This window comes from Rhineura floridana, chromosome 11, assembly GCF_030035675.1.
Source record: "Rhineura floridana isolate rRhiFlo1 chromosome 11, rRhiFlo1.hap2, whole genome shotgun sequence".
Taxonomy (NCBI): domain Eukaryota; kingdom Metazoa; phylum Chordata; class Lepidosauria; order Squamata; family Rhineuridae; genus Rhineura; species Rhineura floridana.
This window is the reverse complement of record NC_084490.1, coordinates 42276724-42348812: the sequence shown is the minus strand read 5'-3', so window position 1 is coordinate 42348812 and position 72089 is coordinate 42276724. Positions and strand designations below refer to the sequence as shown.

Below are 72089 nucleotides of genomic sequence, written 5' to 3'. Positions count from 1 at the left end.
AACCCTTTGCTCTTGAAGAGCAGTCAGTTCTCACCAGCACTGAGGAGGCAGTTTGAAGGGCTCAGATTAGCCTGGAGTCACATCACTGAGCTGCAAGGCCTTGACCTTAATTCCAGAGGCACTGAGGTGTGTGGTAGAGTGCTTACTCAGCCATGAGGGTATGAGATTCTGTACATGCTTAAAGGCATTCTGTGTTATTGTGCCACATTAGAGTGGCTGTGTGGCCTACTTTGCAGAGAGCAGCCCATTATTTGTGAAGGAGCCCTTTACCTGAAGGGCTGTTTAGTCCAAGCCTGCTTTAAAGATAAAGAATCCTAAGAACAGAAAGAGCGGGGCCCTTCAAGTTAGGAACATATGTACATAGGAAGCTGCCTTATACCGACTCAAGCCATTGGTCCATCAAGCTCAGTATTGTCTACACTGGCTGGCAGCAGCTCTCCAGAATTTCGCAGGGAGTCTTTCCCAGCCCTGGAGATGCCAGGGATTGAACCTGGAACCTTCTGCATGCAAGGCAGATGCTTTATCATTGAACTATGGTCCTTTCCCCCAGGTATTATTAAGAACTTGCCTATCTACCATTAGTACTTGAATATTAGACTAAGCAGGCTAGGGTTGCCAGGTTCATGGCCTGAGAATGATCCTGTATCTTTAGAAGAGAAAGTCAGCCAAGTGCAGGTGTTTTTGCAACTTTGTAATGGGAAAAACCACAAGGTGGAATTCTCCCTTCCCCCTGCACAACTTTTAAAGATATAGAAGACCTCTCTGAGGCCAGGTCAGGCAACCAAGAGGTCTTCTGTATCTTTAAAAGTTGTGCAGGGGGAAGGGAGAATTCCACCTTGTGGTTTTTCACATTACAAAGTTGCAAGAACACCTGCACTTGGCTGACTTTTTCTTCTCCTAAAGATACAGGATCAGTCTCAGGCCATGGACCTGGCAACCCTAGAGCAGGCACACCAGTCACCTAGTCGCAGTCTTCCCCCACATGGTGAGATGGATTGCATTTATATTCAGCACAGTAGTTATTTCTAAATTTGCATCTGTGCATATTTGCATATGCAAATCTGTATCCTCCTTGGTCCTCTTTTTTGGTGATGAGTAAATGGTCATCTTACTGACCATATGAGAGCCAGTGTGGTGTAGTGGTTAGAGTGTTGGACTACGACCTGGGAGACCACGGTTCAAATCCCCACACAGCCATGAAGCTCACTGGGTGACCTTTGGCCAGGCACTGCCTCTCAGCCTCAGAGGAAGGCAATGGTAAACCACCTCTGAATATCGTTTACCAGGAAAACCCTATTCATAGGGTCGTCGTAAGTCGGGATCGACTTGAAGGCAGTCCATTTCCATTTTACTCCACATGTTCTAGAGAAAGTCCTCCCCCAGCAAACATAGGGGAAGCCATAGAACAGTAGGGGTATTGGGGACAACATGGATGCCCCACCGTTTGACAACACTCGTTAAGGCCCATTCTAGATTCCAAGATGAGCCAGTCTGTGTCCCCACCACCAGCCATAAGGAGTAGGAACATTACAGAATTGCATGTTCTGCTTTATTTATGTATTTCAATTGTGCATACCCCCCTTCTCAAAGTAGCCAAAGCAGCTGAAAAGAACCAGAAAGGTCATCTAGACCACCCCCTGTTCAAAAGGTAGGATCCTTCATCCATCGCGCCAGTTCCTTCCCTTCCCACCCCCTGACCGGCTAGTGAGCTGCAGATCTTCATAAGCAGGGAATGTGCACCATAATCAGGGAGCAAGTGCATTCTAGAAAAATGCTTAAAGTTCATCAAGGATCAAGGCAAGCTAGGATTCTCAACATGCCGCATTCTGCCCCAGGGGTCAGCCTCCGTCCCTCCCGACGCTTGAAATATACATTTCAGATGTGAGAGACCTATCTGTTTCTGATGGAGCACAAGTAGGCAGGAAGGTGAACCCATTTAAGTGGCTTTTTCTATTTTCAGCAGAATGGGGTAAATGCGATGTGTCTGCTTCTGCTACCTTCCCCCTCCTTCCCTTTGTAGGGACTCCACTTTGTCTGTTACAGAAAGAACTCTGCTATTTCCCTTGTCAATCACTTGCCTTCCCCCAGAAACTGGGCAACAAGGCAATTTTCTGTCATTACCAAAGAAAAGCCGTCACAAGTGGGGACTGAGAACACTGTCAGATGTGGGTTCACCTTTTCCTGTCAACTCTTTGAAAGCATTGACAGATTCTCCCCCCCCCCCCGATCGTCTGCTTTGACATATCCAGAAGGTACCAGCAACGGGTGGTTTCTATGAAAGGATGTGCTGGGGGCCCTGAGTAAGTCTGTCTAGGAAATTGTACCTTCTGGACTGCAAGGCTACACTCAGTGCAAAAGGAAAGGCACTCTACCTGTGCACAGGGGCACTCTTGAATTAGGCTAGATGTGCCCAGACTCACTTCTGGCATTCAAAGCATGTGTAGTGGGACGACCCCCCTCCCCGAAGACTATTGTAATTGGTGTCATGCAATTGTTCCTTTCAGTGCCTGTTTCTCCTTCGGGTGTCCTTCATGTCTAAACTTTTTGATGGCTCCCATGAGAAAGTTTAGGGAGTACAGGACCGCCAGGGGTAAGATATTAACTAATCAGGAGTAACAGCTGTGGAATAGAGCAATTCACTGGTGACCAGTCTGATTAGAGCATCACCAATGCACAGCTGTAATTGATGAAGCACGAGTCAGCACAATGCAGTGGCGTCTATGGGAGGAAGACAGTATAAAAGTCCCAAGGGAGATCAGAACGGGGAACTTCTCCATGGGCAAGGATGGTTGGCTGGCCCTGGAGCTCATTCTCAGCAACTGGTGGGGTGTGAGCTAGGGATGGGTGAGGAATTTGATTCAGTTTGCATTTCATCCTGAATCTATCAAATTTGCACTTTCCGAAACAATACAAGAATCGAAACACGGCCATCCTTCAAAATTCACACTTGTTCGAGTTTTGCAATGCAGTTCACCAACCAAACAATGTTTACAAAAATGCACATATTTGGGGGAAGTGTGCATAAAAATGTATATATGAATGAAAATAACACAGAGAAATGCATTATGTGATGAGAAATTGTGTAAATTAATCAAAACTACCTACAAAAACGTGTTAGGAGAAATTTGCTCTAAAATGCTGGAGAATTTTTGGGAGGATTTTTTTTAAAAAACAAATTGGTGCAGAAATGTGAACTGAATTTAAGACTGGAAAAATAAGCGTGAGAGAGAGCTGATATTGACAGATCTTTCCCATCCCTAGTTCCCAGCAACTGAAGGGACGTGAGTTTCTTTACCTGCCTTTCGCTTCCCTTCCTTTGTCTTTCCTCTCCCTGTGAATAAAATCAACTGGAAAGGAATGAACCCAGTGTGCTCACAGAATCATAGAATAGTAGAGTTGGAAGGGGCCTATAAGGCCATCAAGTCCAACCCACTGCACAATGCAGGAATCCAAATCAAAGCATTCCCGACAGATGGCTCATTGCCTTGTCTGAATCCTAAAAGAACCTCTGCCCCCAGTGCACGTTCGAAGCTTCTGCAGAGGAGGGTCCAGTTCATCACAGCCTCATGAAACAGAGCTAGCAATGAGCAGATAACAACACTACCCCCCAAACCCCATTTTGTGGGGTTTGTTTTCATGAGCTGGCATTGCAACCCTTGGCCCAATTTTTAGCATGAAGGCTATAGCCTCCACAAAGGTTTCTGGGCCACATTATTGGCAACAGAGTACACAGGCGCTTAAAGGCCTCTGCAAAAGCTGAGTCAGAACTTTACGTTTTAAATATTGTGTGCGAAAGAGGGAGAAAGAGGGCGGGGCTTCTTTGGTGGTGCTGACTGGCACTACCTGTGATGGGTCTGGAAGTTGTAATGCGGGGATGGAGAAACTGTAGCCCCCCAGATGTTACTGGACTACAGCTTCCATAATCCTTGGCCATTGGGCCATACTGGCTAGGGCTGTTGGGAGTTGGAGTCCAGCAATATCTGGAGGGCCGCAGGTTCCTCATCCCTAATATATTGGGTGCAAAGATCTTCCAAGACAACACAATCCACGTTCACTTGGGTTCCTGTCCTTTCTTCTCTGACCCTTCAAATTAATGGTGACCGTGGCCAAATGGTAGTTAAAAGAGCCCATTTGAGCCATTCTTGTGTCATAACAAACACAAAGGCTGGAGCTAATTATTGGAATAATTGATTAAATATGTCACATTTCTTGTTGACACATCCACACCTTCTTAAAAGGGTTCCAGATGCAGGCCATAATTACATCTCCACCCACCCAAATCAGCTTAACGCGTCAGGCTAAGAGACGGATAACAAGGGATCTGGGGAGGGCAGGGGGGATGCATCTGGCAGAAAATTATGCTTCCCAATTACTGCCAGGCACTGTGAAAAGAACACTAGAAAGAGAAGCAAGGCAGGAGAGACTGAAAGAGGAGGCCAGAGGAAGAAACATCTTATATTCAGAGAGTCACTGTAGGAATATAGGAAGCTGCCACAGCAAGTGAGACCATCTAGCTCAGTTTTGTCTACGCCAGAGGCAGGTAACAGGTGGCCTTCTAGCCCTTGCCAGTATGGCCAACGGTCAAGGATGTTTCCTGTTAATGTGTAGTTTTGTATAATGGAGAGGCGGGTTACTGATGCTCTTAGGTCATGGTATTTATGGACTTTTAACTGTATGCCGGAAAAGTCACGGTCAGCAATAGCCAACATGGTGTGCTCCAGATGTTTTGGACCACAACTCCCATCAGCCTCAGCCTGCACGGCCAGTGCTCAGAAATGATAGGAGTTGTAGTCCAAAACATCTGGAGGTTCACCATGTTGGCTGCCTCTGCAGTAGGCAGTTTACAGATTTAACTGATGAGGATGGGAATTGGAGTTCAATGACATCTGGAGGGCTGCAGGTTCCCAGTCCTGGTCTACACTGACTACCTGGCAGTAGCTTTCCAGGGTCTCAGTCAAGACGCTTTCTCCAGCCTTACCTGGAAATACCAGGGATTGAACCTGGGGCCTTCTGTGGGCCGAGCATGTGTACTGCCATTGAGCCATGGCCCTTGCCCAAAGGTTCAAATAATGTGTGTGTTTTCCTGCTTCCTTTGCCTATACCAGGGGCGGGGGACATTTTTCAGTATGAGGGCCACATTCTTCCAAGGGCCACAAGGCATTGGTAAGCAGCCCCCGAAGCAAAAGTGGGCAGAGCAATACGTGTGGATTTTACCTTTGCACGGTAGGCAAGTGTCTGCACTTTCCCACATCCGTCTCTATTCCATCCAGGCAAGCGAGAGGCATTTTCAGAGTTCAAGGACACCTTCCAGCCAGGCAAAAACACCCGGGGGGGCTACGAAGCAGGGCTGGTGAGGAGTTCGGCTCAGGAGGACGTGTAGCCTGGGAAGGGTCCTGGGACCCAAATAGGCAGCCTCCCCCAACCTGTGGTTTCCCCGTTCCTGGCCTATCGGCTGTCGTCCATTCCCCCCCCCCCTTGCTCTTCTTTCCATCCAGCTGGGTGTTTAAGCTGGCTCATGCAACCAGGCCAGGAGAACTGAATATGCTAGAAATAGGGATGGGGGAGGATGTCGATTCAGTTTGCATGTCAAGCAGAATTTATCAAATTCGCAATTTCCGAAACAATATGAGAACTGAAACACAGCCATCCTTTGAAATGTGCATTTATTCGAATTTGGGGATGCAGTTCGCCAACTAAACAACATGTACAAAAATGCATATATTAGGGGAAAGTGTGCATAAAAATGAATACATGAGTGAAAAGATGCCAAAAGGCATGAAATGGTGAGAAATGGCTTGCAAAAATGTGTACCTTTGTCAAAACTGCCTACAAAAATGTGTTTATTTGGAGAAATTTGCACTAAAATGGTGGAGAATTTTCCTGAGGATTTTTTTTTTAATTCGCAGATAATTCTGGAAATGTAGAGAACCAAATTTAACATTAGAAAAATGAGAAACTGAGAAACTGAGAGAACTGAAAGAGACAGATCTTTCCATTCCTAGCTAAGAACAACCCACAGTTTCAACATGGGCATAGATATTCCCAAGTCAACCTGTGCTGAGGGAAGCCGGACAGTTCCCCCAGTATGCCAAAGGGAGAACGGAGTGTTGGGCACATGCCCATTCACAAAACCTAACTGGTGCATTTTGAGGATCTGGGTCAAAGAGATCCAGGGACAGAAAGTGACATCCACATGCATGCATGGAGTTCCCTGTTTGCAAGCACACTCCTCCTCCTCCTGCCCCCCAGGTTTTCCTCCTTGGCCTATTTATTATTCATGGGTTGTGCTGCTGCCCCTGCTGCTGCTGCTCAGTGAACATGGCTTCAGCCGTGTGTGGGAGGCCAGACGCCAAGCTGTCTGTAAAAAATTCTCTTGTCTTGTTATTAACTTCTCCTTGGGCTTCCATTAAACTGGAGCTTTTGTACTTGGCTTCAGGCTTTTGCAGTTGTTATTGTGGCTTTGTGTTCACTTTCTTTCTTTCTTTCTTTCTTTCTTTCTTTCTTTCCCAGCTCCACCACTAATTCATAATTACAGCTGTCTGGACTTTTATTATAATCGAAGGTCTGTGCAGGTTTATTGCCTGGAAACTGCTCTTCCTACTCCTCTCAGCCAAAGCATGGTCGATTTTTTTTTTGTCCTGCAGGAGGAGAGCCAAAGCTAAGAAATATGGGGGGGTATTTAACTTCCTGGAGGTGTTTGAATGTTAAGCATTGTAATCTTTGTACATGGCTTGGAATGCTTGACAAGGTGGTTAAGAAGGCGGTTTTCCCCCAATCTATTTGCCTGCCTGCCTCTTCTTTTTGTCTTTCCTTCCTTTAGGGTCCTTGCCAGGTGACCTGTTTATTGAGCATGAATCCTGATTGGTTTGCAGGGAAATTAGGCGACATTGGCTATTAAATGAACATTCACTGTGATCTGTTTTTGGGGACGTTGGGTGCTGCTTCAAAGCAAGTGTTATCCCACACTAGGGATGGAAGGATCTGTCCATTTTAGTTCTCTCAGTTTCTCATTTTTCCAGTCTTAAATTAGGTTTTCCACATTTCTGCAGCAATTTGCAATGTTTCTTTTTAAATCCTCATGGAAATTCTTCAGCATTTTAGTGTGAATTTCTCCTTAAACCCTTTTTTTGCATGCAGTTTTAACAAATGTCCACATTTTCCCAAGCAATTTCTCCTGATGTAATGCATTTTTAATCTTATTTTCATTAATGTATTCATTTTAAAGCACTTTCCCCCTTGATACATACATTTTTGTAAACATTGTTTGGTTGGAAACTGCAGCACAAAATTCAGATACGTGGCACATCTCGAAAGACAGCTGTGGTTCGGTTCTCACATTGCTTTGGAAAATGCAAATTTGATAAGCTTTAAAAACGACCTGAATTGAATTTCTCCTCCATCCAGAGTTTTCCAGTGCATTTTCCCATCACTTTCTCTACTGCAAAAAAATCCAATCTTTTGGAGAAGTGGGTTTGTTGCACAAGACATCGTAATCAAGTGTAAAGGTGCAACTGGCGGATTGAATCCCACCAAAAAACAGTAACAGTCTGGAAGTACCCCTTTCCTTTCCTTCCTTTCGTTCATCCTTATGCTCTTTCTTCTTTTTTAGGATTGTTTTACCTGTCTTTTAACTGCATTTGCACTTTTATGTAAACTACTCTTGGAATTTATTCTATTGAAGGGCAGTCTAGACATTTATTTCTTTCTTTCCTTCCTTTCTTTATGGTTGCGTTCTGCAAATAGGTTCCTTTTTTTGCCCCTCTCCCATCTTTTTTTTCTTCTCTATTTTTCTTTTACATTCCCTTCTTCAAAAATAGGTTCCCTCCTTCCCTTCCTCAGGAGCATATGATGAAAATCAGAGATCCTGCAAGGCTCACATGGTGGGGCAACTTGAATGTCCAGATCCAAATTAGGTATACCCCAGCAATCAGGACTGTTGAGTCATATTCTAGGGATGGGGTGGTGGGAAGGAAATGTGGGCTATGCATTGTAGTCTAAAAAAGAGCAGACAAATATAAGTGCTACAAAATGCAGGATGGCCACTTACATGCATTGCCAAAAAAGAGGACACAGATTTGCACCAAATTTGCAGGCGTGAATTTATATGTATAGATGTACTTTTAGAAATCATTGCTATAATTATTATTTATTAAATTTCTGTCCTGCCCTTCCTCCCAGTAAGAGCCCAGGGCAGCAAACAGAAATACTAAAAATACTCTAAAACTTTTTTAAAAAACAGAGTTTAAAATATATTCAAACAAAACACCTTTAAAAACATATTAAAAACATCCTTTAAAAAAAACACTTTAAAAACATCTTAAAAAGCAATTCCAGCCCAGACGCAGACTGGGATAAGATCTCTACTTAACAAGCTTGTTGAAAGTGGAAGAGGAATAATGACTTCTACACAACCCATCTCACCTTAGTAGGGAAGACTGTAACCACGTGACTTGTGGGCTTGATCAGTTTACTGTCCAGGTACTCACTGTTGATGGGCAACTTCAAGACCCCTTTCTTAGGGGTTCTTTCTATTTAAACCAGACTTGGACCAGGGAGCCCTTCAAATAGAGGATGCCTTTAACTAGGCAGCTATTCTCCCATAGCCCTTCAAGTAGAGGATTGTCCTCTGTAAAGTAGGACACATGGCCACCCTAGTAAAAACATCACCACTGCAGTCTGCAATGCAGGTATAGCTTCACTTCCTGGATGGCTCCTGAAGCAAAGGGATTTAAAAATTTTGGTAAATGGAGAGCAAACTGGTGATCAGATAAAAGTGGTTTCTGAGAACAAAGGTACAAGTGTTCAACATTTTATTTATTTTTATTATTACATTTCTATGTCCACCTTCCTTCTGATGAGATCAAGACGTCTTACATGCTTCCCCCCTTCCCATTTTATCCTCACAACAACCCTATGTGGTAGGTTAGCCTGAGAGATAGGGACTGGCCCAAGGTCACCCAGTGAGCGTCATAAGTGGGGATTTGAAGCCTGGTCTTCCAGGGCCTATACCATACTGCATGGAAATATCTCACTCTAACCTGTGTGCCATACCCCTTAATCCCAGCTGTACGAGAGCTGGCTGTGATCACTCAGCGGTCATTTTGTGCATGCTCAGAAGCTTCCACACACACACTTTTTACTGCTTTGCGTGCTCCTTTAGGGAAACCTGATATTCAGTGATATTCACTGTGGTTCAGTTTAAGTTCCTGGATGCTTGGCTGAGGTGAATGGGTGACCTCAGCCCCATGGCCACCAATCCATAAAACCCAGAGTGTATGTTCTCTGCTTCCCGGCCTAGCTTGATCCAAAAGGGTTAGTGAAGCAGACCCAGAGGTGTTAGCCTGGCTGAGTGAAACACAACGTTTGCACTGAGCTGTAATGTTTCTTTTGGGAAGCTATATGAATGTGAGAGGGGAAAACCACAGCCAAGGATGTTAATCTCTAAACCCTAGCTAGCTTCTTGGAATTCTTTATTGGGTACCTTGTCAAGGGCCGAAAGGTGACACTCAAGACACAAGGGAGAAAACAGAGAGCTCTGTACGCTTTGCAGAACTGGGGTCAGGACTAGATAACAGCGGTTAAAACAACTCTAGTGTTGTGTCTCATTGCTGGGCTGTATTTTCATTACTGTTTATATCATTAGGGGTGGGGTGGGATGGGGAGGCTGGTTCCACATCATCTGTGTGTGACAGAGTTGTTTCTAAATGACGTTGAATGGAAACCTGGTCAGGAGATGGCCTCATCTGGAGGTGTCACATCCTTCCAGATATCTTCTGCAAAATGTCCCTCTCATAAGCAAACAGAACTGTGGGAGCTGAAATTGGGGACACCGAGGTTGGGTTACAGTGCTTCATCTCAGAGATTTGCAGAATCTCTCTGCCCCCCCATACATACACACACACACATACACACTCCAGTGTTACACTGACCTTAGCCCTGGGGTATATGAAATAAGAACAAATGAGCATTTCAGACTGCCTTTCCTCATCATTCAGAAACTGCAGTCAGCCTCCCTGCAACAAGCAGGGTTGGCAGTAGCACGTGGGGAACCTGTCATTCTTGGTCGGTTGGTGGAGTCCCACCATTATTATCTTCCCGCCCCATTTTTTTCTAGCCTGGCATTCCAAGCACCCCTAGATTGCTGGGTTTAGCCTCTTTTGTTATTTTCCTGCAATGGACTCTGGGACCTTGTGGGATATCAAAATGGTATCTAGACCCAGCCACTGAATAACACTCAGATCATGTTGCTGTGCCTCCCACCACCTGATAAGTCTGCCAGGGCCTGCTGAAATGAAGACACTTTGCCAAGCGCCTCCTCAAAGCTGGAACTGGCCTTGAACTCAGACTTAGTTCCCCCTGAGATGTTACACCCGGGTCTGGGCTGTACCATCAGACTGAGGGTGGAGACTCACATGACTGAATGCTCCTTCATACAAAAAAACCCCCACCACCCTGCAGATAGAAAACTAGCATGTCAGGGAGAAGAACAATGTCCCTGACATGCTAACTTTCTGTCAGCAGGGCACTTTTGATATGAAGGAGCATTCCATAACGTGAGCCCCCACTTGCAATCTTAAATGACACAGCCCAGGCACAGGTTCACCACTTCTGTGAGAACAAGCCCTGGCTTGCATGAGAGCTGGCTGTGAATTCTCAGTGGTGGGATGGGGGAGCAACTGTTCCAGCCACTGGGTGGAGCATGGCAGACATTCACAAAAGCAAGTTCAGAGATGCTTTAATTGCAGCCTTGATATCCCAGCAATGATAGGTTGATTTCTAAAAAGAGAGGTGCTAGAGCTCAAAATGGCCTAGCTCAGCTCCCATGCTCATGTAGGGTTGGCTGCGGCTCCTCGGCAGTGAGGGAAATCAGAAGATTAGCTATTCTAAATGCTGTGTTTCAGGAGGAGCACCTTCTCCTGCCCATCGGTTAAGCTAAGGTCATCTAATGAGGTCCTTTTGTGCTTGCAAGATGTTATTGGTGGCAAGATGTGCAAGAGGCTTCCCTGTGGTAGCACCCAGCAGGTGGAACTACCTGCCGTGGGAGATTTGGCTGCCTCTTCCTTTAGAGGTGTCCCATCACTGTTTGAAAACCTTTCTTTTTAGCAAGCTTTTTCTCCAGTCTACAGGCTCTCTTAACAGCTGGTATAGCACAGTGGGGAGGAGACCCTGGCTGGAAGTCCAGCATCTGTGAGTTCAAATCCCTGCTCGTGTCTCCTGGGTGTCAAGGGCCAGCTAAAGATCACCCCCACAGGGAGTGGCTCAGGGGTTACGTGCCCTGCCACCTGTGCAGCTGTGGGCAAGCTGCATAGTCCGAAGGAGCCCAGTTGTCCCCCAGCTGGCAGTTGCGGACAAGGAAGGGGCTGGCTTGTGCAGCTGTGGCAAGCTGAGCAGGCCCTAGCCAGCTGGGGAGAATTAGCCTCAGAGGGACGCAATGGTAAACCCCCTCTGAATACCGCTTACCATAAAATCCCTATTCATAGGGTCGCTATAAGTCAGGATCGACTTGAAGGCAGTCCATTTCCTTTTTACAGGCTCTCTTATTTTAGTTTGCTGCTAGTCATTAGTTCTTTTCTGGTTATACTGCTGCTCTCGTTCTTTGTTTTGATGTGGTTTTTATATTTTATGATGGATTGTCTTATTAGTGTTAGCTGCTTCAAACATCTCTATTTGGAGGAGAAAAATGGGTTAGAAGTCCTAGGATAAATAAATAAAATTAAAAACCTTATCTTTGACAAGTGGTCCAAGGAAGAAGTCCTAAATTTAAAGTACATACTCAGAAGTATCTGTTACACATTTCTGATCCCAGACATACAGCAGTTAATTGCGGTTACTTAAGGAGTGACAGCCAAACTTTCTATGCATGTTTGGAGTTGCAGTTATTATCATGCCATATGTTCAAGAGACTACTAGCTCACACGGACATCTTCTTACATGGCTGTGAGGAAGAAGGGTATGCTTTCACATGAAAATCAGTCCCTCTAATAATGAACTCAACTGCTGAACTGGATTGGAGCGAAACAGAGTCACTTAGAAATAAGAGTTAAATGATATTAGTATGCTAAGTAGAACCGCAAGGTTTGCAGAGGTACAAAAAAAGTTAGGGGGAAAAACCTAAGAGGACACCCCCCCTCAAATAAAATAGCCCTCTGGGGACTGAGCGTGCTCAATGATCACAAAATGATATCTGCCTGGTATGGGGAGGGGAATCAAAATTGGTCAGGGGATGGAATGAGCATTCATGAATAGGGCATAGCTGGCTGGCTGGCTGGCTGACCCAAACAGGAGAACTCCAAACTGCAACATTGTGTTGCAGATCCCACTTTATTCTACATGTTGTTCTGTATTTGTTGTGCAGGATGTGTGTCTTGTTTCCCATGCAATAACGTGTATGATTTGTGAAGCAGCAAGAGATGTTTCACATACTACAGTTGTCTTTTATGGAAAGAACTGCTAAATTCCATAGAGCAAAAAGCAAGAAACCCACATGTACACTGTCACATATAACGCTTGCCCATATGTTTCTCCACCGCCACTCAGTGCTTCTGTATGTGGTGTGCACAGCCTGGAAAACTGCAACCGAGTGCAAAGTGCATGTGTGTGTTTTCATGCAACCTTTAACTCTGCTCTCTGTGCAGGAAGTGCATCATGAGTAATATCCCAGTCTGCTTCTGTGTTGGAATTGCTTTTTAATATGTTTTTAAACCCTTTTTTAAACAATATTTTTAACCTTTTTTTAAAGATGTCCTCAAAGCTTTTATAAAAGGTTTTAAAGTTGTTTTGTTTTAATGTATTTTAAAGTCTGTATTTATGATGTTTTAAAGTGTTTTACTGCTTTTGTTTGCCGCCTTGGGCTTCTGCTGGGAGGGAGGGAGGGATATAAATAAATAAACAAACAAATAAATAAATAATTACATGGCCCTAAGCCTCAGCTCAGAACAGATTAACCCTGCAGAGGAAAGAATGATTTGGCTACCAAAGGGCTCCATGTTGACAGATTGCAATAAAGGACAGGCGGTAGCTGATTCTTCACCTGGCAAAAGAGGCCAGTGCTTGGATTTCCATTTCCATGCTGGGCAATTATCGAATCAAATCTTGGAGCCACCACCCTGCCTTCCCTTGTTGAAAGCAGTGCCTGCAGTCCCTGAAGAAACTCAACACTCTACACTATTTAATTGCTCTGCCAACAGCATAGTCAGACAAACCTTAGCTGTTCTTTCCTTTCCTTTTCATGGAAAGCATGTCTTATTTGCATTATTACATACCTTGAACTGCCAGGATGTTTCTCGAATGCAGGGCTGATAACCTATTGCAAAGATCAGACCTACCACTGTGCATGCAACACTCTGCTGGTGCACACTAGTTCAGATATGTATATGTAGGTTTGAGTCTGAATGCCTACTGTGCCCAAAGGATATAGTAAGAGCAAATGCCCTTTGCCCTTCAATATTACCCCCAACAGCCAAGGCTGGCTCGTGAGTCACTCAATTAAAATACCAGGAGGAAGATCTTACCAACTTTCAAGCATATGAACAACTGATAAAGGCATATGAACACCCTTGTGCAAAGCTTTGGGGTCAGTGGAATTCGTGAACTCTTTAGCACAACTGTGTGGGTGCATATGTTTGTATGCACATCAATATGTGGGTGTGTTATCCTACTACCAAACATCTATTTGACACCATCACACTAACCATTAGAAATCCCACTTTTTTAAAAAAAAAGTTAAATTTGGGTTAAGTGCTAAATCAGTATTCTGTTCCTATATATATATATATATATATATATATATATTCAAGCAGTATAAATTGTGTTAAATAAAATTAAATAAAAAAATATTTATTCATTATTATATTTCTCAAATTTGCCACACGTTTACCCAGAATGAAAGTCTTCTTTGTTGGCATACTTCCATCAATGAGCATTACTTCACAATACCGACAGACATACAGTACTATTAACCCTTTTGTTGCTAATTACTTCCTGCATAGACCAAAATTCTAAAATTATCTCCTTTCATCCTGAGACTAATTTAGCTTTTTTTAACAAACCAGAACAAATTATGCAAGCAAAAGAACAATGAAGCATTTAGGTAGCCTAAAGACTATAGAACCCATGATGCAGTGTGACTGTATGAGAGAAATGCACGCATGACAACCTCTGGAGCTTATATTAAACCGAACAATTTAATAAGCTGTTGAACTATAGAATCATAGACCAAACCAGTTCAAACTGGAGTAAGCCAATGAATTTTACATAGAAAATTGTTGCTTGGTTCCAAGAAAGTGGAAGTGGCGAGATAATTCATCCCGTCCTTTTTGTATATGGCTGCTGTAAATTTACAATTGTTTAATCCACAGCTTGTTCAGTCTACAGCTGGATGGATGGGAAAGGCCAAGAATCCATGAAAGAGACATGGGAATAAGACAAGTTTCTGCAAGATAGGAGCAGGATAGTGAGACTTTAAACAGTCAACCCTAACAGTGAAAATATTCCTCGCCCAGCACTTAGGCTTGAAAACAGCCTCCTATTGGCTTCAACGGGAGGCTGTTTTCGAGTCAAATTGCTGTGAGGGGATGACCAAGCAGTGGCTGTCAGCCAGGTGGGGAGGCCCACAAGCTGCATCTGGTCCACAGGCTGCTGCACCCTCACCCCTGCTTTAACTGAATCAGTGTTCTCAGAAGATTCTGAAACTTGGGGTGCAGGGTGTCAGGCTGTACATCCAGGCCGAGGCAGATTATGTGAGGAACAAAGAGGAATGGGGTCAAAAGCTGAGCACCTTGTGACGCATAGAGAAGTTTGATTTGTAAAGTAAAGCCACATCCACACCATATATTACACTACTATACTATTCCTCTCACATGGCTACAATTCCCAGACTTCCCTGGGAGAAGGACTGATTATTAAACCACTCTGAGAATTGTAGCTCTTTGGAGGAAATAAAAGTAAAGGTGCCCCGCACTTATAGTGCGAGTCGTTTCCGACTCTTAGGGTGACATCTTGTGACATTTACTAGGCAGACCGTATATATGGGGTGGGATTGCCAGTTCCTTCCCCGGCCTTTCTTTACACCCCAGCATATGCCAGGTACTCATTCTACCGACCACAGATGGATGGAAGGCTGAGTGGACCTCGACCCCTTTTACCAGAGATTCGACTTCCTCCTTCTGTTGGAATTGAACTCCGGCTGTGGTCAGAGCTTCGGCTGCATTACCGCCGCTTACCCCTATTTCCCCTCACAAGGCGACAATTCCCAAGGGAACACTGAGAATTGAGGTTCTATGGGACAAATAAGGGTCTCAACTATCAGCACCCCTAACAAACTACACTTCCCATGATTCTTTGTGGGAAGCCATGATGGTTAAAGTGACATCACAGTGCTTTAAATGTATAGGGGGATGTGGCCTAAAATGCAGCAGCAGGGTCAAAACTGCCTAGAAACCACACCCCTTCTTTCCTGGAAGGTTCTTGGGCTGAGCTCTAGGAAGTTACCTGGTTCAAACTAAGGAGGAACAGCAGAAGTGGTATAAACAGAGGGATATCACTAGCATATTTTCCTTGCAGCTGAACTTTGATTTCAGTGAAACTCTTGTGATTACTGTGAATTACATGATTGCTCCATTCACAGCTCCAGCCCAGACTTTGGTTTGGTGAGCATCTTCTCCCTGACAGTTAATCAATTTGTTTGACTCTTCTTGCTAACTATCTGTGTGGTTTGTTGGTCCTGGTTCAGATCTGAAATGTTCTCTTGTTCCCAGGTGTGTTTGTTGGGAGGCAGGCAGAAGTTTGCATTTTCAAGCTCTCAAGTTCAGCTGAGGAAGAGTCTGAGAGAGTCAGCTGAGAGAGTCTGCTGTGGATTCAAGGCAGGAAAAACAAAACTAACAAAAGGGAATTCAACAGAGACAAATGCAAAGTCCTGTATTTAGACAAGCATTTTAAAAAATTTCTAACACCTGAAGAGGGCTCTGCTTCCACTTTATTCTGCGCTAAGACCTCATCTGGAGCATGACATCCATTTCAGGATGGTACTCTTTAAGTAGGATATAGACAAATTGGAATGGGCTCAGAAGAGGGTGATGAAGATGGTCAGAAGTATGGAGAACAGGTCCTGTGAGGAAATGTTGAAGAAGCTGGATATGTTTTAGCCTACAGAAGAGAAGAGAAGAGAAGAGAAGAGAAGGATGAGGGGGACATGATAATCCTCTTCAAATACCCAAAGGGCTGTCGTATCGAAGAGGGCAAATGCTAGTTCTCTGTTGCCTCAAAGGGCAGGACTAGACTGTGGATCAGTGGTAGAGCATCTGCTCTGCATGCAGTCCCTGGTATCTTCAGATAGGACTGGGAATGTCCCCTGCTTGAAACCCTGGAGAGCTGCTGCCAGTCAGTGTAGACAATATTGGGCTAGATGGATCAATGGTCTGACACTGTATAAGGCAGCATCCTGTGTTCTTCCTACATTGCAAGAGAACTGGTTTTGGTTTTTATTTAACATTAGGAGAAAAATCTTAATGGCAAGAGCAGTTTGACAATGGAACCAATTACCTGGGGTAGGGATGGGGGAGAAATTTGATTTAGTGTGCATTTAAAGCCAAATTCATTAAACCCACACTTTCCAAAACAATATGGAAACTGAAATGCTGTCATCCAAAATTCACACTTATTTGAATTTTGCAGTGCAGTTTTTCAAACAGTGTTTACAAAATGCATGTATTAGGAGGAAATGTGCATAAAAATGATTATATTAGTGAAAATAACATACAGAAATGCATTATTAGAAGAAATTGCTTGCAGAAATGTGTACAAACTTGCACTAAAATGCTGAAGAATTTTTTGAGGCTTTTTAAAAAAAGAAAAGTCACAAATTGCTGCAAAATATGGAGAACGTAATTTAGGATCGGAAAAATGAGAAACTGAGAGAACTAAATTTGACAGATCTTTCCGTCTCTCCAGGGGCGGGATTCTCCCTTACTGAAGGTCTCCAAGCAGAAGCTGGATAGCCATCTGCTGGAGGATGTTCTAGCTCTGGATTTTTTGCACTGTAGACTGGACTATATGGCCTCCAAGACCCCTTTCAACTCTTATGATCCTACAATTTTCAGGGGCAAGGTCATAATATGCCAAAATATGTGTGGTACCTTCAGCATAGGATGTTAACATTATCAGCCAGGGGAAGCTCTTGGAAAACAGATAAGACTTCCCCAAGAATTTTCTGAGAAAGCTTCTAAATTACACTGAGCCAATTCCAAATTGAACCAAGGAGCATTCACCTGTCACCAGAGGTCCTGATGGGTGGAATCAAGGTTTCATTTGGAACAAGACTGAACCCAAGAACTTGTTTCAAATGTTAGGAGACTGGTTGAGATGCGAAATAATAACAGAGAGAGAGAGTGACCTTGAGCATACACAGAGTGACAAATTAGGATCTCAACCAGTCCCTACACATCTGAGATATAGGGGGAAGAGTACTAAGCCATCTTGAACCAAGATACCTCTTTATTATATTATTTAAGCTTTCAGGAATTAGAGAGCTATCAACATGGCTAGAAGCTTGGCCACTGCAAAGACTTAAGCACAATCGTAGGAGGCTGAAGCTCATTAGAATTAAACAAATAGGAGTAAGCGATCTTTTAGAGTTCACTTAAACAACCAAGACAGTTACTATCTCTTCCTATCCCATGGTTGATTTTGGCCCTGAGTCAATGACTTGAGCGATAACAGGTATGCTTTATGTAGCTGTCTTCGCATGATTTTTTTTTTCACTGTCTGCCTTACACCACACTGGATTCACTGGGTAGTGCTCTATGTCTCACACAGTCAGCTTCCGACAATGCAGACGGAGGCCTTTTTCAGACAGCATGATTGACAACACACAGCCCTGCAGAGTGGCTGGAAAACATATCTGACATTTGGGCTGCTTCTTAGCTGGGTGATGGTTATTGCTGTAACAAATGCTGGGGCCAAGGGAAGATTTGGGTCCCTTGGAGGTCATCTAGTCCACCTCTACTAATGCACAATCTGCAATACAGAATACACACCTACAGCCTCCCTGACAGGTGCCTCTGCTCAGCAAAAGAGAGTTCAGGCAGGCCTGTTCTAGTTCTTAGGAAGTTTCTCCGTCTGCTTTCTTGCCATTTCCATCCATCCGTTCAAGTCCTTTTCTCTGGAGCAACAAAATGGAATTCCTTGTTCAGATGTTCAGATACTAAACTGGTGAAATACACTGGATCTCCAATGGGTGCAACATTTCATTCCATTCTGACCATTTCCTCTCTAGGGCCATGGTCACGTCCACACCATCCATTTACAGCACATCCCCCTCCCCCAAAGAATTCTGGGAATTGTAGTTATTAAGGGTGCTAGAAATTGTAGCTCTGTGAGGGATAAACTACAGTTCCCAGGATTCTTTGGAGGGAAGCTATGTACTTTAAACCTGGAACACTGCCTGAAGTTTTTGTTTTGTTTGTTTTCTAAACATATTCCACAGAAGGGTTACTAACTTTTTTTTAACTGCTTCTGTTTCTCTGCTTTTAACAGTCTGACGTGCAGAAATTTAGCAGACAAAGTTTTCCTTATAAACTCTCCATGCTGGGGTGGAGGGTGGAATCCTTTGCTAAGGCCACAGTCCTAACCCCAGTTTACCTGGGAGTAAGACCCACTAAATTCAATAGGGCATACTATTGGATAGACATGATTGGATTGTGCTGTAAGTTTCTGTGTGGCAGGCTGCTGCTATAGACACAGCAGGAGCAGGATTGGTAAGAGGGATGGAATCTTCTCTTTTATAATACCCACAACACAGAATTAATCTAGCTTGACAGTAATTTCCTCTCTCAAGGGAACAACAGTTCTATGGAAGAGGGGGTCCCTACCAGAAGCATGCTAATCAAACTAAGATCCTAAACAGTTAAACTGGTATAACATTTCAATCTACCTGGGTCACTATGAGGATAAACAGAACCAAAGGGCTTGGGAAGGCGGGTCTTGTCATTACAATTAAACATTGATAATACACAAGATATTCATTAAATAAGGATGGTTTAGCTAGCCAAGAATTTTAAATTAGTTTCATCATTAAAAGTTAAACATTAAAGGGGGCAAATATTGCATTTTTAAAGAACATTTTAATCTTGGGAAGAGTCATTCTACGCATGCTTAACTTGTCCTATAGTGCAATCCTTCTCTTGAAAACTGGTTATTGGTACAAATTACAATCTGACAGTCCTTTAATTATACACTCTCCAGTATTCTGTTCTTTTGACTGGCCGTAAGAACATAAGAAGAGCCTGCTGGATCAGGCCAGACCCATCTAATCCAGTATTCTGTTCTCACAGTGGCCAAACAGATGCCCATGGGAAGCCAACAAACCGGACCTGAGTGCAAGAGCACTTTCCCCTCCTGCGGTTTCCAGCAACTGCTTTTGGAAGTATGGAGGCACAGCACAGCCATCATGGCCAGCAGCCATTGATAGTCCATGAATTTTTCTAACCCACTTTTAAAGCCATCCAATTTAGAGGCCACCACTGCTTCTTGTGGGAGTGAATTCCATAGTTTACCTATGCGCTGTGTGAAGTACTTTCTTTTGTCTGTCCTGAATCTTCCAACATTCAGCTTCATTGGATGTCTATGAGTTCTAGCGTTGAGAGAAAGGGAGAAAAACTTTTTTCTATCCACTTTCTCCATGCCATGTATAATTTAATGCACTTCTGTCGTTTCACCTCTCATTCGCCTTTTCTCTAAACTAAAAAGTCTCAAATGCTGCAACCTTTCCTCATAGGGGAGTTGCTCCATCCCCCTCCCCTATCATTTTGGCTGCCCTTTTCTGAACCTTTTCCAACTCTACAACATCCTTTTTGAGGCAACCAGAATTGTAACAGTATTTGAAATGTGGCCACACCATAGATTTGTATTATTATTATTATTTACATTTGTATACTGCCGAAGCTCTCTGGGCAGTTTACAACTATTAAAAACGTTAAAAACAAATACACAAATATACAGATTTAAAAACACTAAAAAAAACAATTTAAAAACACATGCTAAAATGCCTGGGAGAAGAGGAAAGTCTTGACATGGCGCCGAAAAGATAACAGTGCTGGATTTGTATAAGGTCATTTTGTCATTAGCAATTTTATATTCAATCCCTTTCCTAATTATCCTTAGCATGGAATTTTACTTTTTTTCACAGCTGTCACGCAATGGGTTGATATCTTCACTGAGCTATCCACTACGACTCCAAGGTCTCGTTCCTGGTCAGTCACTGCCAGTTCAGACCCCATGAGCGTATATGTGAAATACATATTTTTTGCTCCCATATGCATGACTTTACACTTGTTTACATTGAATTGCATTTGCCATTTTACCACCCAATCCCTTTTTATTTTAACAATCCTGAACAATTTAATATCATCAGTAAACTTGGTCACCCCACTACTCACCCCTAACTCTAGATCGTTTATGAACAAACTAAAACGCACAGATCCCAATCCCAATCCTTTGGGGACTCTACTTTCTACATCCTTCCATTGTGGGAGAATTGTCCATTTATTCCTACTCTCTGCTTCCTGTTCCCTAGTTAGAACGATCTATAACAGGGCATCTCCTCTTATTCCATGACTGTTGAGCTTACTCAGGAGACTTTTGTGAGGAACCCAGTCAAAAGCTTTTTGAAAGTCCAGTAACACTATGTCATGGATCACCTTCATTTATATGTTTGTTGACACTCTCAAAGAACTCTAATAGGTCAGTAAATCAAGACTTACCCTTGCAGAAGCCATCCTGGTTCTGCTTCAGCAAGGCTTGTTCTTCTATATGCTTGGTTATTTTATCTTTAACAATACTTTCTATCATTTTTCCCAGGATAGACATTAAGCCAACCAGTCTATAATTTCCATGCTCTCCCTTGGAAGCCTTTTTAAAGATTGGTGTTATGTCAGCCACTTTCCATCCCTCAGCTATGGAGGCGGATCTGAGAGACAAGTTACATATTTTCTGTTAGAAGATCAGCAATTTTACATTTTCTTTGAGAACTCTTGAGTGGATGCTAGGGCTGTGCACAGTCCTCCCTATCTGCCCCGTGGCCTTGATCTGTGGACCCTGGGGAGGACCAATATGCCTTGTCCTGAAAAGGGGACCACCTACCCCACCCTGAATTGACCCCCATAGCTAAGAGTTTTTTAAATTAAAAATAAGTTGGGGAGATGCTACATCTCCTTCTCTCCCCCTCCCTGACTGAGAGCAGGCAAGCGCAACCAGCATGCACAGGATGGAATTGTTCTGCTTATCAGCTGGTAAGCAGGATGATTCCATCCTGCAGGCTGCTGGTCACTTCTCCTTAGTGAGCAGCTTCTCTGCATGCAGGGAAGCCACCTGTGAATGAGCAGCAGCCAGCACCACACAGGATGGATCCTCCCACTTATCAGTGGCCCATTTTTGGTCCAGGGTACACTCTGAAGACACATGAGACTACTGCCTTGTGCTAAGCAGGTCTGGCTCTGGTCAGTGTAGGGATGACAGGCTACTTAGGAACACCTGGAGCTCCACGATGGCCAGCCAATCTTTATTGCAGGGGCAGGGAACTTTTTTCAGCCTGAGGGCCACTTTTCCTTTTGGGCACCCTTCTGAGGGCATGCCAGCAATGGGCAGAGCCAAAGGCAAAAGTGGACAGAGCAACAGATGTAAAGTTGACCTTTATACAGTAGGCTAGTTTCTATGCACATTCACATAGCATTCTCAGAGTCCAAGAACACGTTCCAGACAGGCAAAAAATACTCGTGTGGAAAGCAAGGCCAGTGAGGGGTGTGCCCGGGGGGTAGTTCCAAGGGCCAAAAAGAGAGGTCCAAAGAGCTGCTTTCCACTCCGCCCCCTTTTTATTCCAGCCAAATGTCACAACCGAAAACAAGTAAAAATAACAATAATTACAAAAAAACCCCTAAATTTTCACAATAGCAATAAATTCTCATTTATTCCACTGTGATAGAAATGTGGGATAAAGACGTAATAAAATAAATTAATAAATATTATTATTATTATTATCTTTATTTATACCCCGCCCTTTTTCCAAACTGGAACTCAAGGCGGCTTCCAGATAAAAATAAGTAGATATCATTAAGAACCTATAAAAATATAAAACATATAAACATATAAAATCAGCATTAAAACAGGATTAAACTATTAAGATGTTAAAACCAATTAGAGTTCCAGAGCCTAGGGGCAGCCACCGAAAAGGCCCTATCTTGTGTCCCCACCAGTCGCACTTGTGAAGGTGTTGGGATCGTGAGAAGGGTCTCTCCTGAAGATCTCAGGGCCCGGGCAGGTTCATATAGGGAGATACGGTCTGACAGATAGCCTGGACCTAAGCCATATAGGGCTTTATAGGTCATAACCAGCACTTTGAATTGTGTCCAGAAACAGACTGGCAGCCAGTGGAGCTGTTGCAGCAGGGGAGTTGTATGGTCCCTGTAACCAGCCCCAGTTAACATTCTGGCTGCAGCTCATTGCACCAACTGAAGTTTCTGAACAGTCTTCAAAGGCAGCCCCACGTAGAGTGCATAACAGTAGTCTAAGCAGGATGTAACTAAGGCATGTGTCACCATAGCCAGATCAGACGACTCCAGGAATGGGTGCAGTTGGCGCACTAGTCTTAACTGTGCAAAAGCATTCCTGGCCACCGCAGAAACCTGGGCCTCCAGGTTTAAGGCTGAGTCCAGGAGCACACCCAAACTGTGAACCTGCATCTTCAGGGGGAGTGTAACCCCATCCAGCACAGGCTGAACCCCTATTCCCTGATCCGCCTTTCGACTGACTAGGAGCACCTCTGTCTTGTCTGGATTAAGCTTCAGCTTGTTCACCCTCATCCAGTCCACCACTGCTATCAGACACTGGTTTAGAACCGAGACAGTTTCCTTGGAATTAGGTGGAAAGGAGATGTAGAGTTGGGTGTCATCTGCATACTGATGGCACCAAACCCCAAACCTCCGGACAACCTCTCCCAGCGGTTTCATGTAGATATTAAATAGCATGGGGGACAAAACTGAACCCTGAGGGACCCCACAGGCCAACAGCCAAGAAGTCGAACCGGAATCCCCCAACACCACCTTCTGGGTTCGACCCTCCAGGAAGGAACGGAGCCATTGTAAAACAGTGCCCCCAAGTCCCATCCCGGTAAGGCAACCCAGAAGGATACCATGGTCGATGGTATCGAAACCTGCTGAGAGGTCCAACAGAACCAACAAGGACACACTCCCCCTGTCCAGTTCTCTGCGTAGGTCATCTATCAAGGCGACCAAAGCCGTCTCCGTCCCATAACCAGGTCTGAAACCAGACTGAAATAGATCTAGATAGTCCGTTTCATCCAGGAATCCCTGTAGTTGGGAGGCCACCACACGCTCTATTACCTTGCCCAGGAATGGAATATTAGACACTGGCCGATAATTATCCATAATAGAGGGGTCCAGGGAGGGCTTTTTCAGCAAAGGCCTTACAACTGCCTCCTTTAGGCACATTGGAACTCTGCCTTGTTGTAGGGAGGCATTGACCACTTCCTTCACCCACTCGGCCAGGCCCCCTCTGGATGGCAGTCTGGATGGCAGTCAGAAAATGATCTTAGGAGGAACAAGGTGACCCAGACAGAGCTAGCATCCCTTTCAAGCCATCTCGTGGACTCAACAAAATGGATTAAAAGCGGAAAGGAAAAAAACATTTGGCAGTCAAGTGCTGCATCTTTCAATAGTATTATATTTTCACAGCTATTTTAAAAATTTAAACTATAAATCTTAAGGGAATTCTCTCCCCCTCTCCCTTCTTAAGTGTGTTGACAAACATTTATATCTGGATTCCTCTTCACTTCTCTAGAGGAAATCAGGGGGGCGAAGGCGACTTGTCCAAACCTGTTTACGAGACTTTTTCTTCTTCTTCAGTTCTAGGGCACTGGTCCCCTCCTCCCCCATCAGTATTAATTATTTACTGTGTCATTTTTCTCTGAAATGTTAGATACTCCCCAGCCAACTCCCCTCCCACTCTGCCAGCCCCGCCCACTCCAGGGGTTGACAAACATTTCAGCCTGGACTTCCCTTTCCTCTTCTAATATAGGTGAGAAAAATAGACAAGCCCAAACTTGTCGATGTTTCATCTCTAACTTATTCCCTGACTCTTCCCCTCTCGCCACTCGGGAGGAGTGTGTACTTCTGTGCGCGAGGGTTGGTGGGCGAGGCTTTAGTCTTAAAACAGCTGCCTTTCAGCCACCGTCTGAAACGCTTATCTTAATAAGGGATGTCCCTAGGGGCTCCGTGATGTCACTGCGCCGCCTGGTCCAATCAGAGGAGGCGATGGGCAGGGCTCGGGAGATGAAAGGCGATGGAATGGAGGCGCGGGGGTGGAAAAGAACTACCCCTTAGGCAGTTCTTGTCCTGCCGCTCTCTTTCGCTAGGGCCGGCGTGGAGAAAAAGGGCGCTTGTGGGTGATCCTTGGGAGAAGGCTAGGAGTGAAGTTTGCTGCTTCGACGCCAGCAGTCGGGGGGCCTCTAAGAAGGCAGAGACGGCGGCGGTAGTAGTAACAGTGGTGGCGGCGGTGGATGATATTTCCTTTGGGGCTTGATCTGGGCAAGGAGGAAGGCGCTGCTGCCCCAGGCATGAGTCTGGCCGCCGCCACCAGCCGCAGCCACCCCTCTCTCGAAACCCGGTAGCCTCCCTCCCCCCGCCCGCTTTTGGCCAACCCCTTGGGCCTCTGGATGCTGCTGAGTCTTGGTGCGCTCCTCTTTCCCCCGCTGCAGCGAGTCCTGCAGAACTTTGGATGATGACGATGAACTCTCTAGCCGAGAGCTTGCTGGGGCCGCCGGACCCGTCCAAGGCGTCCTTCCTGGACTTCGGACTCGGGCCCCCTCCCTCTCCTCCTCATCACCAGCAGCCGCCGCCGCAACACCCGGCCAGCTTGGCGCCCCCTTACTCTCTCCAAGCTTTGCACCCGCCGCCGCCGCCTCAGCAGCAGCCGCTCGACGGTGGCGGCAGCGGTGCCTTCCCTCCCTCCGCAACCTCCTACGGCAGACCCCTGGCTTATCCGCCCTACCCCGGGGCAGCCGGCAGCAGCCCCCACGCCTTCTACCACCACCATCACCACCACGGCGCCTCCTACTCGCCTTACCAGCAGACCTCCAGCGCCCTGGGCCACGGGACGAGGCTGGAGGAGACGGGTAAGGCGAGGCTGGTTGGCGTGGGGGGCGTCTTTGAGGGGGGGAGAGAACGAAACAGCGTTCTGGGGCAGCCAAAGCCCCCTACGGCGGGGAGGGGCGCCACCTCCGCAAAAGCAACGCCGCTGTCTTCTGTCCCAAGTGGCCTGATCACACGATCGCCATTCCGGTTTGTCAGTCATCCGGGTCAAGGGATGCCCGTGGTTTTCGCCGCTCGCAGCGCAGTTCTGAGGAGGTCTGACCCTAAGTAAAAACGCCACTGAGCTCGAGGGATCTTATTTCTCTTGTATGAAGAGGTTTAGGGTTACAGTCGGTCACCGATTGGGATTACAGTTCCCTATTTCCAAGTGTGGGATGAAATCTCTTTTGGTGTAATCTCTTTATCCCCCCCCAAACGGCTGTGTGAAAAGGACACGTAGTGAAGGGATAGCTAATGTGGATTATTTGAAATAACTTCGAGGATATAGAATAGTAGAGTAGAAGATAAGTTCGGCGGACCTGCGCTTTTTTGGATGGGGGAGACAGAGGCAGAACATCTTGTTGTACACCGCCCTGAGAGCTTGTCGCTGGAGGGCGGTCTAAAAGTGCAATAAATAATAATAATAACATGTGAAAAGGTCGCATTTCCCTAGTGGCATTTGATGCCAAATTTGGCTGTCTTTGAACCCTTAACACACACCCCAACCTTATACATACATACATACGCCTATACATACATGCATATAAGCATAGTTTTGCCCCAGATATCATCGGAGAGATTGCGGGGAGGGGTTAACATAGTTACTGAGAACTTGAGGCCATTCCCACAAGCGAAGCTTAAATCGGGTTTTGCAGGAATGTGGTATCAAACCTGCCTTGGCTGCAATGGACATGTAGCTTAAGCCGGGTTTCTCTGTCGCGCGCTCTTCGTTTGTGTCCTGCCTCACACTCACAAGCGAGGCATCCCAACTAGCATCGCTTGTAAAAACACCCATTGTGGGGGTTGTGGGGTGGGAGAGAAGAACCTTACATCACTTTGTACCGTGAAAGAAGCTCTGGGAAATCATTGGGTCATAGCCAATGTTAGCCCTACTCAGAGTAAACCCATTGAAATTACTGGACGTGACTAAGGCTGCGTACACGCCATACATTTAGAGCTCATGACTTCCCTTAAAGAATCCTGGGAAGTGTAGTTTGTTCAGGGTGCTGGGAACTGTAGCTCTGTGATGGATAAAGTACACTTCCCAGGATTCTTTGAGGCAAATGATTGTACTTTAAAGGTAGGGTGTGTATTAGATTCACTCATTTCAGTGGGTCTGAATAGGACTAATATTGGAGATGACTGCTACAGTTTTAGAGAAGCAGTTGGAAGCTTAAACAATTCAGCTGTAGACTAAAATGCAATGTGGTAGCCCTTGGCACGCAGGGACTGTTTAAGGATGGTGGTGTACAGCACCTTGCACAATTCCACATCTTCTTGTGGTGTACAGTTTCTCCCCCCCCCTTCATCGCAACCACCCATAACACTTTACAAGGAATAAACCCCTCTCCCCAGTCACCAGCTGCAGAGAGACTCATAGGTGTGGCCACTAGAACATTTGCCCCTGGGGTGTCCCACCTGGCAGACACCAAAACATCACCAGAAACATGGGGTGGTTGGTGGTGACAGGGGAACATGTCTAGGTCTCTGTGGACAGTGAGGGTCTCTCCTGGAGCAACACAATCTGGAGTTCTTCTGAGCATGCTGCACAGCAGTAAAGCATCTTGGCCACCAGCTCTAGCTCTGCTTCTGAGAAGCTTTATAAATTGGATATATCATCACCCTCATCAGTTTCATATGCATTTTAAGCTACTTAATATATTTAACAGCCTAATGTGGTGGTTGGGCAGAGGTGGGGAGGGAAATGGGGCAGACTGATTTCTCCAGTATCCTTCCAGTTCCAGGATGCTGTTGCATTTTTTGAGATTTGGGCTCAACTGTCCCCTTAACCCCTGGGGAGGGGTGGGCAAATCCTGATCTTTCTGCCTCAGTCTCCCTGTCTGTGAAATGGCCAGAAGAGTAACAAATGCTGTAGAAAAGATATATAGACAAAAGGTGGTGGAAGTGCTTTCAATGTGTGACATGCATGCTTTTTGGTAACTTCTTACCCCCTAATCCTCATCCTCAAGTGAAATGAAGCTTGAATATTTGTAATTGCATTTCTTCATAATCGCTGTGTGTTAACCCTCCCCTCACCCACTCACTCTCCTGTTTCCTGTACTGTTGACATTCAGATGGAAAGTGCCTCCAGGCAGGGCCCTGTCATCTTTTGCTGCTTGTATTGCTCTGTAAAACTGCCATGTACGTTGATGACGCTGTATGAATAACTTGCCATAGGAGGATGAGGTAGGCTAAGCCACCCAGCAAGTCTAATGGCAGGTCTTAGGTTGATGTTCCTGGGCTGAGTCCTGGCTGTTTTCAGTTTGGTCTGTCCTCTGGCCATGTGCAAAGTGGTGCTCTGTCACTACCAGGTTCTCGGGCTGACTCCTGGCTATTTTCAGTTTTATCTGGCCATGTGCAGAGTACCTTTCTATTACTTCCAAGACACTGCTTCAGTTCTGAGACAGGGCCCTATTCTAAACATTGTTTTGTAACATGTTTATGTCAGAAATGGCATTCTTCCTCCTCACAACACCCTGGGAGGTAGGTTAGGCTGAGAGATGGTGATTGGTCCACTCAGTGAACTTTCTGGCTGAGCTGGGATTTGAAACCAGTTTTGCCTCGTTTAAGTCCATCCGCTTTACCAGGCTGACTTTCATCTCTGCATCCACTTCTAAGGACCTCTTTACCCCTTCCATTGATCTGTACTTTCCTGTTGGCTCTCCAATCTAGGGCCCCATGCAGGGAGAGATGTTTTTCATCTCCAGAACTTTTGGGAGGCATTTCTGTACATTAAACTTTTTTTGCATTTTGGTTTCCACTCCCTAACTCCTTCCTAACACAGGCAACAGGCAATTTTCCTTCTCCTTCCCCTTCCCCTCCCCTCCCCTGACATATTATCAAGGAATATCATTGAAACATGTCCTTTAGGAACTTATTCCAACAATTCTGGGTAGCATTTTAAATAATTTTGACAAAATCCAGATGTTTTCAGAAACAATGGGGCAAACTCTGTGGAATCCTTTAACAGAAAACTGCTTCACTTTGTTTATTTTTAAAAACACATGCAAAAATATTAATATTTCTCTTCCTTGTTTTGCATTGCAAATAGACTTCTCTGTTGCGTGTAGGTCCCCAACCAATTTGGCTTCAAACTGAGATCCCAACCACAATCTTTTAAAAAATTGTTTTATGGACTCTCTCCTGAGACCACTAAACTGCAAAGGATTATGTGTATATGCTGTTTGTTTTAGTGCCTGCTGAGTTTTGAAAAATTATTATTGGATTTAAAAGAAGCAATTGATTTTTAAAAAATCCTTTAAAAAGTCATTTGGTGGTTCATTAATGGAAAACATATGAATGTTGTAACTCAAAACATTGTCTTTTGTTTTATATTTCATTCTAAATCTGAAATGGAAATGCTAACTTTACAAAAATTAAACATATGTGATATGATTTCAAGGAGGCCCCCTGTAACCCTGTAGTTCAGAGATTCTGACATTCCAAATCTGCTTCCCCTACCCACTTTCTATAGTAATGAATAGGGGTGTTTCAGAATGCAATGGTAAAATGACTGCTTAAGCTGGATATCAAAATTGTATAAGAATATCCTTGAAAGCCACTAGACTGTTTAAACACACACACACACACACGCAACGCTTTAGGAACAGGATCTGCTGGCCCATTTTAAATTAGATAGTCTTTACCAAATATTAACTCATAACCCATTTGAAATTAGCTAGCTTGGAATCCTCTTCTGCAAGGGATTCAGCAAATGACATGAAATTCACTTCAGCATCTTGCAGAATGCCACAACACCAGTTTCCTAAACTTAGGGGAAATCCAAGTTAGGTAGACTTAACTGATTTCATGATTGTTAACATTGTGTGTGTGTGGGGAGGCCTGTAAACCTTCAAGAATTGGTACAATCAGAAAATCCCTTCCCCCCCCAAAAAAAAACACATTCCAGTTGGCCTAGCTTCATTTAATGTCTTTGCAGTGTATAGTAGTTTTCAGTACTGTTCTGAGGCCTAACTGGTAGAAAAGACGGATATCACATAGATAAATGTAAATAAGTTTATTTCGGTCAAAGACCAGCAAGTACAACATAAACAAATCTTAATCATAAAATGCATATTTACAAGAGAAATGATTGGCCATGATTAGTAAAACTGATAAAACCTTTTTAAATCTCTAAGTCAACTTTTTCCTGTGAGCAATGGTGGCTACACAGAATTTGCCACCATACTACTGACCCGTGGGTCCCGATCTTCCAGAAGCTGGTAAACAGTTGTCTCGGGGCCTCTGCACATTTTATACAGAGGCAGGTAAATGAAAGTGTCACGCAGATCACAATATAGGGGGCAGTATAATATGACATGGTCCACCGATTCCACCGCCCCAGACCCACAGGGACAGACCCGTTTGTCATAGGGAACTCTCTTATATCTGCCTTCCAGGAGCGCTGAGGGAAGTACGTTAAATCTCATGAGTGTAAATGCCATTCTATAGTTGGCAATACTCAGATTAGCTAGGTAATCCGCAGGCATGGAGAAAACTTCGCTAATCCGTAAATTGGAATAAACTACCACTAAACTCAGATTGTTTTGCTCCTCAATATCCTTTATTTGTTGGGTGATGGTTTCTTTAGCGTTGTAATAACCAAGGTCTAATCACGCTTTCATCAAGAAACTGAGAGATTGCAATTTGTTATTCACGGAATATTTCCATTGTGATTGGAAGGTATCTGCAAGAGTTAATGGGGCTAAGCCTACAGGAGAAAATATCATCTTGAGCCAGAAGTTGAACCTGTAAATCCAGGCACACGACTCCATTTGAAGAGCCCCAACTTCCAGACGTAAGACTACATTTGGAACACAACCTGGTACACCAAGGATGCTCCTTAGGAATTTAGATTGAATACATTCAAGAGGGGCATAGTTACCCTGTGCACAGAGCTGAGAGCCATATAACATCTGGGGAGTAGCCTTGGCATTAAACACTTGCATCACCGAAGGGATGTACTGACCCCCTTTTGAAAAGAAAAAGGCAAGTAGTGCGCTTGCACTTCTCTGGGCATTCTCAGCTGCATTGATAATATGCGTTTTCCAGGTACATAGATAAGATTTAAGTGCTTAACTCCTGGCCTGTGGGCTTTCAAGCCAAGCCAAAAATAGTGCATCTGAGCATGTACAGAGTGCTTCTCCATCATTATTGAATAATCCTAGGTTGCCCTTCTGAAACGGGGGCATCCCTTTCCGATTTAGGAGCCATAGCTTGCAGGCAGTCCTTAACACACACACCCGGCGCCACTTCTTCAAAAGAAGCGAAGGTAGCCAATCATTTCCTCACGGCGTGTCTGTTTATGTCCTTGAATCCCAGCCTTTTCTTCTTGTCTTGTCTTTTTTTTTAATTGGCACCTGTCAAGATCAGCAAGGGAGATAGAAGATGTCTTAATGATACTTCGAGGCAAACTGTAGCACCCGGGATCCGTTGAGAGGATTGGTCTGTAGCTTGGTCTCCTTGGCGGGAAAACAATTTTTTTATTTATTGGGCGAGCGTGGATCGCACCAGCAGCTCATTAGCATTGGAACGCGCCGCCGCGCTCTGATTCGAAAAGGTGGTAATTATTACGTGCAGCAGCGGCAACCCACTGCCAAAGCTCTTAATCATGCAACGAAGAGCCCAGAATCCAGAGGGCTTCCGGCAGCTAATGCTGCTAGCGGAGAAATACCGGTTATATATATAAAACCCACCTCTCCCCAAAAGCCTTTTTGACTCGGTTTCCAGAGTTACATGGGAGTCTCGCTCAAGGCAGAGACCATCAAGCCTCCTGCGCTGCCACTGTTTTACAACATTTACTCCGAAGTAAGCCCTTCTTGAGTTCAGGGGGGGGTTAGTCCCAAGTAAATACAGCCCCCAAGGCCCTGCCCTGTGAAGGGTGAGGCGCAGCACACAGACGCACCCCAAGCGCCTTGACATCAGTAGGGGTAGGCCGCCTAAGCGCATAGGTTAGGGTCCTTAGGCTGCGATCCTACGCGTGCTTTCCAAGCAAGAATGCCCCGTCGAACTCAAGGAAACTTACTCCGACATAAAACGTGTGCAGTCTGGGGCCGCAGGTCAGTCAAGAGGTCTTGGGGTGGGGGTGAGGGAAGCATGGCTTTTGGCTGCACCAGCTTCTGGTGATGGGCGAGGGTGATGTGCCGGCTTTCGAATTATACAGAACTGTATTCCAGAATACAGAATTCTGTATTCTTCTGTGTTTCTAAGGGGGAAAAGTTTAATTCTCAAATGACATAAGGAAGTTAGCCTAACCGTGTCTACTCAGAAGTAAGTCCTACTGAATTCAGTGGGGCTTACTCCTAGGTAAGTGGGGTCAGAGTTGTAGCGTCAGTCACTCAAGCCAAACGACATGATTGGTTTATTGGAGTTATTTATCTACCGTCCTTCATTCAATCACGTTTGCAGGGCGGTTTACAATGTACATATTTAGAACAGATCAAGCGCAATCCTATTGAGTTCAACGGGGCTCACTAAGAAAGCGTGTTTATACTGCGGCGTTAGGAGTGTTAAATGAAACCGACTGGGTCACTGAGAAATTGTTTAGAACCTTGTCCCTCGCGTAGTTTCACAAATCCCTGCTATCCAGGGAACACTGCAATCCAAACGTGTCTACGCATAAATCCATGGAATTCAACGGATTGCGCTGAAATAAGGCTACAGACGAATAATGCACACTTCCCGATCCCGAGTAAAAAGTATAGGATCGCGTTGTTTAAAGCTGTAATCATGTGAGAGTTTATTTGGATCTATACCTCACTGAACTCTGTGGGACTTGCTTCCAAGTAATACGAAGTATGGGCTGGGACAGGGGGAGAAGCCTGACCTTCAAAAGCAATCCTTTGCAAGGCAAACCCGTTATTATTCTTTTGATAACCCGCCTTTCAACCCGGGTACCCAGGGCGGTATAAAAACCAATTCATTAAAACGCACATACACACCTATATCCCATAAACGTGGGCGTCAGTGTTTCAAAGCGGGAGGCTGAGTTTGCAAGGTTGTGGTATTGATGGGAAAGGTGGCCCACAAATCTCTTTCAAAAGAAACAACAACAACAATAATAATTAGAAAGTGTCATAAATTGTGCTGTAACGAATGCGTGAAAAAAAAACATTGGCGAGGAACCGTCCAGAGTCCTGGTTCTCGGGCTCCTCTCCTGCGCTGTAATAAGGCTACAGACGAGTAATGTCTTTAAATTTAAACTTCGCGTGTGTGTGTGTGTGTGTGTGTGTGTGTGTGTGTGTGTGAGAGAGAGAGAGAGAGAGAGAGAGAGAGAGAGACTCCCCAAGCATCAGAATCGAATCCGTCAGTGTAATGAGTTCCGTGAATGGAAAGGCACAATAACTTGAATTGAAACTGTTTTGTTGAAATAATTTTAAAAGCTACCACAAACGGGGGATGGGGGAGAGCGAGCGCTGCGCTTCCACCGGGTAGTTTGTTCTCAGTTAAGGCTCCGCTCCGTAGCCCCGAGTTCCGAGGAGCCCCGCGTGGAAATGAGCCCGCAGCTCCAAGGAACGAACGAAACGCAAGGCGAGGTGCCGTCCGCTTGGCTTCAAGCCTCGCCTCCCACCCCCTCGAGGCTTCCAGATGAATCGCCCGAACCAAGTTAAAAACTGTTCACCCCTAGAGTAATTCCGGCCTGTTTGCGTTTAAAATAATTGCTTAACCATTTAACAATCCCCCCCCCGTTTAATGTTTTCCTTCGGGAAGAAGCCCTGAGAAGCAGAGGCTCAATCCCGTTGAACAGAGCGGGATTTACTTCCGAGTAAACGTGTGGAGGATTGCACTGTGGGTCATTAAATGGGCGAGTAGCGATTAGAACAAAAGACCGCTTTTAAAAAAATCGTTCACCCGTAGCATAAAACCAGTGATCTGGCTCTGTGCGCGCTCGTGTTTTGAAGTGAATCTGAAGTCATCGTCATTTTTACCGTGCATTCCCTCCCCCTAAAGTACAGTAGCCAGGTGGTGTTAAATAACAAGTTAATTTCACTTATTAATTTCTGTTCTGTTTGTTCGGCTCTTTTGTGATTTCTCCCGGCTGGCAAAGTAAGCTTTACTTAAGAAGAACAGCATTAATGTCTGGTTAATTTCTATGGTCAATTTCAACTCTACTCCTGTTCTGAAACTTCAGTAATGAAAAACCTTGCATTAAAAAGTATATTGTGAAATTATATTGTTTCACCCAGTGAAATCGTGCTGTAGGTTGAAGTTCCTGCTATGTTTTCGACTTTATATTATTATTATTATTATTATTATTGATGATGATGATGATAACAACAATAATCATCTGAGCGACTGCTCTTCATGCTGGCTTCTTTGGGGCAGTTTTATTTTCAGGGTTGGAAAAAAATAGGAAGCGAATGGACAAATCCCAAATAGCAAGCGAATGGACAAGTCCCCTTCAATTTGTGATAGTTAAACAAAAGAAATCAAGATGGTTTGGCAGGATGTAAGTGAGAGGCAATGTGTTAGAATGAACGTTCGTTTAGAATGAATTTCTAGTAATCGGGAGTGCTATATTTGGAGTTTAACCCATCCATGTGCAGTGCAGCCTTGGGTATGTTTTCTCTGAAGTCTCACTATGTTTTCGGCGTCAAGCTGCGATTGTGGCTCAGCTGATGGAGCAGTTGCATGCAACAAGTCCCAGGTTCGATCTCTGGCACCTGCAAGTAGGACTGAGGGAACTTCCTTGCTGAAACCCTGGCAGATAGTGACCTAGCTAGACCAATGGTCTGACTCGGCCTAAGGCAGCGTCTTACGACCTTTCCTTAGATATACGACGCGGGCATCCGTGGTTGTAAGTGCTCCACCTGCTAAAAACTTACCCGTCCACTCTGGCATTCTCGGGCGCTAATTCTTAGCACGGGCTCGGCTTGACTGTTCTTGTTATTTTTCTCTTGTTGGTTTTATTTGGCAAACCGCCTTGTTAGTTTGAGTGATAGGCGGTCTCTTTAAAATAAATGGGTCTATGTAATGAAGTGTCTACAAATGCAGTCTTACAGATACAACATTTAGATAATGACAGTGAAAATTCTTTTTTAAGAGAAAAAAAATCAAGAGGTTAAGAAGCGGCTTATATAACGTAATCCCCGTCTCCCACACCTTTAGCAGCCCCTGCCTTACAGACAGCCGGAAAACTGACAAATTTGCCTTGAGGGCACCCGCACTGCACGATCCAGCGGGGAGCTAGCTCGCCTTCGCAAGAGACTAGGTTGATTATCGGCGGATTTGTGCCTCCAGACATCAGCTCGGAGGGATCTTAAAATCCACCCGCGTGCAACGCGATGTGTTTAGGCCGGTGATCTGCGGCGTCGCTACTCAGCGGCTGCTCTTATGTACCATCCGCGATCAGAGCCATTTCTGGCCGTTACGGTTGTGGGAAACGTCTGGGTTTAGAGTAAATTCCGGCCAGAACTATACTCAAATACCCCCACTTACTCTCTCTCAGAGCCTCGATTAGGTTACTCACACAGAGAGAGCGGATCGCACACAGCGGCCCAAGCAAAACCTGGCGGCCCATCAACGAAAATAAAATACTGGTTAGGATCCAAACTAAACTGGTCCCTTTGAGATCATGCCTTGATGAACTTAAATCACTGAAATCGAATTGGATTCGATGGCAATATCAGTGCAGCTAGTTAAACTGTGCGACCCTATCCATGCCTGCTCAGAAGTAAGCCCTATTTGGTTCAATGGGACTTGCTCCCAGGTAAGTATGAACATACAGGGTGGCAACCTTGGTTTGGATTCAAACCTATGCTTTCTCTAATTTATGCAGAAATATGAAGGGTTCTGGTTTCTTAGACTGAATTGAAGTGTGGTGTTCTGTTCTGTTCTTTTCTTTTTAAAATATTTATTAAATAAGTTTTTTATTAAGCGTAGACACCGGTTCTTGATTTTTTGAAAAAAATTGAATGATTCCTTAAGGACTCAGTACTTTAATCTTTTCAACTAGCTGACATTTCGTACTCTGTGGGTTGCATATAGGCAGGTCATTATTCTTAAGGTGTCTCCTTGCTTACCAAGATGATCGACATCTCCAACCTATTTATTCAGCCACAAGAATATGGGGGGGGGGAACACTTTCTTTTCACTTTGGCGGGGTTTGCGGAGGAGAACTTCCTGCTAGCTTGCGCCCATTGGTTTCAAACGGATTAGCAGCAGGATCCTATACGTGTTTACTCGTCAGTAATTCCCACTAAGTTCAATGGGAGAAAGTATTCATAGGATTGCAATTTGCACAGTGTGCACCCACTCACTTGGGAGTAAAGCCCATTGAAATAAATGGGGCCTGCTTCTCAGTAGCCATGCCCTGCAATTTTTGGGTAGACTGCCTTGTAATTTCCTCTTGGAGACCATTTCATTGAAGCTGTTTACAAATACAGCAGACATTAACTGGACATAAGCAGCGCAAGTCTAGGCATGTCTACTCAGAAGTAAGCCCCATTGAGTTCATTGGGACTTACACCCAGGTAAGTATGTACATGATTGTATCCTAACTTTCTAAGCAACCCATCTGAGGGAACAGAGAAGGCTGGTAAAATAACAGCAAATTACTAACAATAATACATCATACCCAACATTAACCAGATAGTAACAGTCTGAAGTTAAACTAGTGATATTTTTAGTTTAGATCCCCACCTCTGCCACCGGGCTTTGGGTTTTTAATCCATTTGAATCCACCTATTTTGGTTTTACTAAGTGGGACTGATCACTTCTATTTCATAATATTAGTAACAAAAGAAAAACTGAACAGAGAAACTTCTTTGTGAAACTCCTTAAAAAACAAACAAACCCGAAATTGCCAAATGATAGCTTGGCATGCCCTAATTTTTTTGTTATGAGTATCCTTGGGGGAAGAGGCAGGTTGTGGGGGAGAGAGAAACACATGGGCGGGCCCCTGAAATTAAACACATTGTGCTCAATACAGCAACTGGCCTTAGAACAAATACCTTTCTCCACCTGCAAAGCTAGCGCTGTCGAAGTACATGGGGCTTGTTTACTTTTAAATCCCTTGCGAATACAGGATTGACAGCCCAGCCTGATGCTTGTTTACTGGGAAGTAAGTGTTCATAAGGAGTTCAAGCCAGTGGATTGTTTACTCTGGAGGTTCAACAGGATTTACTCCTGTGTAAGTGCGAATAGGGGTGTAGCCTTCCATCCGGAGCTTATCTGTAATTGAAAAGTCTGAAGAAGCTTGCTCTTGAGTAAATAAGAGCACGAGAGCCCTGCTGGATCAGGCCAAAGAGCCCCATCTAGTTCAGCATCCTGTTCTTACCGTGGCCAACCAGATGCCTATGGGAAGCCCACAAGCAGGACATGTACACAGTAGCCCTCTCCCTATCCCCAGCATACTGCCTCTGACAGTGGATGTAGAACTTAGCCATCGTGGCTAGAAGCCACTGATAGTCTTATCCTCCATCTAATCCTCTTGTAAAGCCATCTAAGCAGGTGGCCCTGGATGACTACTACTGTGAGCTGTTAAGCTAAACTATTCAGCTTCATTGGATGGCCCCGGGTTCTAGCATTCTATAAGAGAGGGAGAAAAACATCTCCCTATTCACTTTCTGCACACCTTGCATAATCTTATATCCTTCTTTCATGTCCCCCTTTACTCAGCTTCCCACCCCCAGCTAGAAAGCTTTAAACGCTGCAACCTTTCCTCACAGGGAAGTTGCTTCAATCCCTTGATCATTTGTGTCGCCCTTTGCTGAACCTTTTCCAGCTCTACAGTATAATTTTTGAGGTGAGGCAAACAGAACTGTACACAACATTCCAAGGGTGGTCTCACCATAGATTTGTATAATGATACTGGCAGTTTTATCTGCAAACCCTTTCCTAATAATCTTCATCGTGGACGACTGCTAGGGTTGTGGCTGTCCAATTTTATACATGGTTTGGGTTTTTTTGGAAGTACATGGACCTTACTCCCAAGGAATCCTATCCATGCAGTGTAATCCTATCCCTGTTTAGTGGGAAATAAGGTCAGGCAAATGTGCGTTAATATTTTGCAGTCTTATATGTCTACTCAGAAGCAAGCCCCATTGAGTTAAATGGAACTTACTCCCAAGTAAGTGTGTGTAGGATGGCAGCCTTACTCTTTAAAGGCACAATCAGCTTCTTCCTACTTTTGTTAAGTCACCTGAGTTCTTTCCAGTCTGGTTAGTTTCTCTTGTTGATTCTACACTTTTTTAAAAAACAAGTAAATGCATTGAAGTCTTAAAGCATTTCTTTATTTAGAGGATTGATTTTTTTAAAAAAAAATCAAGCGTAACATTTGAAAAATCTCTAAGAGGTGTACAACATGAAAACTGAGAACAAAAATACAACATAAAACCTGTAAAACAGTAGTATAAAAGCACAGAAAAACAGGAAAGCAGGGAATTCAACAAATTATAAAAACAGGGTTCTATCTTGTGGGTTAGGATAACCTGGGCAAAAAGATCTATCTTTACAAGGCATCTGAAGCAACTGATGGTTGCTGCTTCCTGTTTGTGCCCTGTGTAAATCCAAATCCTTTATAATGGAAATGTGAATGGGCAAATTCCATTTTGACTTGGGTTACTGAAAAATTCCAAGATAGTATTTTTATACAGTTGGATCCACTTCTGGGTCAAGATGCATAGGATCGGGTCCTACATTATTTGCAGAATAAATCCTTCCCCTCCTCTCTTTAGAAACCTTTGACAACTGTCCCAAATCGAAAACACCAGTTCTCCCATCCTGTTGTGAGAATGTAAAAGTGAGAACACATCTAAAAGATTTTGAAGGGGTTTTTCAAGGCTGATCCTTGCTGGCTCTCAGGGGCATACTTCCTTTGCCTTTAATGGCAGGCCAATTCAACAGGTGAAGCTTTTCTGGGATGAAAAGCAATGATGGGCAGAACCTGCACCTTTTGCATTTCAGCTGTGTTGTTGTTTTTTACCTGCTCTATCTCAAGGGTTTAGAGATGGCCCTTGCCTTGTAAAACACAAAGGAAAGTAACACACTGCACAGGATATAGTGTCTAAGGTAACTAAGATGAGCTCATCAAGATAAAAATCCCAAAGGATTAAAATGTCCCAGCTCGATATTAATTTATGTCCTAGAAAACCAAGATTGGGAAATAGGGTGAGCGCTAACTATATATTCTAGTGGAGTGATTCTGTTAACTGGCAAGTTTACACAGTGAAAATCTTACCCAATGCAATATGTCTTAAACTTTATTACTGAATATTATTAAGTAGTAGTGGTACAATTATCACCTGTATTTTGTTATACAGAAATTCAGATGATAATCAAGCTGCTAATAATGCAGCACAATACATATACATAATACTACTTAGTACTAATAATGCTTTTTAAATTCAGTAATCCTTACAATAGCCATACAAGAAAGAACAACTTTCGTATTGCAAATAGGGGAGTTAGCAGGGAATAATTGCTAGTCAAACTCTGCAGTCATATGCTCATTTACTTGAGAGTAAGCCATATTGTATTCAATGGGACTTACTTCTGAGGAGATATGTATAGGATTATGCTGTGAGCTCACAATCCTATGCATATTTATTGGATACACACTGGGACATTTGTGGTGGGTGCAAGATAAGGAGCCAGAAATATTGTGAGTTCTGGTGTGGCTTTGTTTTTTTAGTGAACTGAATTCTTTGCCAAGTAGGTTTTCTGTTCCTTGTACTATGTCTATCTCTGCATCAACCCTACTATAAAATAGATTATATCTTATGATGATGAGCTATAGTTAAGATAACACGGATCTCTTAATGAGATAGGAAATATTTATTGCCAGCATAATAGTTTATGTTTTGCAAAATATAAGAAGCTAACAATATGGTTTTACAGTCAATATTTACATCTCTTAGTGGTTTCTCACTAAAGCAGGTACCAAATTTCATGGTCAGCAACCATGGCAGTTACCAACGCAATCAAATGCATTTTTATTTACATGTTAGTGTACCGTTTTCAGAAGGATTGACTCCCTTTCAAGTTTTGGATTTAGGGTTGCAGAATGAGGCTGTAGTTCGGTACCCACTTACCTGTGGATATATATCACACTGAACTCAATGAGACTTACTTCTGAGCGTGTATAGGAATGTGCTGCTAGGCTGTAACCCTTCCTATGCATGCTTATGTCGGAGAAGATCCCATTGAAGACAGTGGAACTTCACTTCCAAGTAAAGGTGGATGGGATTATGTCCCACAAAGGTGATCTGAGAGATTGGAATTGGGATTATTATGATGAGAAGTAAAAATTCAGCATTTTTCACATTTGGTTTTAAAACAGGAAAGGTCGCTGATAAAGAAACAAAACGAATCTCTTCAAGCTGAATAGACAGAATGAAACTTAAAACAGATTTTAAAAAGTGTGTGGTTTTTAAAAAAAAATAAATTAAAAATCTAGAAAGGGAAATATGTACCCCAAATGGGATTATATGTACATAACCTCATATGTGCACTTAAATAGTCAGCCGGGGTGGCAGTAGTGATGGGTCCAGAGATGCCTTGCAATGTTGCGGGAAAACGCTCTGCAGTGTGTGTGCGCATCACAAAGTGGGATAGTCCAGTTTTCTCATATCTTATCCCACCAGTTTCTCAGGGCACCTCAAGCTTGTGACCGAGGCACTATTGAACCTTGAGCATGCACAGATCTTCGTGCTCCTCCACAGATCTCAAGATCAGAGCCAATAGTTCATGACAGGTCCTGATATTTTTAGGCAATGGGTTATCTTCCTTTCAAATACATTATATAAATATATTGTAAAGGGAGCAGCATTGTGTGATTCCCCATGCTGCACCCAAATATTTTTAGACTTGTCAGAACTTTTTGTCTCCTGCAAATGTTTGTCTTCTCTATTGTGGCTTCTACAGTAGAGCATGGATGTGATTTATTGAGGCGTCTAGGGAGTGTTCTTCGTTAAGCCTAACAGCTTGTCTTTTGCTTTGCACATCAATTGAGCTTCTTAATTAAAATTCACCCCGGTGAGAATTAAAACCAGCACTCCAGAGGGACCTCACCCCTCTTTGCCTTCCTTCTCCTGACACAGTTTCAAGCCAAGATGAGGGAAAACAAGGCCTCTGATTGGACAACAACTCTTTCCTGAAATTGTTTGCATTTTCTGGGCTGGTTTCTTCTCCTCAATTATTCTCTCCTTGGGGGGAAGGAGCAGGCTTTTAAAAACATGGAATATAATGAGGAATTCTTAGCATAATACAATAGTTGGGAATTTTTATATGGAACATGTAGGGTTGGAAAGAACTGAGAATGCAGGCTAGAGTTTCTATTCCCATTTTTAAAATTAGTTTCAAAATACTTAATTTGTTAGAACAGAATAGGCTCTACAATTCCAACGTGCAAAGTGTGGGTCGGTGGGTGGGGCGTAGTGGCATGGATCAACCATTCATTACAAAAGTTTTGAATTTGGTAAAGGACATTTTTCACCCCACCCCCATTCTTCACCAGACGCCTAAAAAAAGGATATAGAAATCTGGATTTCTGAAGTTGAAATATTGGTTTCAATGGAAACTATTTTCTAAGAGTAATTGCTGTAAAGGGTGGATGCTTTCCATGGGATCCTACTGGGGAGGGAAGGGTCAAATCTCCCTTCTCCATGCATTAAAAATCCCAGTAAAAATTGCCTCATGCACATAGTATTTTTTTTTAATTGCTAATGAACACTATGGATGTATTTTAACAGAGTCAGGCTCTTCAATGTTATAATGAATTTTTTAAAGAGATGGTTTTAATTTTGGGGGGGAGGGGGTGCACTTATCATTTTGTGGCAATGTCAAATGGAAATATTTTGATTGTGATAATTTTATTCCATATTTATGTGAAATGCCCTTCAACCTCATCCACACTCATACCATCTGCTGTTGTTCGCTGCGTGATTGGTAGCTGCTTCGAAATTGGTTGCTGTTGTTGTTGAAACTAGGGATTCTTCTTCCTGGTCATGTTATCCTAGTCTATCGGGAATGATTTCACCATGATGGCTGCTTTTCCTGGTAGCTATAATAATGAGGATCACTTTGTCTCTCTTCATATACTGCCTGGTTCACACTGGCATTTCTTCATGTGGCTGTGTGAATTTCCAGGATACCTAGATGAGCAAACTCATCACAGTTTAGGGTTTTGTTATAGACATGTCTTCTGTATGTCTGACTGCCTTTGAGTGTTTGTGTTACTGAAAGATGTCCTTGCTCATTACTTGATAATGCCAATGTTAAGTGATGACTTGCATGTTTGAAGAAGTCTTCAAAAGACAGATGATGGATACTCTTTGGAAGGGAAGTAGTTTACACAATCAGCTGGGCATAATCAAGGGTGTACAGGCATGCCCCTTCCTGGAACAGTTAATCCCCATGGTCACTTTGGGGTTTTTCAAAATGTCTGTAGCCATTTTTTCCTTAGCCCTTACTGAATGTTTGCATGCCTTAGTGTAGGGGTGTGGCCAAATTTGACAAGGGGGCAGGGCTGTCCACCTGTCATCACAACTGTGTCAGGTAATTCTTAGGCTTCGTGCTGTGCTGAGAATCCAGTTGCCCAGCACATCACATCACTGCAAGTGAAAGACTCCATGCAGGCTAGGGATGGAAAGATCTGCCAATTTCGGTTCTCTGCATTTCCCATTTTTCAAGTCTTAAACTCAGTGCTCCACATTTCTGTAGCAATTTGTGATATTTTAAAAAAATTCTCATACAAGTTCTCCAGCATTGTAGTGTGAATTTCTCCTAATAAACACATTTTTGGAGGCAGTTTTGGCTAATATACACATCTTTGCAAGCCATTTCTAGTTATGTAATGCATTTTTGCATGTTATTTTCACTCATATTCATTTTTATGCACACCTTCCCTTAATATATGCATTTTTGTAAACATTGGTTGACAAACCGCATTGCAAAATTCCATTAAGTGCAAATTTCAAAGGATGGCTGTGTTTCGGTTCTCATATTGTTTTGGAAAGTGCAAATCGAACTTCTCGCGCATCCCTCGTGCAGACACAGAAATACTCTGGAATCTGAGGCCCTTAGATTTCTGAATTAGTACTAAAGTGTTCCTGAGCACACACAGAGTCCCTTGTCACCACAGCCTGCCCATGAACCATAAACTCTGAGATTATGGGAAGTACCTTGCAGGTCAGAAGAAATCATTCCCATGTCACCTCTCCACCTAACTGCATAACCACAGTGCAGTGATGCAGTTAGGTTATTTTAGACTCAAGACTTAATGTTATTGGGGAGGGTCTCTTTAGAACATGATGAGTACTTCACTCAATTCAAAATGTGCATTGGTGGGGCCCCTCCTGCTCATTCTGCTTATTGGGGCCCTGGACATCTACCCCAAAGCCCTGCTCGATGGCACCACTGCCACAGTAAGTTGTTCATGCATCAAGGGCTTTGAGGTAGGTTGAGATTCCCGCACCAGCATCTTGTAATTAGTTGATTCCTTGGAGCTCTGGCTCGGGCAAGTTCACTGCATTTCAATCAAGGGGGGGGAGAAGAAGATATAAACACAGATTTAATAGGACACCCCCCCCAGTGAGTGATGAATTGGCCCAAAGTCTGCTTATAAAGCCAAATGTTTTGTCTGGTTACATCTTAACAGCCACAGAAACTGGGTCCAGTTACAGATGATCTTACTTCTCTCTCTCTTGGTTTCTTTTGGAAGAGCTTGAGAAATCGACCATCATTGAGAATGGGGAAATCCGCATCAATGGAAAAGGGAAGAAGATCCGCAAACCACGCACCATCTATTCTAGCCTCCAGCTTCAGGCCCTCAACCAGCGCTTCCAGCAAACCCAGTACCTGGCTTTACCTGAGCGAGCAGAGTTAGCAGCACAGTTGGGCTTGACCCAAACACAGGTGAGGTGGAGTGAGACATTGGCACAAACATAATTCTATTTATTTATTTGCTCCAGTTATAATGCGTCCTTCCCCTGGTCCTCTGGTCCCTAGAAGCTTAAGTTAGCCTACATGCAGGGTAGCCAGGGGAAAAAAAGAGGGCTGTACCTTTAATACTTGTGTAGACAACTATTAAAGGTGCCCTCTTTGCATCTGGCATAAGCGAGGGTTACCCTTTATTTCACCATCACAACAACCCAGTGAGGGAGGTTAGGCACAGCGATAAGTGATTTGCCCAAAGCCACCCAGAGAGCTTCATGACTGAGCTTCAAGTGGCACATGATATTTGTCATGTGTGTCTGTCCTGCTCCTAGGGGCTTAGCATGCAGTCTCCAATGGGAGACTGGCATGGAGTCTGTACGTGGAGGTGATCGTATCGGTTTGCCAATTTCCCTCCTCCCAATTGCCCTTCAACCTGCTTTTAAACCACTGGGAGAGGGGAAAAGAAAAGTATGTATCTCTTTTCCCCCCATTGGTCCAAAAGTAGCTCAGAGGGGATATTTAGAGGTGGAAAACTGATGGAGAGGTAAGAATGAACACTGCAGCCCAATCCCACTCCTTGATGGCTTCACTGTTGGGGACTGAAGCCTGGCAGGTGCTTTAGATGAAAAAATAAATAAAAATGGGGATGGAGGAGACTATACCTGATGAACATTGTGTGTAGTTGAGGCTGAGAGGTCGGGGATTTGAATCTCTGCTTCCCACATCCAGATACTCCCAATGTTTTAGCCATTGCTTCATGTTTGCTGTCTCATCCTGGAAGCCAGAGATGGATACTTAGCATGAATAACATATTGTATGTTATTCAGAGCCTTTCACACTCATTATCTTCAGCCCTGTAAGGTAGATCAGGATTATAATTGTGGATGTGGAGAGCTGCATGATTCTGGCTTGCCCGAACACCATCTAGTGAGTTAATACAGAAGAGAGATTTGATCTGGAGCTTTGTGGCTATATTATTTACTTACGTATTTACTACATTTACAGCTTGCCTTTACTCCAAGAAGCTCACAGGAGAATAACAGGGTTCTTTCCCCAACCCTCCATCTTATCCTTGCAACAATCCTGTGTGGTAGGTTAGGCTAGCGCAACAGCAACAACTGAGCTATGTTGCTGAATGAGGATTTTAATCTGGGTCTCCAGCCATTGTCCTAATCAGACACTAATTCAGAAGAAACCAACATGGTGGCCACCAGATATTTTGAACTACAAGTCCCATCAGCTGAGCCAGCATGGCCAATGGCTAGGGATGACAGGCGTTGTCTCACAAAACATCTGGAGGGCACCTTATTGGCTACTCCTGCTCTAACTACCATATTGCACTAGCTGTTAACAGTGCAGTCTCTCTTTAGCAGCCATAGAAAAATAATTATTACGATAAAATGAAATTGCCTGTTTCGATCAGATTGAAACACCACTGAAGTTTAGCATTCTCTCTCTTTCCGATGTTCCGGCTGTACTTGCCATTCTTTATGTAGTCACAACTGTACCAGCTATTCACAAGAGGGAGGTAACAGCAGGCTTTGAGAACCATAGGTTTCCAGAAGTACAAAAAAACCAAAAACACCTTTAGGAAAAAAAACTAACTGGGGGGGGCAGGGGAGGGGAAAAAATATGACATGGACCCAGTTACAACCCAATGAGGACAAGCGTGCTCATTGGCCATGGAATGATGACTGTTGGGGGGGGGTTGAACACTGGGGAAGAGAGGGAATGGAATGGCGTGGCTGGAATCCTGGGCAGCAGAACACCATGCTGGCTGTGACATTGATTTTATTGTGCAGGCATAACAGTGCTTAGTGCTAAGCATTAAGCAGGAGTGCTGTGGTCTCTGCCCAAAAGGTATTGCCCTCCCCCTTAGGCAAATGGAGAAGGATCAGGAATGGACACAGGGACGATGGGAATGGGGTAGGGTGGCATTGGAGATGCCAGTGAGGTGAAGAACAAGGCTTTCCCCTAGAGGAGAAATGCTTCACCTGTTGAATTTCTGGCTGCCGTGCTGTATTTAGAAGCATAGGATCCTTGCCAAGAGAAAAATGGCAACCATATATATTCAACTGGTAGTGTTTATGAAGCAGGAGCAGAACTCCCTCTGTGCTCCATATCCGAGGGCACAATCCCGTGGTCCTGTCTATTTCCATGTGGCTCATGTTGGAGAACTACCCCCTGGATTTTGCCCATAGGTTTGGAATTTTAGGGGAATCTGCACTGTTAGAAGTTTGTTCCTCTCACCTAGCTGTCTCCCTCACAGGTGGTTGAGCAGCTTAAAGAGATAGCATGAGACAGACAGATGTCAGGGGTGAGCCCACAGCCAGAGGCATAAAAAAGATTTATCTTTTTAGACTGAGAAGAAGAAAGTCAAGTAAAAACCTGCCAAATCTGCATGCTGAGGATTGTGGGGGGTGGGGAATTGTGTTCTAAGGCCATCAAGTATTATAAAATGGGGTTCTTCCTCTTTACAGCATAAGAATTAGTAGGGAAACCAGATGTAAACAAAGAAAAGGGGAATTTCTCATTCTAATGAGCTGTGGGCCATAACCACACGGAATATTCCAAGCTGAACTGCTTCTCCAGTTGGCTTCTTGGAAGATGAGAGTTCCATTATAGATTGGCCAATGGAATTCTTAGCTTATGGGCAGGAGAAGAGTGGAAAACAGAATGCTGGTTTCGCAGTGTGATGAAAGACCAAAGCAGGTCTCTTGCCCCAGTGTGGGGCAATGCCATGCATTTGGAGAAACAGGTTCCTTTGCATCCATCCACTGTGCTGGGTGTGCAAAAATGTTTAACACACCAGAAGGGATGTTAATGGATCCTACGCTTGCATGCTAGACACTATGTAGTCTGAGATCAGTCTTGGAGGCCCAGGATCGGATCCAACATTAGTCATACTCAGAGTAGACCCACTGAAATAAATTGATGTGACTAACTTAATTAATTTCAGTGGGTCTACTTTGAGTAGAACCTAGTTGGATACAACCCCCTGCTTCTTGGACTACCATTAAGGTCCATCAGATTGGGGGTACAGAGACAGAGCATTTTCATTGGGGGCTCCCACATTTCTGGAATTCTCTCCCAAAATTAGTATCTGCCTTTCAGTGGACCTTAAAAACCTTTCTGTTCTGTTCAGTATTTTATTGATGTGTTGTGTGTGATGGTCATTAACTGCTGCTGTTTTTAATCTGGGTTTTTTGTTTTAACATATTATTGTTTTATTTTATATTTTGGTAAGTTGCTTTGGGTTTCTCCCCTCCCCAAAAAGGTATACATTTATTAAACAAATAAACTGTATTCCCAGGTGTACCAATAGGAGTCTAGCCTAATACTTTTCTCTGAAGTTCTTCAGAATCAAATATGTTTAATTTTAGACCTTGACAAACTCTTGTGGTTCAGCAGTAGTGTGACACAAATGATACATTTACCTTACAGGCAAATTTAGCCCCCTCCCTCTCTCTCTCTCTCTCTCTCTCTCTCTCTCTCTCTGTGTGTGTGTGTGTGAGAGAGAGAGAGAGAGAGGGAGAGAGAGAGAGGGAGAGAGAGAGAGGGAGAGAGAGGGAGAGAGAGAGAGCGCACTTAGTATGAGTTCAATGTTGTTAAAAATTGTGTCTTGTCTCCTAAATACACTTGCTCAAGGGAATCAATGATGGACAATATTTTTTCTTTTAAAGGAGAGCTTGGGGTGGTTTCAGGGAGGCTTCACTTCTCGTGGTGCTGGTGTGCACATTTATTTTGTCCCAACCTTCCTTCTGGACAAACAGGTTTTGCAGGTGCTAGAAACAATACAAAGACGTGCAGGACCTGTTTTCTGGGGATGAAAGTGGGATGAGTGTTCACACTATGAACAGTGATCCCTCTGAGGACAAAATAATCTGTTCCAGCTTGAGTTTGTGTTCATAGAACAGTAGAGCTGGAAGGGGCCTATAAGGCTATCGAGTCCAACCCCCTGCTGAATGCAGGAATCCAAGTTAATTACCATTTTGGCTACAAGCAGATCTGCAAGATGCCACAGAACTGATGGTGTCGCTGGAACATGCAAAGCTTCCTTGTGCCAGTAATGTCTCCCCACAGTGGAAGAACTCTCCAGGGACTCAGGCAGAGGTTTTTTACATCACCTGCTACCTGTGATCCTTTTATCTGGAAATCCCTAAGAGTGAACCTCCAATTCTGTTTGTTTGTTTGTTTATTTATTATTTAATTTGTATCCCGCCCTTCCTCCCAGCAGGAGCCCAGGGTGGCAAACAAAGTGCTAAAAACACTTTAAAACATCATAAAAACAGATCTTAAAATACATTAAAATAAAACAGCATTAAAAACATTTTTTTAAAAAACTTTTTAAAAGAGTTAAAAACATTATTAAAAAACATATTGAGCAATTCTAACACAGGGTCTCAACCTAAAAGGCTTGTTGAAAGAGGAAAGTCTTCAAAAGGTGCCGAAAAGATAGCAAAGATGGCGCCTGCCTAATAATCAAAGGGAGGGAATTCCACAGGGTAGGTGCTGCTAAAGGTCCGTTTCTGCGTATAATGGATGTGCTATACCACTGAGCTATGACAGTTCAGTTTCAGCCTGGGCTTTCACTCCGGAACATGCTTTCAATGCTCACTACTCGAAAGATGTAAAAGACTAATAAAGACAACTCTACGCATTGAGAGGTCACTTGCCACCGCCTCGTATCCCCAGCCAGGGTGAAACGGAGGAGCAAGGAGGATATTAATGGCATTGCAGTTCCCATCTTCATGGCTACTTCTCACTTGCTTGCTAGGAGTCTGGGAGATGTCTTTTGCTTACATACCCTCACCCTCCCAAAAAAGAAGTTGCAGACTAAGAAGTATAGCCAATGCTAGTTCAACGCAGAGTAGACCTATTGAAGTTAATAGACATGACTAACCTAGCTCCATTAATTTCAATTGGTCTACTGTGAGTAAAAGTTGGTTGGATATAACCCTCACTTTTTTTGTTTCTCTCTTGTATTTTAAATTATTATCTAACGTAATACTATGTGAAACTCCCCCCCATCCCAAGTTTGCAACATGAGCAGATGGAGATGATGTAGCTTATAAGAAGTACAGACTTGGGGGTGGAGGGGTCAGTCATATATTTTTCTGCTGCTTCTCCCTCCTGTAGTTTTCCACCTCCTTGAAATGCCCTGGAGACCAATGTTTACACTTTGCCCTCTCTGATCTTTCCACAAATGCCATTGTGCAATCTGTTTTTTTTGGGGGGGGAGGAATGAGAGGGGGTGGAGAGTAGCGCTTCTTGAAAGAGTTATCTGGGGTCAGGCAGCAACCAAGTGTATTAAAAGGGCAAGTGAAGGCAAGTTGCTGATGAAAGTTGCCAAAATCTGTAGCAAGTCTTCTACATGCTTCAAGAACCCTTATCATCTTTTATTCTTGCAACAGCCCTGGGAGACGGGACACTATGATTCCCATTTTACAGGTAGGGTTGTAGCACTGGACGGCACCAAGAGGCTGGCCAAACAACCTATTTGCTTCAAGGCAGGATCACCCATGCACCAGCTCATCCCAGGTTAACTCAGGGTGGCCAAGACATTTGTGGCCTCAGTGGCTGTGTCACTTGATCCAAGAGGATCCAGGCTGCAAAGAATTCTAGGGCTTCAGTGCATGCAGGTTACTGCATTGGCATCCCCCAAATTATGAATGCCCTGAGTGGCCATGCTGTTTCCATGTGCATTTGGGCCACAAAAAGTAGATGAGTCCATTGCAAAAAGGTGCTTGCAGAGCAAATAGCTCCAAATGATTCTATCAAGTAAGCCAACCCATGGACTGCAGGGGATGGCAAACCCCACTTCATTGGACTATCTGATCAGAAGTAAAGTTCCTTTCTGATCCCATGTGCTCCATTCAGACAGTGGTGCCATCAGGACAGGACTTTGGGGGCAGTTTATTAGGGCTCGGATAGTATATGAGAAAACAATTTTTTTTGGTCACAATGGATTTCTTGCAGCACAGAAATGGGAATGGGAAGAAATTCTATGTCAGCATGTCCAACTTGGGGCATGTTACACACAGTTGTGTGCTTTCCCCTTTGATGGTTTGGGCCTTTTTTATTTTCCCAAGCAAAGAAATCTTGGAGTCTGAAGTTGAGATCGGAACAGACCCCAAACTGCTTTTCTCCCAGCAGAAAAAAAAGGGATCCTGTACCTTTTCCCCCATGGAGGGAAAAGTAGCTGGGATTATTCTGAGTGGACAAATGGCAGGAAGGAGAAGAGCTAAGTAGCTTCTTACCTTGTTCTTTTGCTTTCAGCTGCAGCCTTTGAGGCTGCTTTTCAGTTTTAAATAAACTTCACCGTCAAAAGAAGAAAGGCATGCTTGGTTTTGCCCTTGGTCTTGAACACATGTGGATGTTATTTCTTTCCTAGGATTGTTATTCAAGAACATTATACCCAACAGGCTTGGCACACACATTATCACACCATAGGAATATAGGAAGTCAGACCATTGGTGTATCCGATATTGTCTACACACTGATGGGTGGTGGCTCTCCAGGGTTTCAGACAGGGGACACTCTCTCAGCTCTATCTGGAGAAGCCAAGGATTGAACCTGGGAGCTCCTTCTGCATGCAAAGCAGATGCTCTACTAGTAAGCCACGACCCTTTCTCGATGTGATGCAGGAGGAGTGTCTCTCTGCCATCTTCACACACTACTCTGGTAACAGGAAAGTCAGCAGGACCACATTGACAGGGCCAGTAAAGTGCTTCCTTCATGTATGAATGCTATTCCAAGCTGAAGAATGAGACTGAGCTCAGGTTTTGGTTCAACATGCTCAGAGAAGTGCCCTGCAACAATTGGCAACTTTACACAGACTGGTGTGGAAAGGAATGTTGTAGCAATTCACTGTCTGGCAAAAGTCCAGAACCCAAATTTTGATTCTTTAGAATTTTGATTATTTTCAAATAATTTCATTTTTGAGTTTAATTTCAATGATGTTGAAGAATGTTAAGGCAACCAGGGCAAGCTCTAACATGGAATTTTCTTTTTTTAAAAAACACACTATAGTTCTTAAATCCAACAATATCCATCACCAGAAATGCAGAGCAGGGGGTCATGAGGATGATGAAAATATTATTTTTAGCAAGGACAATCAAGTTGGAAAACTTGCTTGATTTTGTTTTTTAACTCCTAACTTTGTTTCACTTCTCCACACTCTCTGCTCACACCTTTCCTTCTCTGTTATCACAGGTCAAGATCTGGTTCCAGAACAAGCGTTCCAAATTCAAAAAGATTATGAAGCAGGGCTCCAGCATCCAAGAAGATCATCTCCACAGTTCCTCATCTTTGTCCCCTTGTTCCCCCAACATCCCCCCACTCTGGGACATCCCTATGGCATGCAAAGCTGCACCCCTGCCTCCCAGCAGCTACATCAATAGCTTTGGACCTTGGTATCACCAACCGCAACACCAGGACACCATGGGGAGGCCGCCAGTGATGTGACAAAGGCAGTGCTTGCAACATTAACCCATTCGAATGTGCCTCTTTCACCAAAGTGCTGATCAGGGTCCCTGGAACAGGGAAATGTGGGGGGGCATGGATGGAGAAGGTTGGCTCCTTTGAAGGAATCTCCAGCACCTCTCTGTTGATGTGAAATTATCTAGCAGGAGATGGATGTAATCAGTCCTGCTCAAGGACCAAATCTAACAACTCTGGCCGATGGTATGAGGTGGAAATAGGGAAAGGAGCCCCCCCCCCCCAAGAAACATGAGTGGAACTCAGGATTCCACCAAGCAATGTCTCTTCATCAGGGATTTACAAGAACGGTGTTTGTCCTTTTTTGTTCCAAAGATAGGCTTGTGGGTGAAGTGGCCCAGCATTGGATCTAGTTGTGTCAGTAAGATTTGAGGTTTTGCCATATTTTTTCTCCTTCTCTGGCAAAGCTTCTATGCCTTAAGTAGTATTGATGGTAGATGGCAAATAAGTAGGTGATGTTTCTCCTAACATGGAGGTTCAGTGATGGGAAGGCTTCATCTATTGTATTTCTGTGTTGTCACACAGCTGCTAAAGGCACAGGAGTATTGCCAGCTTTTTTTCTTTTCTCCTAGCAATCCTAGTAAACGTAGCAAGGTTTTGAGCTGCACAGCTTCAGACGGGTACTGGAGAAAAAGAATGCTTTACAGGCGAGATATACAAAATTGTGTATATCTCTGGCACAACTTCATGATTTGGTGAGCAGAATACAGGTTAGATGGAAATAACAATACAAACTCTGCTCATGGGATTAAAACTGGCAAGAACTTTTACCCATCAAAATTGGTTCAATATACTCCCACGTCTTACCTGCAAAAGAAATTGGTTGTGGTTGCAGGAAGCCAATATCTGTACATCTCCAACTTGGTAAAGGTTAAAAAAAAAATCTAGATGGTTTCTACAAAACCAAATTTGCTTCCAAGTTTGCCCATGTTACTAATATATATGTATATTTAATTGTGTTAAAACCAGGATTATGTTTACAGGTAATGAAAAGTTTGTGGAATGTAATCCCCATATCTTCACCCCCTTTTTTCTTTTTATAAAGGATCATTCATATTTCTTTCAGCGACTACATGAAGTGTTCTTCTCTGTCCCCAAATAACTTGAGGCTATTTAACTAAACAATTAAAAAAAACTAATTTAACTTTTCTTCCCCACACTTTGCCAAGCATAATGACAACATTTTTATTTATTGAAATACAGCTTTTGGTATATTGTATTGTTTTCACTTTATAAACAGAATGTAAGACTATAAATATTTTTTTTGTACAAATGAATGTCATTAAGCTCATTCTTTATAGCTCTTGTAAAGTTTGGATCTAGAAAGTAAAAAAAGAGGATGGTAATGGGTGTCCCCACCCCCTTACTGCAAACATGATTAATGTATGGAAGCTGACCTTCATAGGCACAACAGCATGATCTACCTCTCCCCACCCCCTACCAGGGGGAGCACTCAACAACTGCGTAGTGAGGAACTCCATAGGCTTCCCATTCATTCAGAGGTTGCATGCTCGGCACAGAAGTCTCTGGATTGGGACCAGTGATGGTAACACAACAGGGGTCCTAATAGTGTGAACTGTAATCAAAGCCAGTTTGTTAAAATCTGCTTCAGCTGTCCCCAACCTGGTGCCCCCTAGATGCTTTGGACTACAGTTCCTATCATCCCTGACCATTGACCATGCTGGCTGGGGTTAATGGGAGTTGTACTCCAAAACGTCGGGAGGGCACCATGTTCAGAAAGGTTGATCTATTTTAGATGGACCCTGGAGACCTCAGATGTAGTTGGATTCCAGCTCCTGTCCTCTGGCTGGTTGGGGCTGATGGAGTTGGAGTGCTACAATAGTGGAAGGTCACAGAGTTTTTGGTTTTGATTATGTGGTCAGGTATCCCTGTAAGCCTACCTTCCATCCTACAACTCAAAACAACTTACAGTGCTGATGTTTTAGATTCACCAATATTATTGATAGTCTTTATTAATTTAAGATCTAGGAATAAACCAACTGCTCGTTATCCATACATGTGTATGCATGTAAAACAGACAGACAGACAGATTCACTGTGTAGTGTCTTACGACAAACTGATAAGGGACCATCACAAGATGTGGTGTCTTGGATGTTTGTTTCTTGAAGGTCTTGGCTAAATTAGAATGGTACTTGAATCTTCTTTCAGTATGATGGCACCTCCCACCTTTCTTTAGAGACAGACAGGATGTTTTTGCTCATACCACCAACTTCCAGTGTTGCCTTTCCCAGGTGGTATTGCCAGCTCTTGAAATAAAAATGTTGTGGCCCAGAGGCAGAACTTGATGGGCTCATGCAGCACACAAAAAATGTTCTGTTTGTGAGGAGGACCACTATTGTATGTGTTTACAAATCCCCTTTCACCCAGTGTAGCATTCACATATGATGTCAGGCCATGTGAGATTGTAATCCAACCCAGGCTACAACTGTGCCACATCCAGGAGGTGCGACTGAATATAAACATAAAGCAGATAATGCAGGAAATAAACCCCAAGCCACAAATGTATACAGCTCTAGTCACACACATGTACTACATATGGTCAAGGAATTCAGCATCTAGAAAACATTTACCGGTTTTACAGATGGGAACCCTAGGTAAGACTGGTCTGAAGGACAACTAGTGACTCTATTGCAGAGAACTCAAAATACCCCCAAAAGAGCAGAGAATTTAAGAAAGGTCTGCCGTTCACAGAATATCTTGAGAAGAGGGACTGGCTGTTAAACCAATCTGAGAACTGTCACTCTGTGAGAGGAATAGGGTCTCCTTACAACTCTGAGCACCCTTAACTAGCTATAGTTCCTAGAATTCTTTAGGGGAAGCCATGGCTGTTTAAAATGGTATGAGGCTGGGAGAGAGTCAGTGCACTGAAGATATCAGATTTGAACTGGAGGCTCAGGCTGTAATCTTGTTTTGTAGGAGTATGCCCCACTGAACCCAGTAGGTCTGTAGATAGGTATTTATTTTAGTCAGTCAGTCAGTGAGTCAATTTATATACCATTTAACTACAATAGTTTCTAAGCAGTGTACAATATAAGATTGTACAGTATAATATTGTGCTCATAGTCACCATGGTGTGCCCAGTGTCAGCTCCAGGTCTTGGAGGGCCCTTGGGCAAGCCACCCTCCATGGCCCACCTTCCTCAGGAGGTCTACCTCTTCTCTGCACCAAGTCCAGGGGGCTCCTTGACAATGGGCCCTCGCCATGGGCTGCGGGTGCTCGGCAGTTGCCCAACCATGCCAGCACTTGACACTGGGCCCAGCTACATCAGTTCTGCTCCATTAACCAGATGACCTACTAACCAAGCAGCCTCTCTTTGGGGAACATCACCTTCAACCTGGGCCATTAAGAGTGGCATTCAATGTTAGTCCTACTCAGAGGAGACCCACTAATAAAGTTAATGAACATGACTAACATTCATTCATTTAAATGGGTCTACTCGGAATAGGATTTAGTTGTATACAACTACTTGGTCCCAGGCCATGGTCTGAAGGCACATGAGGCCAGCACCCTGCTGAAGCTAAGCAGGGTCAGGTCTGGTCAGTGCCTGGATGGGAGATCGCCTGGGAACCATATGTAAGCCACCTTGAGTTTCTATCATGAAAAGAAAGGCAGGGTATAAGTGTAATAAATAAATAAATAAATAAAACCCTTAAAATTTAAAGCACTATGATACAACTTTAACAGTCATGGCTTCCTCCAAAGAGTCCTGGGAAGGGTGCTGAGAGGAGACCCCTCTTCCCCTCACAAAGCTATAATTTCCAGAGTTCTCTGGGAAGAGGGATTGATTGTTAAACCACTCACTGTCACTCTGTCAGGGGAAGAAGGGTCTCCTAATTATTCTTAGCACCCGTAACAAATGACAATACCCAGGATTCTTTGTAGGGGAAGCCATGACTGCTTAAAGTGGAATCATAGTCCTTCAAATGTATAGGGCGGGTGTGATCATGGCTTCTTTTGAATGATCCTACAGAACCTGCTCCTCTGTTATTAGCCCCACCACAACCCCAGGGACCCTTGTGGGAAGAACTGACATAACCACAGAGGACGTTGGAGAACATATCCAGAGCATGTTTTCCTCATTACAGAGGGTAGTGTTAAGACACACGCGATGCTGAAGGTGTGTGGAAAGAATGAGTCATGCCCGCATCCTCTTTCCACACTTCTGGAATCTCTGGTCACACACCACAGCAGGTATGACTTTCGGCTAGTCGCCCTGCTGGCAGGCACCTCCCTCTCTTTAGAAAACAAGGCCTGGCAATTGCTTCAGTAAGTACGAAAGCCAGCCAGCCCGTGAGGGTAGGGGCCTGAGTGAGACTGACAGGGTTTAACTTCATCAGCTCGTTGCCCTTTTGAAGGGCCTCTGGATCGGGCTTTTTCATAATTCACAGGTCAGAGCAGACACCTCCAAATTATCTCTGCTGTGTAATTAACCCCCATTGAACTTCACCAGGGTCAATGGACTCACCTGCCCCCCCATCCAACCTCTCTTACAGGCCTTCTGGAATAAGAAGAACCTTTATACTCCCCCCACCACCACACAGCTCAGTTTCTTTCACCTCCTCTGGGGTCTCTACAATTACCCAAATGGGGGCATATTACAAAATGAAACTGGGGTTGCAGCTATTTGGGGTTTAAAGACCAGAGGAGGGTGGGGGGAGGGAAGAAGAGAGAAACAGTTTTGAATTCTGCTTTTTATTTTGTGTGGCCTGCCGCTTTCCTCCTCTCCGTCTGATACGCAGCCGTTGAAAAGTTAATTACTTCAAGATTCGAGTTAAAAGCAGGCGGACGTGCAGAAGAACACAATGACTGTAATTGGGCCCCAAATTAAGATTCAGCCTGACCCCCCACTGCAACTGCAAAGCATCTCTCTCTCTCTCTCTCTCTCTCTCTCTCGATAGATAGATAGATAGATAGATTTGAATGCAATGCAGCAATTGTAATCCATATGATATAGAAATAGGTGAGCTGCTATAGTTGGGAGGGGGGCACATAGAGAGACCTGTTACTGGGGCAAGGACAGGCTTCCTTCAAAACCCCTGGTAAACTGTGGAGTGGCACACGCCTTGCCCCACGGAGACCCTCATATACTCCATGTTATTATTTGTTACATTTTTATACTACCTTCCTCTAAGGAGCTTCGTGTGGTATACTGAATGGGGAAGGGCCATGTAGCTGAGTGGTAGAGCGACTGCTTTGCATGCAGAAGGTCCTGGGTTCAATCCCCAGCGTTTCCAGATAGGGCTGGGGATGTACCCTGCCGCCTGAAACCCTGGCGAGACGCTGCCAGTCAGAGCAGACAATACTGTGCTAGATTGACTGAATGGCCTGACTTGGTAGAAAGCAGCTTCCTGGGTTCTTACGGTCCCAGTGGTGCTATCAGGGCAAGAGTTGGGGTCAGAAGCCAAGGGCCCCAGTTAGCAAAATGAGCAGGAGGGACTCTAAATGTCACTGGGCTGGCTTACTACATTTTGAAGTAAGTCAAGTAAAATATATGACCATCTTAGGAGCACCCACCCTCCCCCTAAAACCATAAAATCCTGTGGGTTGTATCCCATGGTAGACCCATTGAAATGAATGAACTTAAATTAGTCCTGCCTGTTCATTTCAGTGGGTCTACTCTTGAGTAGGACTACCATTGGCGACTACCCAGAATCTAACTTCTAACTGCACTATGTCATGGGCTTCCCTGACCTTCCTTTTATCCTCACAACAACGCTGTGAGAGAGGTCAACCTGAGAGTGCGGGGGGGGGACTAACCCCAGATCAAGCAGCGAGCATCGTGACTGAATGGGGATTTGAACATTGGTCTCTCTGGTCCTAGTCTGCCACTCTGACCACTATGCCACATTTGCTGGTGTGCTGGACAATGCTTTTACAGTTCTCTGGGTTTAGTTCATAAACTTTTGGCACACTCCAGTGACATGAGTCTAATTAAATTCAAATGTGTTCTTTACTATCTCACTGAAATCGAGGGAACTTACAACACAATCATCCTATATATGTCTACTTGGAAGAACATTCCATTAAGTTTGATAGGGCTTATATCCAGGTAACAATATAAGATTGTAGTACTCAACAGACTTAACTTGGGCTGGATTGTCCCCATTGTAGTAAAGGACCATAAAACTGAAATACATTGGGGAGCAGGGGTGTAGTGGTCCAGGGTCTCAGGGGGTCTTAGGCTCTTTACTTTTTTAGAGCAGTGTCCCAGCAGGGTTCCTAAGTTTCCAGCATTGTACGAGCCAATCAGCATGAAACGAGAGTGTGTTGGCCACTGAGAAGAGTCTCCTAACATGCTTCCTTGTCTTTTCCTGATGATTGGAGCCAATCAGAGTAAAAGGAGGTGAGTCAGCCACTGACAAGACTCTTCTCAGTAGCTAACACATTCCTCTTTCATGCTGATTGGCTCCTAGGGATGTCTGTTGTTATGGGAGAAGTTGCACATGGGAAGAACTGAGGAATGTGGAGATGACAACGGAGAGCAAGCGAGCGAGGAGGCATGCCTGTAAGAGGACATGACATGAGTATCATAAAGGGACCCTGCACGTCTGAATTTGTCACTACACTACTGTTGGGGAGCAGATTTTATATAAAGGTAAATATTTTTTATTTCAAGAATCTGCCCCTTTTTTCAATAAATGCTAATCTGGCAGAGCAAAAGGGAAAAACGAAAGCCCCCCCCAACTGTTTTTTGCAGCTGTATACCAGCCCATCCACACATCATTCCAATTTTTGTTGTTCTGCAATACCTTCCCAGTTTTACTGCATTATTGCCATCTGGCAGGGTATTCTTGTGCTATAGTGCAACAAAGCGAGACCAAACAAACAAACCCCTGAATAGTTTTTGTATGAAAAATTACAAGATTTTAGCAGGAGGCTACAGGACATGCAGTGACTGGAAATGAGGTAGTATGTCTGCCGTGAAACTGTTGCAGGCCCAAATGGTATTGAAAGTGAGAACATAAGAACATAAGAAGAGCCTGCTGGATCAGGCCAGTGGCCCATCTAGTCCAGCATCCTGTTCTCACAGTGGCCAACCAGGTGCCTGGGGGAAGCCCGCAAGCAGGACCCGAGTGCAAGAACACTCTCCCCTCCTGAGGCTTCCGGCAACTGGTTTTCAGAAGCATGCTGCCTCTGACTAGGGTGGCACAGCACAGCCATCATGGCTAGTAGCCATTGATAGCCCTGTCCTCCATGAATTTGTCTAATCTTCTTTTAAAGCCGTCCAAGCTGGTGGCCATTACTGCATCTTGTGGGAGCAAATTCCATAGTTTAACTATGCACTGAGTAAAGAAGTACTTCCTTTTGTCTGTCCTGAATCTTCCAACATTCAGCTTCTTTGAATGTCCACGAGTTCTAGTATTATGAGAGAGGGAGAAGAACTTTTCTCTATCCACTTTCTCAATGCCATGAATAATTTTATACACTTCTATCATGTCTCCTCTGACCCGCCTTTTCTCTAAACTAAAAAGCCCCAAATGCTGCAACCTTTCCTCATAAGGGAGTCGCTCCATCCCCTTGATCATTCTGGTTGCCCTCTTCTGAACCTTTCCCAACTCTATAATATCCTTTTTGAGATGAGGCGACCAGAACTGTACACAGTATTCCAAATGCGGCCACACCATAGATTTATACAACGGCATTATGATATCGGCTGTTTTATTTTCAATACCTTTCCTAATTATCGCTAGCATGGAATTTGCCTTTTTCACAGCTGCCGCACACTGGGTCGACATTTTCATCATGCTGTCCACTACAACCCCGAGGTCTCTCTCCTGGTCGGTCACTGCCAGTTCAGACCCCATGAGCGTATATGTGAAATTAAGATTTTTTGCTCCAATATGCATAATTTTACACTTGTTTATATTGAATTGCATTTGCCATTTTTCCGCCCATTCACTCAGTTTGGAGAGATCTTTTTGGAGCTCTTCACAATCCCTTTTTGTTTTAACAACCCTGAACAATTTAGTGTCGTCAGCAAACTTGGCCACTTCACTGCTCACTCCTAATTCTAGGTCATTAATGAACAAGTTGAAAAGTACAGGTCCCAATACCGATCCTTGAGGGACTCCACTTTCTACAGCCCTCCATTGGGAGAACTGTCCGTTTATTCCTACTGTCTGCTTTCTGCTTCTTAACCAATTCCTTATCCACAAGAGGACCTCTCCTCTTATTCCATGACTGCTAAGCTTCCTCAGAAGTCTTTGGTGAGGTACCTTGTCAAACGCTTTTTGAAAGTCTAAGTACACTATGTCCACTGGATCACCTCTATCTATATGCTTGTTGACACTCTCAAAGAATTCTAATAGGTTACTGAGACAGGACTTTCCCTTGCAGAAGCCATGCTGGCTCTGCTTCAGCAAGGCTTGTTCTTCTATGTGCTTAGTTAATCTAGCTTTCTACCAGTTTTCTACCAGTTTTCCAGGGACAGAAGTTAAGCTAACTGGCCTGTAATTTCCGGGATCCCCTCTGGATCCCTTTTTGAATATTGGCGTTACATTTGCCACTTTCCAGTCCTCAGGCACGGAGGAGGACCCGAGGGACAAGTTACATATTTTAGTTAGCAGATCAGCAATTTCACATTTGAGTTCTTTGAGAACTCTCGGGTGGATGCCATCCGGGCCCGGTGATTTGTCAGTTTTTATATTGTCCATTAAGCCTAGAACTTCCTCTCTCGTTACCACTATTTGTCTCAGTTCCTCAGAATCCCTTCCTGCAAATGTTAGTTCAGGTTCAGGGATCTGCCCTATATCTTCCACTGTGAAGACAGATGCAAAGAATTCATTTAGCTTCTCTGCAATCTCCTTATCGTTCTTTAGTACACCTTTGACTCCCTTATCATCCAAGGGTCCAATTGTCTCCCTAGATGGTCTCCTGCTTTGAATGTATTTATAGAATTTTTTGTTGTTGGTTTTTATGTTCTTAGCAATGTGCTCCTCAAATTCTTTTTTAACATCCCTTATTGTCTTCTTGCATTTCTTTTGCCAGAGTTTGTGTTCTTTTTTATTTTCTTCATTCGGACAAGACTTCCATTTTCTGAAGGAAGACTTTTTGCCTCCAAGAGCTTCCTTGACTTTGCTCGTTAACCATGCTGGCATCTTCTTGGCCCTGGCGGTACCTTTTCTGATCTGAGGTATGCACTCCAGTTGAGCTTCTAATATAGTGTTTTTAAACAACTTCCAAGCATTTTCGAGTGATGTGACCCTCTGGACTTTGTTTTTCAGCTTTCTTTTTACCAATCCCCTCATTTTTGTGAAGTTTCTTCTTTTGAAGTCAAATGTGACCGTGTTGGATTTTCTTGGCAATTGGCCATTTACATGTATGTTTAATTTAATAGCACTATGGTCACTGCTCCCAATCGGTTCAACAACACTTACATCTCGCACCAGGTCCCGGTCCCCACTAAGGATTAAGTCCAGGGTTGCCGTCCCTCTGGTCGGTTCCATGACCAACTGGTCTAGGGAATAGTCATTTAGAATATCTAGAAACTTTGCTTCTTTGTCATGACTGGAACACATATGCGGCCAGTCTATGTCCGGGTAGTTGAAGTCACCCATTACTACCACATTTCCTAGTTTGGATGCTTCCTCAATTTCATATCTCATCTCAAGGTCTCCCTGAGCATTTTGATCAGAGGGACGATAGATCGTTCCCAGTATTAAGTCCCTCCTGGGGCATGGTATCACCACCCACAACGATTCTGTGGAGGAGTCTGCCTCTTTTGGGGTTTCGAGCTTGCTGGATTCAATGCCTTCTTTCACGTATAGAGCGACTCCGCCACCAATACGTCCTTCCCTGTCCTTCCGATATAGTTTATATCCAGGGATAACCGTATCCCACTGGTTTTCTCCATTCCACCAGGTCTCCGTTATGCTCACTATATCAATGCTCTCCTCTAAGGCCAAGCACTCCAGTTCTCCCATCTTGGTTCGGAGGCTCCTAGCATTAGCGTACAGGCACTTGTAAGCAGTGTCTCTCTTCAAGTGTCTTTGGCACTTGTGGTTCGGCCTGTGGTAATTTTGCTCTTCTGAATTTATATCCTGTGCCCCTGCTCTCACAATGCCTACTTCTAGGCCTACCCCTTTTAAAATTTCATCATTTCTTTGGTTTTTATCCCAGGGGGGAGGTTTATTCCGAACCGGACCTTTCTCAGCTCCTGTCGGGTTTCCCCCCTCAGTCAGTTTAAAAGCTGCTCTGCTACCTTTTTAATTTTAAGTGCCAGCAGTCTGGTTCCATTCTGGTTCAAGTGGAGCCCGTCCCTTTTGTACAGGCCCGGCTTGTCCCAAAATGTTCCCCAGTGCCTAACAAATCTAAACCCTTCCACCCGACACCATCGTCTCATCCACGCATTGAGACTGCAAAGCTGGGCCTGTCTGGCTGGTCCTGCGCGTGGAACCGGTAGCATTTCAGAGAAAGCCACCTTGGAGGTCCTGGCTTTCAGCATCCTACCTAGCAACCTAAATTTTGCTTCCAGGACCTCACGGCTGCATTTCCCCATGTCGTTGGTGCCAACGTGCACCACGACCACTGACTCCTCCCCAGCACTGTCTACCAAACTATCTAAACGATGGGCGATATCCGCAACCTTCGCACCAGGCAGGCAAAACACCTTGCGGTCTACACGCCCATCACACACCCCACTGTCTATGTTCCTAATGATTGAATCACCCACTACAAGGATCCCTCCACCCCCTGGAGATATATCCTCGGCACGAGAGGATAGCTGCTCATCCCCCAAGGAATGGGTCCCTTCTAAGGGATCGTTTCCCTCTTCCTCAGCTGGATGTTCTCCTTCCCCGAGACCATAGTTCTCCATGATAGCAGGAGAGCTATCATCGCTGGAGTGGGACACAGCTATAACGTCCCTGAAGGCCTCCTCCACACACCTCTCTGCCTCTCTCAGCTTTTCCAGGTCTGCCACCTTGGCCTCAAGGAAACGAAGTCGTTCCCGGAGAGCCAGGAGCTCATTGCACCGAGAGCACACCCACGACTGCTGTCCAACAGGCAGATAGTCGTACATGCTGCAGGCTGTGCAAAACACTGGAAAGCCCCCACACGCATTACTGACCTGATACCATCATGAGCCCAAATCATCACGAATGCACAGAAAAAAGAATATCTGGAGGCGCTCATACTTACGTTTGGCTGGATTGTGCCCACTGTACCAAAGGGCCATAGAACTGAAATAGATTTGGGGACAGGTTTTATATAAAGATAAATATTTGTTATTTCAATAATGCACCATTTCCCCCCATAAATACGAATCTGGTAGAGCAACAGAGAAGAACTAAAGCGAACACCCTCCCACCCACACACCCCATCACCGCAATTGTCAGACTTCATTTGAGCAATCGTGGAAGAAAGTTGTAGGGTGTTTTTTTTTTTTTTAGTGTATGCCTTTCTTTCTTTTTTTTTTAATAATTTTTATTCAAATTTTTCCAAAAACAAACAAAACAAAGTCAAAAAGACATAACAATACATCAACAAAAAAATGAAAATAAAATAGTTGACTTCCGATTTGTCGCAGATCAGCTATAAGTATATAATATACATCAAACCTGTCCCTTAATGTATACATACAGAGTCCCTTTTCTCGTTTTTCAATAATTTTTTATTCAAATTTTCATAAAACATACAAGACAAAATCATAAAACATTCAAAGACAAAAAACAAAATCAAAAATAGTTAAACAAAAAGAAAAAAAAAAAGAAAAAATAAAAAATAAAAAATAAAGAGTAAAATATTGACTTCCCATTTGTCAAAGATCAAATCAGTTATAAGTCTATAATATATAGCAATCCTGTCTCTTAAGTCATATTATAAAATCACTTTCCTCCAGTAGTTATCTTACTTAATCATCAAATCTCATAAACATTACTTTATTCTTTCCACAAAAAGTCAAAGAGAGGTTTCAATTCTTTAAGAAATATATCTATCAATTTTTTTTTTCCAGATAAGCATATCGATTAATCCATCTCATTACTAATTATGATAATCTTATTGTCATAACCATAGTCAAAATAAACATTTCAATTAATCCATCACATCAGAATCTGTTAGGTTCAGTAATTTCAGTAGCCATTGTTCTATTATCTCTATTAGTTCCATTTTCCATCTTCCATCTTCAGTAGTCTTGTTAAGTCCAGTAATTTCAATATCCAATCTTCCATTATCAGTATTCCATAATAATCTTGCTGTCAAAGCCATAGTCATATAGTAAGAGTCTGATGGGAATTACCTCTATCCCAAATATTTTCTTGCCATCCATTCTGAATAGGTTGCTGAAATACTGCTGTAAAATCATATCTCTGTTCTTTTTTTCAAAATACACTGGGTCATCTCTTAAAAGTTTTTCCATTGTCACATGGCTGCAGTTAATTCCATAGATTTTCTCTATATTGGGCTCCATCACATCATTCCAGTCCAGAAGATAATCCATGCCATTGATAACTTTATCTCTAGAATCTTCATTAATTTCTTCAGAGATAACATTGAGTTCCAAACAATAGATTTTATTTCTAAAGTCCATAGACTCCAAATCTTGTTCCTGTTCCACGTTTGTTCCAATCTCCGGGATCTCCTCTCTCACAGGGACCCCTATTCCAGTCTCCAGGGTCTCCTCTCTCACAGGGACCCCTGTTCCAATCTCCGGGGTCTCCTCTCTCACAGGGACCCCTTCCAGGGTCACCTCTCTCACAGGGACCCTTATATCTTTAATCTCCTGCTTCATTTTACTCAATTCAATTTTCGTTATCTCAATCTCATCCATTATTTTCTGAAACATAGTTATTTCCAGATTCTCAGCCACTTTCTTAATTGCCATTTTAAAAGAAAAATATAGGAAAACCACTTCTTATTTCAGCAACAATTGGGTTAATACTCCAAACTTGGTGACATCACAGTATAAACAGAGCAGACAGCCTTATCTCTCCAATAGTTAAGTAAACAAAATGCAGTTCCCAGGATCGAAACAATTAATGGCAATCGTCAAGAAACAGATTCGTCAAAATAAAATAGACCAAAAAGAGAGTAGTCTCAAAACAGTATAATATTTTTCAAAATAAAAATCTGGAATAGAAATCCCTCTTCTGTGTGTATCTTTAGAATGCAAATCCAGGACAGCTTTTTGCAACAAAAACAGAGATAAGCTATTAATTGGTGCGTAGCAGAGAGAAGTTACGGCTCCCCAGTGAGATGTCAAAAACCGATCAATCTGGCAAATCTCTTTTAAACAGCAACAATTTAAGTCAAGTAAAAGAAAAATATAGAAAGAAGGGTGCTTGCCTGTTAGTGCGTTCTCTCTTAGAAGATAAGATGAACGTTCGCTTTAACAGATAGAGCTTGCTGTTGAAAATCCGTCCCACCTTCGTCGGCTGGACCTCGTCCCATAAATTAATGAGATCTGGTCGTCCCAACAAAAATAGGCTTTGAGGTTAATCTCTTCGTTTCTCCCTACCCGGGAGAAGTTTAATCAGTCAAAAAAAAAAGAAAAAACTGACTGATATATCTGAATAAGCTTCTTTTGAGGCAGGAGCCCGTCTCAAAAGCAGGCACAGGCTAAGTCACCCTTCCCGGAAGTCCTACAGAGTCCCTTTTCTCCATAGGCTGTCTTAATTAATCGTCAAATCCCAGTATCATCATTTTATTTTGATCTTTCAACAAAAAGTCTAAGAGAGGTTTCCATTCCTTAAGAAATGTATCTGTCGATTTTTCTCTAAGTAAACATGTCAATTTATCCATTTCTACTAAGTCCATTAATTTCAATAACCATTCTTCCATTGTTGGTGTTGATTCCATTTTCCACTTTTGTGCATATAATAATCTTGCTGCCGTAATCATATATAATATTATTCTTCCATATTTCTTTTCTATTTGTTTATCCATAAAACCCAATAAGAAAAATTCTGGTTTTGACCGAATATTTATCTTTAGAATTTTTTGCATCTTCCTACCTATCTGTGCCCAAAATAATTTCGCCTTTTTACATGACCACCACATATGATAAAAAGATCCTTCTTGTTGTTTACATTTCCAACAAACATTAGAGACATTACTATACATTTTTGACAGCTTTTCTGGAGTCATGTACCAACGGTACATCATTTTATAAAAATTTTCTTTAAGATTATAACATAATGTAAATTTCAAGCCTTTTTTCCACATATTTTCCCATTGATCCATTTGTATGTTATGACCAAAATTTTTTGCCCACTTTACCATGCACTCTTTTACTTGTTCTTCCTCCATATCCATTTTCAATAAAAGTTTATACATTTTTGCAATTATGTTTTCATCATTTGTACACAAACCTATTTCAAAATCAGATTTATTTATTTCAAACCCATACATTTTCTTGTCCATTTTATATCTTTCTAACAATTGTAAATAGGCAAACCAATGAAAACTATATCCTTCCTTTATCAATTGTTCTCTCTCTTTCATTATGTATTCTCCATGTACATTTTCTAATAGTTCTTGATAAGTTAACCATTTCTCTTTTCCAGACATTTCTCTTCTATAAAAAGCTTCTTGACTTGAGACACATAATGGTATTTTCGAATAAAACCTTGGTTTGTATCTATTCCATATTTTCAACAGAGGACGTCTTATAAAATGATTATTAAAGTCTACATTTACTTTTACTTTGTCATACCATAGATATCCATGCCATCCCCACTTCAGATTGTGGCCCTCCAAATCCAATAGTCTTTTATTCCTCAATAAGATCCATTCCTTTATCCAGACTAAACAGCAGGCAGCAAAATAAAGTCTCAAATTTGGTAATCCCAGTCCTCCTCTTTCTTTAGCGTCTTGAAGTAATTTAAATTTAACTCTTGGTTTTTTTCCTTGCCATACAAATTTAGAAATATCTTTTTGCCATTGTTTAAAAGGTAAATCAGAGGATATTACAGGTATTGTTTGAAACAAAAACATCATTCTCGGTAATACATTCATTTTTATCACAGATATTCTACCCATTAATGACAGTTGTAGTTTATCCCATCTTAGCAAGTCTTTCTTAATCTCTGTCCGTAATTTTTCGTAATTATTGTGAAACAACTTTGAGTTTTTATTTGTCATGATGATGCCTAGATATTTCAACTTTTTTTCTATTGTAAAATCTGTCTTGTCCATTAACTCTTTCTGTTCCCTTAAAGTTAAATTTTTCACCAACATCTTTGTTTTTTGATTGTTGATCTTAAATCCTGCTAAAGGTCCAAATTCTTTTAATTTGTCCATCAGTATATGAATTCCTTCCAAAGGGTTTTCTAGTACAATTATCAAATCATCAGCAAATGCTCTCAATTTATATTCTTCTTTTTTTATTTTTAATCCCGAAATCCTTTTATCTTGCCTTATATCTCTAAGCAACACTTCTAAAACCAAAATAAATAAAAGGGGAGATAATGGACATCCCTGTCTTGTACCCTTTTGTATTTCACATGAGTCCGTTAAGTCTCCATTAACAATTATCTGGGCCTTCTGTGATGTATAAATCGATCTAATCCATTTTATAAAGTTGTCTCCAAAGTCCATTTGCTCCAAAACCTGGAACATAAATTTCCAATTCAAATTATCAAATGCTTTTTCAGCATCTAAAAAAATCAGAGCTGCTTGTTTATCATTTCGTTGTTCTAAATATTCCAACACATTCAAAACATTCCTGACGTTGTCACGTAATTGTTTTTTAGGTAAAAACCCTGATTGATCTTCCTGAATAAATTGTTGCAATATTATTTTCAATCTTTCAGCCAAAATCATTGTAAAAATTTTATAGTCATTGTTCAGTAGAGATATTGGCCGATAATTTTTTGTTTTAGTTAAATCTTGGTCCTCTTTAGGTATTAATGTTATATTAGCATTTTTCCAACTATCCGGTATCTTTCCCTCTTGCAAAATAGAATTCATTGTAGACTGTAAAGGTATGCCTTTCACATGTCAAAGCAATTTCAAGATCACATTTTTCCTACTTTAAAAAAAAAAAAACAGGTGAAAGACATGCCGCCGGTAGATAAGATCTAACATAAATGTCTCCCTGGAGTGGAAGTAACTGGGACAAGTGCAAAGAAAAACACAAAGCCATTAAAACAGAAGAGGCTGTAAAATTAAATGCATAGAGATGCACTTCATTTGGCATGTTTATATTTATTAGAAGAGTTATTACAAGAATTAGGTGGTGTGTTTTTCAGATCATTTGATCAAGGTGAATTTTCTTGAATTTCCATTTTTTACAAATGTTTTCAAAATATTGGTAGAGTCTATAACTGCAGTAAATGAGAGGTAACTTTTGAAACAGGAAAATTTAAAAAAAAAATCTTACTTGTCAGTATGTGTGCCATCATCAATGGAGATGTGACTTGTAAGAAAACATTCTCTGTTTCTCTCCCTCTCTCTGTATCTCTGAATAGTAGGAAACTTGCATCCTAATTTTTCCTCCAAATTAATCTTAGGGACTATCATAACTGTATTTGAGCATTTAATATTCAGGGCTCCTCAAGGCTTCAAATAAGTAAACAAAGTTAAACTATTTTAATTACTTTGTGCCTGCCTGCCTGCTGGCTTTCCTGCTTGCTTGCTTTGAGGACTACTAACTTTTTTCTTAAAAGTGGGGGAAATCTAACTAATAGTGCAATTTTATACATGTTGCTACTGAGAAGTAAGCTCCATTAAATCCCAGGTAAGTGTCTAGGGCAGGGGTGGGGAACTTTTTTTTCTGTTGACGGCCACATTCCTTGGGGGATAATTCTGCCAAGGGCCACATGCTGCTAGTGGGCGGGGCTAATGCCAGTAATGGGTGGGTCCAGAGCCAAAAGGTCTCTCTCTGTGCCACTCCACCTTCTCCTATTTTCCTCTTTGCCAGCCACATAAAATTAAGCTGAGAGCTGCATAAAATTAGGCCATAATACATAAAATGTAGGCGTCGACATGCAGATTTCACATCTCTGGTGTAGTAGCAACCTAATTTTTTTAAGGAGCTGGTGGATTGCTCTCTGAGTTCTTTCTTTTCTTCTTTCTTTCTGTTTCACAGGGAACTCCTTACTCTTCACCCCATGCACAAAGTTGACATTCCTAAAATAGGAAGCTGCCTTATATCTAGTAAGACTATTGGTCCATCTAGCTCAGAATTGTCAACACTGACTGGCAGCCACTCCCATCCCTTCTTGGAGATGCCGGGGGATTGAACTTGGAACCTTCTGCATGCAAGGCAGATGCTCTACTTCTGAGCTACGGACCTTCCCTGTGCATTGCATGATATTAAAAGGTGGATAATTATAATTATTTGGGGTCGAGAGTCATCCAACAAAGTTTTAGGGTTTGTGTGATTGTTTGCCCTTCTTTGATATGGTGGGACAGATAATCACATTTTATATTTAAACTGCAGGGGAAAGAATGATGAAGCAGAAAACCAGCGAGTGTCAGAAAAATTACAAATAGGGTAGACAGCAAAACATGTGTTGCTTGGCCAGAATGGGTTGATATATGGGTTAGAAGCCCCCTTGGGTGAATTCTCAAGTGGAATCTGGAAATATTGAGCAGGGTTTGAATTGTTGTTGTTTTTCAACAAGAATTATTGAAGACTTTCTACTGTAGGTTTTATTTTTGGGTGTTGGGGAATAATGATATCCATCAGCATTTGTAAAGTGCTATAGCAGGGGCAGGGAATCTCCAGCCCATGGGCCAAAGTTGGCCTGCTACCCTGTGGTACGGATAAAGGTGGGCCTTCAAAGGAACAATCAGGAGCTTAACATGAGTTCCTGATTGTTTATTTGCTGAAGCAAGGCCAGCTCCCAGCCACCCATCAGCTGATGGGTGGTAAGAAGATGCCTTGCTCAAGGAGGGAGAAGCAGATTCTGTTCCATGGAAACTGCTTCTCCCTCCCAGTGCTGTTCTTTGGATTTGCCCCACATAGCTCCTTTCCAGCTCCAACATAGGAGGCGGAAAGGAGCTGTGCCAGGAAGCTTTGAAAGCCCTTTGTGGCCCCACTCTTCTGCATTGCACCTCCAACATCAGAGCTATAGTGTTCAGAGCACTTTATTTTGCAAGCCTTACAACCCTGTAAGGTTGGCCCACATTATTACCCCCCTATTGGGAGCTGAGACCCCCATGTGAGTTCATGGCAGAGACGACATTTGAACCAGGAGATTCCTGATTCATAGCTCACTAGGCTACCCCAGCTTGATAAGTACTGTGTTTTTCACATTGTTTAGCTGCTCTTCGAGCCGTTATGTTTTATGGCATCTTCTACCAGCTGTTGTGCTTTATGGCAGAAACTGCTGAGCCAGCAGTTTTACTGCAGTTTTGCAGCGCTGTCAGTTTAGTTGCTTCCTCATCCTTTCAAGGACTCAGGAGTCAGCAGACAAAGCCCCAAAGACTTGATGAGATCTTGGCTGGTGCCAGAGGGCAGCCTGGTTTGACCCTGGCCGAGGGCCCCTGCAACCCTGAGGGGCCCTCTTCTTAGAGTGGGAGGGTGGCGCTCCCATGCCGTGATCCGCAGCAGTGTTGGGTCCTGCAACCCAGCACTGCCATGGATTGCAGAGAGGGAGTTCCCAGGCACTCCCCAGCACGAGCTTCAATAAGCCTGATTGCATGCCCCACCTACATCTCCTGTCAGTGTGAATGCCATGTGCGCTGTACGTGCATGCCTACCTGCCATCACCCAAGATGGCAGTGGGGGCTTCCCTAAGGGGCTGATGCCCCCCCCACCATCTTGGTTGATGGCAACATGCACGCTACGTGCACACATCATTCCTACAACACAAGAGATAGGAGGGGCACACAGGTGACCCCGTGCTGCCTGTATGGGAGGGTGTTGGGCTACGGCGCCATGGGCCCAGGGCAGGCTGGTGCCCAAGGGCACAGTCATGCCTGAAGGTGGCCCTGGCTGAGATAAAATCAGTGCTTTGTTGTTCTGTTGCACCAGTCTGATTCTCCCCTGGAATTTCCAGGCAGTTTGCAACAATAAATAGTTCCTAGTGAAGCACTGGAGTGTTTGCTCTTTCTACGACAGAATATAAACCACTTTACCATCCCGATGCTTTGGTGTTTTTTTTTTAGATGTCTAGCAGGAACGAGATATTCTCAGTAAGGGTGCTTCCAGACCACCTATTTGTTGAGCATTTATCCTGATTTGTTTGCAGGAAGATTAGATGGTGACATTGGCTATTTAATGAACATGCATCCTGATCTGTTTGCAGGGAGGTTAGGTGACTGTTGCATCAAATCAAGTGTTATCCCACACTTTTCACTTCATTATCCTGTCACTTTCCTTATTGCAAAAAGTCCCATCTTTTGGGGAAGCAGGTTTGTTGTGCAAGACCCCTCCTTATCAACTATAACTGTTACTGCATGACCTGAATTTGCTAGTATGTGATTGAATTCCCCCACCACCACACACACACACAGAAATAGCACTCCTAAAACAATTATATCGTATTCCTGGGCATTTTGTAAAGCAGGGAAGGGGAACCTGTGGCCCTCCAGAAGCTGTTGAACTACATTTCCCATCTTCCCTAACCATTCCCTAACTAGCTGGAGCTGATGAGAGTTAGATCACATAACTCTTAAACTTTATTCTCAACATTATCAACTACATAGCATAGCCCCCTTGCTCATTGTGTCTTACACTTCTCCTTCATAGAATATCACATTACAGAAATTTGAAAATCAGAGCACAACTGCCTTTAATCATTTTCCTGAAACAAAGGAGTGAATTCTCAGTGCAATTTCCTTTGAACTTTTGGATTGTAAAATGCCATTCATTTTACACCCATGCAAGTATAGCAAACCCTATAATCTGTCCCCATGCAAAGGTGCATATACGTATGGAAGAGAAGGGAGGATGGGATGGGGAGAGTTTGGGCAGGACAGGAAAGGGACTCTGTCAATGGAAGAGTCTCCCCTTGTTGCAAAAAAAGAAAGACTGAAAAGGAGCTCAGACTGTTCTGAGCTATCTGGAGCAAACATGCAAGAAAATTAAATAATAATAAATTTAATAAAAATTAAAAAGCTAACCCCTCCCTCTACTCCCTAGCCTAGCCCAAATGTTCACCCAAAATCTGAAGGCCCATGAGCCACTTCATGCAAGCAAATAAACCATCCTTCACCAATTTGGTGCCTTCGAGATGGTTTGAACTAGAACTCCCATCAGTTTCAGCCAGCCCCAGTTTCGGCTGGGGCTGATGGGAGTTGTCATCCAAAACATCTGGAGGGCATCAGGCAGATGAAGGCTGAGATAAACAAACCACCATCAGGCTAGCTTAGCATGACATCTGAATCTGAGGGTGTACTTTGTTTTACCCTAGCAAACAACAATCACTATCTAGCCTTAGTCCATACTTTGTTGTTTGCTTAGAAATCATGGTTTGTTAAGGCAAAACAAACCATGATCGCAGGTTTCGACATTACACAAAGCTAGCCCAATCAAGGTTGGTTTCTGCACCCACATGAAGGGAGGAGTGAAGCAAGAGGGCTCACACTGCATATTCTATCATGTAGCACAGCCTTTCCCAACCAGTGTGCCTCCAGATGTTGTTGGACTACAACTCCCATCTTCCTGACCATTGGCAATGCTAGCTGAGGCTGATGGGAGTTGTGGTCCAACAACATCTGGAGGCACACTGGTTGGGAAAGGCTGATGTAGCATGTATGTAATAAATCATTATTTAAGGTAGAGAGTTACATACAAGCACAGCAAGTATGTGTTTAATTCTCCTCTAAAATCAGTGGGACTATAGTGTATTTAAATTAGGCAGGACCACATCCAAAGTTCTTTTTTCTTTTTAAAATTAAACCAGATCAAATAATACCTTGTTTTTTTGCCTCTGTTCTTTTGAGGAGGTCACATAAGGCTAACTACAACAGAAGACACCCGGTGTTTGTATGTGCAACGCAATTTAGCACAATTTAAGCAGCCCTTTTGCATGACTAAAGAAGAAGCTGTCTTTGTTTAATTCCTTTGTATGATAAACTATATATGCTTGCAACATTAAAAGAGTTTGCAATTTGGAATAATATCAGTTTATCTTTTTTTGTTGGAGAGAACATTTACCAGAGATAGAGATCAGTGTTTAGCTGTGTATTCTTGATGTATCCTCTCGCTGACTCAGATTATTATACAAAAATTATCTGATTGAGCCACTGAATATAGAACTGAATGCAAATTTTAATCAGCATCTTAGGAAGTGAACTTGCAAATAATTAGCCAGCAGTTGCAGCTGTTGAATAGTTAAGGCTGCACAGAGTATTCGTGTTGACTATGAAAATGGGCTGTTCCTAAGACTTTATAGACATACAGCCTAAACAGGAAATGGGAAGCAGCTAGAAATTTGCTGTTTA

General features: G+C 43.3%; 1 protein-coding gene across 1 annotated transcript; it reads left to right on the top strand.

Annotated features, from left to right (window-relative positions):
- Positions 1–24314: 24314 nt before the first annotated feature.
- Positions 24315–52005, top strand: DLX4 (distal-less homeobox 4). The gene is made up of 3 exons (XM_061589865.1): positions 24315–25180; positions 43018–43211; positions 50448–52005. The coding sequence occupies exons 1-3, from the start codon at positions 24784–24786 to the stop codon at positions 50697–50699; spliced, it is 843 nt and encodes a 280-aa protein (XP_061445849.1). The 5' UTR covers positions 24315–24783; the 3' UTR covers positions 50700–52005.
- The last annotated feature ends 20084 nt before the right edge of the window (positions 52006–72089 follow it).

Coding starts and splice junctions, on each gene's coding strand:
- DLX4 (XM_061589865.1), top strand. CDS start 24,784: ATGATGACGATGAACTCTCTAGCCGAGAGCTTGCTGGGGCCGCCGGAC. Junction 25,181..43,017: donor GACGAGGCTGGAGGAGACGG/GTAAGGCGAGGC, acceptor TTCTTTTGGAAG/AGCTTGAGAAATCGACCATC. Junction 43,212..50,447: donor TGGGCTTGACCCAAACACAG/GTGAGGTGGAGT, acceptor CTGTTATCACAG/GTCAAGATCTGGTTCCAGAA.